At 42.3% G+C, this 72,089-nt stretch overlaps 2 protein-coding genes and 1 pseudogene across 3 annotated transcripts; all 3 read left to right on the forward strand.

Annotated features, from left to right (window-relative positions):
- Window positions 1-20,555: 20,555 nt before the first annotated feature.
- On the forward strand, window positions 20,556-38,623 carry LOC308088245 (uncharacterized protein; the record flags this gene model as incomplete). The annotated part of the gene is made up of 7 exons (XM_080432651.1): window positions 20,556-20,568; window positions 21,052-21,152; window positions 26,804-26,903; window positions 31,472-31,504; window positions 31,926-32,255; window positions 36,651-36,738; window positions 38,572-38,623. 7 exons carry the CDS (start codon window positions 20,556-20,558, stop codon window positions 38,621-38,623), a joined length of 717 nt encoding a protein of 238 aa, XP_080288777.1.
- On the forward strand, window positions 36,587-41,507 carry LOC308087948 (uncharacterized protein). Its single transcript, XM_080432203.1, has 3 exons — window positions 36,587-36,725; window positions 39,033-39,758; window positions 40,235-41,507. The coding sequence occupies exons 2-3, from the start codon at window positions 39,047-39,049 to the stop codon at window positions 41,233-41,235; spliced, it is 1,713 nt and encodes a 570-aa protein (XP_080288329.1). The 5' UTR covers window positions 36,587-36,725; window positions 39,033-39,046; the 3' UTR covers window positions 41,236-41,507.
- On the forward strand, window positions 41,278-48,951 carry LOC308088246 (UDP-glucuronosyltransferase 2A2-like; annotated as a pseudogene). Its single transcript has 3 exons — window positions 41,278-41,434; window positions 42,004-43,256; window positions 48,889-48,951. The product of its transcript is annotated as a UDP-glucuronosyltransferase 2A2-like (transcript).
- Window positions 48,952-72,089: the final 23,138 nt, after the last annotated feature.

Genomic DNA, 72,089 nt, shown 5'->3' on the forward strand with positions numbered 1-72,089 from the left:
GCCCTGGACTGTCTGGCTGTCCCCGGGTGTCCCCAGGACTATTACCAAACGCCTGGCTTCGATGGACATTTTAACGAAGTCGCTCCAAACACCGTCTTTCTCCCAGAGGACGATGACTTTCTATTTGGAGACGGAGCTCAGCCCACTGGGAGCCGCTGTGGTACGGCCGAGCATAATATTAACGCACACACACAGAGCAGCTTCGTCATGCCTGACATGAGCGACATGCTGCAGTATCAGTTTTTCCCCCGCAGAGGGCGACAACAGGCAGAGGTTTTTGACGACATCGACCTGGCTTTTCAAGACTTGGGCGACATCATCGACCTCTCCAACTTGGAAGTTTCTGCTGCAATGATTGATTATTTATTGGGATGAGTGATAAAATATGCCAGTTGTATGGAACTTTGATAATACCGAATGTAAATAATAGAGTAGACCTATTTATGGTGAGAAGTGAGACAAAAAGAATGCTAGATAATTTATATTGAACATTTAATCTTGTTTTGCTTAGATCTATACTGTATATTATTTATGACATATTTTGTGTAAAATTGCATAAAAGATGATAAAATAAAATAAAAATACTGAAAGTATTACGTGTGCTATGTACTATTCTTTTACTCATCACCTGGCGCCATGGTGTCTTAAATAGTATAAGACACCATTGAACATATGCAGGAATACACATCTATCGCCTATGAATGGATATAAATGTATGTCGGCTACAGCATTGGTTCTCAAAGTAGGGTCCTTGAGGGGGTTTCAGGGGGTCCCCAACAAAATTTATGAACATCATAAAAATCTATTTAACCACTTTAATCATAATAAGTTGGGTATTTGAAAATAGCCGATCTACAAGCTTAAAACATGACGCTATGCGTTGCGTTGTGAGCTTGTAGACCTGCTATTTTCAAAATTATCTTGAAAAAAGTTGAAACATTTGGAATAGCCTATGCTTGACACAAATCTTGTATAGGGGGGTCCCTGGCACAAAATATTTTTGGATGGGGGTCCACGGTGAAATGCATTCATTAATGTAGGGGATCCTTGACATGAAAAAGTTTGAGAACCACTGCATTACACAGAGTTTTTGAACTTGTTACTCAATAGAAGCCAAATGGATTTATCACAAAAAAGCCAGTGGCCTGTTTTCATTGTGCTCAAAACTGCTCCATAAACAAGGCCAGACAAGCAACAGTACAACAAACAATGATATACCTGTATATAAAAACTAAAATAAATTCAACTGCATATCTTGATTTGTTGTTCTTTATTGTTTGTTGTTAGTTAAAGCAGGAGGAAAACCGATTTGGAGCAGGCAGCATGGTAGGTCACTGTGTTAAGACTGTCTTGTGTGTGTGTGTGTATGTGTGTGTGTGTGTGTGTGTGTGTGTGTGTGTGTGTGTGTGTGTGTGTGTGTGTGTGTGTGTGTGTGTGTGTGTGTGTGTGTGTGTCGAGAGACTACTAGCTTTTGACGGGTCACACATCCTGGTCTCTATACGGCCTCTCCCTGGTCAGCCAGTGCACCTGATGGAGGGGAAAGGAACTGGTTGGAATAACGTGTTCATTCCACGCGCTACGTCCTACCGGGGAAACTCCCCCCTGTCAGGTGATAAGAAGCGGCCTGCTCACTTCTCATGCATTGAAGGAAGCATGAGCTCAGTTGGGCGGCTCTCCCCAGGCTGGCAGAGGGAGAGTAGCGCCCAGGATTACAGCTTAGCAACTGTCATAATTCTAAATCATACCCTAGAAAGCATTAGTCTATTTCAAACCCGGAGTGTTTATTTATTTATTTTTACAGAGGAGTGACATTATGACAGCAGCAACTGTCATAATTCCACTCCCCTTCTATCTAATTATTGGAAAATATTAAACAGTTGATATTCATTGTTTTCATCTTTAGGGCCCTAAATCATACCCTAGAAAGCATTAGTCTATTTCAAACCCAGAGTGTTTTTTACCTAGGAGAGACATTATGACAGCAGCAACTGTCATAATTCCACTCCCCCCGCCCCCCCCCCCCCCCCCCCCATCTAATTATTGGAAAGTATTAAACAGTTTATATTAATTGTGTTTTCATCATTAGGGGCCTAAATCATACCATAGAAAGCACTAGCAGCAACTGTCATAATTCCACAATACACAAATCTAAGTTTGTACTGTTGGGATCGTGACGGATTTGAAGATTGATGTGTCGATCGTGATCGACCGGTTGGTTACCACTGCTCTATAAGGATGGTCTGGTAACAAGGCCTGTGAAAAAAGTACTTCCATAGACATGATTCATAAATACTTTATAAACAAAATTAAAATATCATCATATATTCAACATATTTCACATTAGAATAGTGGTAAATCAATCCTCTTCATATTTCACACATTAAAAAAATGCACACGTCTAGTTTACTTTGATTTTATACAATAAATACATGCTCTGGTTGTACAGTAGGCTTTTTTCTTTTTTCTTTACAAATGTACAGAAGATAAAACAAGAGTGCAAGAGTTCACTTGTCAGTATGCAAAGAACCATATACACATGGAACATTGGCGTTCCTTGGCACATATAAACAATTCAGAGTGCATATCAGGTCTCTTCATATTGGTGTCATATGATGGGACAGCATGTCTCGAACATGATTTCAGCAAAGGGTAAACAAACAATAGGGAAGGGGAGACCTTTGTCATCAGTTGAGGCATCACCCAGTTGATGGCTGCTCAGATGGTTATGATGGGGGGGGGGGGGGGGTGTCGGGGGCTGTTAAAGGGCAAGTGTCGTGCTCTCGGACACTTCAACGGCCTCTGTACCCACTCACCTACGGCCACCCAAAATCAATGTCATAATCGATGTCACATCTGCTATAGACATCCCTAGTAAACACTGTAGGCCTATGAACTGAAAAATATAAACAAACTGCAATGTACATTTCTGGCTTCACAATAGTCACAGGATACCATATTCTCGCTTACATAATTCAATGCCAGTTACACCAAATTATTATTTTCATATATACTGAACGTGGACATTGCGCAGAACTTAATTTCCTGTCATACTTTGAAACAAATCAAAACTGTTTGTAGATGGGCTATTTTTGCTATTTGTCGTACAACGAACTGTATAGGGCTTGAGTGGTGACCTGAGACAGGTACAAAACACAAGGTTAAATTAGTTTCACCTATCTAGCTAAAGTTAGCAAATTAACCATTTGGAATCAAATGGGTTAAGATCTGAGCCAAGTCTCCTGAGGAGGCGGTCTGAAACCTGTCCTGGACAGGAGTCTCCGGACATAAAAACAGATGATGATGATTGTTTGACCGACTTTGACTGCCATTGTAGTAGTTTTGAAAGATATCCTTTTTGGCATCAATGTGTAACTGCACTTGCATAGCTGATGAGTGACGACTATTACACTGAAGGGTCAGGAATATTAATTTAACTGAGTCAAACAAAAAATGGACCGCCACTTTCAAGAGTTAAATCGACACTTGTTGATTTGACTGTGCACCGGATGCAGATTTTAGCAACCAATGTAAGGACCAATTGGGTGTTAAAGTTATGAATAACTTGGCCGATGCCTCGTGGTACATAAATGGCAAGACAGGTCGCATGGCATCAAATAGTTTTCAGGGAGTTCTAGAGCAGTGGTTCGGTTCTCAAAGTGGGGTCTGCATGGGGTCCGTGACGGGGTTCCAGTGGTTCCTCAGCTAAACTATTTATAGAAAGAATAGTAACTGACCCCTTACAGGTCTGTTAAGGGGTCCGTGGCCTAGTAATGCATAACAAACTGGGGGGGTCCTTGAAATTAAAACGTTTGAGAAACTCTTTCGAAGGCTTTGTTCAGGTGCTATGAAATGGTACAGTGATGGTTCCTCATCAATATCTAAAAACTATGTTGTCCTTGATAACAGCCAGCTCATTCTAGGCTATTCTTCAGTGCACAACCGGTGTTCGCTCTTAACGTCACTTCGCAGGACGTGCTGTGATTGGCTACCGAGATGCATGATGAAATTAATAACTCATAAATAGCACCGCTCACTTCACACTGGGTGTGATTTTTGGGCGGTGTAGCCGCCCCTATAAGTGGGGTTGGGACTCCTCATTAGCTGTATTTGATTGGCTCATTAGTACACCCCTAGCTGTACTGTGATTGGCTGACTCTATTGGCTGACTCTATTCAGCACTGTGATTGGCTAGCGAGACACATGATGACATTAATAACCTATAAATACGATTATGCACTTTAAAAAGTGAGCTTCCATCACTATGATGACCACAACTTTACTGGAGTATTTCCAGTGTAAGTCAAAGGAGTGTTGTCATTTTGGCACATGACCTGTCACCTGCTGCCCGTGTTGGGATAAGCATTGGGTCGTTCTGGGCCTTAATGGGCCCCATCAGGGGTCGTCAGGGATCAAGGGGACACCTATTAGACCAGGGCGCACAGCACTTCAAAGGCACACGTTTGTAGAAGACATGTGATCATATCTGCTGAGGGGCAGGTAGGCCTGATGGCTGTCTGTGGGGGTAGTCTGGTGCTACTATAAAAAGGGTGACAGCACTATTTTTTGTCAGTACAGTCCCACCAGTCTCCAGGAGAAGCATCTCACTGGATCACTAAGCCTGTATTTCTTTGGTGTATACACATTTTCATTTATTATTATTCTGAGGCATGGAGGCGTTTGGATTGGATTACACCAATGTTTCAGAGATGAGTGCACTTTACCCAGGAGGACATCACTGGTCAACTGGATCATCATGTCTGGATGTGTACCACATCGATGACTTTTTACCAGAGCCCAAAGGTAAGAAGAACTCAATTTAAACAAAACTGTTGTTACTGTTATGTTTTATTCCTTGGAAGGTTGGGAGGAGGAACAACATGCACTCATTGTCTCCGCCGGAGGCGGAGAGTATGTTTTCGCTTCGTCCCGCTGTGTGTCCCCCCCCCCCCCCCCCAGCCAAGCTAACATTGGTCAAGCTCCACGTGACACGTGACAATATGTTGACACCAATGCTTTTGATTGGCTAGAGGGACGCATGACGAAATAAAATCCTATAAATAGGTGTGTCACTTCAAAAAGCCATTTATATTTTTTGAAGTGAGGTAAGACAGGATCAATCAGTCTTGATTGGAACAGTACCTTCCAGTACAAATCACCCGTCCGTGCGTGTGTGTGTCCCTCTGAGAACACCTAACATTGGTCAGTTTCACGTGACATCACAATATGTAATATAAATATATAAATAGCTTAGACAGGAACAGTACTTTCCAGTACAAACAGAGATCACAGCTGAGATCACACAATGCAACTAACTCCCATTACGCATTTGATTAAAATAGCACAGGTCTGCTGGCGGAGACTTGTGCTCCGAGGAGAACATTTTCTAGTTTCGCTCTGTTTCTGTCAGAAGGAAGAAATTGCATTTTTGTGTAATTTGCCCTGGAAAGAGTCGGTTGAATGTAGTGTAAAATGTATAGTAAATATATCCATTGTTTGATTGATTGATTGAATACTTTATTTACAGTTTGCAAAAAGCACAGAGAGTAGGCTACAGTTCTATACAAAAGGATGCTAAAAGGAATAAACCCAAGAAAGCACTATGGCTTGTTTCCATTGGGGTCCTGTGTATTCAATTCATCAATGTATCTAAAGTAGGTCAAACCTTAAATGATGGTATTTATATAATATTCTAATATTTTTTGTTGTTGTTCTTTCTGCAGTGGCCCTTAATGCTCAGTTGTACCACGGGGGGCGCACAGACATCCAGCGCCGGAAAAGGCGCACGACCTTCAGCAAAGTGCAGCTGAGCGAGCTGGAGAGGGCCTTCTCCCTCAACCATTACAATCTTGTCCCGGTAGCTGCTCACGGGAGGGGGAGGGGCCGCCTGGCGTGGGCTGTTGATATACTCTGTCGGTGAGCAGCGCCTTCTTGTATGCAAGCTTGGAGATCGTGATGAAACACTGTATCATGTATCAGTATCATGGTCAGTATCATGGTCATTATCATGGTCAGTATCATGTCAGTATCATGGTCAGTATCATGGCCAGTATCATGTTCAGTATCATGGTCAGTATCATGTCAGTATCATGGTCAGTATCATGGTCATTATCATGGTCAGTATCATGGTCAGTATCATGTCAGTATCATGGTCAGTATCATGTCATTATCATGGTCAGTATCATGGCCATATGAACTCCATGCACAGCCTCTTTGTCACACCCACTAGTACATAAGTATAAAAGTGTTGCCAGATTTTGCAAGAGACATAAGCAACCAGTATGAAAACAAGCCTAAAAGAAGCGACTATAGGCCACATGAGCACTTCAAACCTATATATAAATCTGCTATTTGAAAATAGCCGATCTACAAGCTCACAGCTTGTAGATTGGTTGTGAGCTTGTAGATTGGCTACGGTATTTTCAAAAAGATCTTGAGGAAAAAAACATTTTAACAACACAAATCTAGTAGCCTACTGTTCTCGCTCAAAGTATAATTTCAGGTGAGGGTCTGTGGACAAATACACATAAATGTGGGGCTCCTTGACATAAAAAATTGGAAACACGCCCAAATAAGCATCTAGTCTACCGGTACACTTTAGAAACAAGCCCCAAAGAAACCGCAACCCACTACTACCAATATTTACAAGCAACTTTACAGAAAAAACAAGCCCAAAGTCGCGTATAATAAGCAGACCTGGCAACACTGGTATAAAGAGGTGGGAACTGTGGGCTGTGGATTACTATTGGTGAGTGAGTTTGCATTTACATTGTTTGGGTCATTTACAGTACCTTATTGTTGCCAAACTATTTATGTTTGCTTTAGATTTTTCTGATTAATTTCACATTTCTATTGTATGTGTGTTGTTAAATGAGGTGAGATTAACTTTATAAATCCCATAGGGTTTTATAAATCACCTGCACAACCCACTATTATTCTGTTACAAATGTCTTGTTTTTAAATGTGAAACTAAAAGAAAATATATGTATTATTATTTATTTACCTAGGGTAAACGTAGCTGAGCACACATGCTCGTTTTCAACAATGCACTACACGGTAGATACACGCACACGCACGCACACGCACACGCACACGCACACACACACACACACACACACACACACACAGACAGACAGACAGACAGACAGACAGACAGACACACAGACACACACATACCATATAGTCTTATACTGTTGTTGGCCACTGTGCAGCTCCCCTATAACAGCTTGGCTCCATAGCAATGATTTTCAACCTTTTAAATTTCAAGGACCCCCAGTTTGATATGCATCAGGCCACGGACCCCCATTTGATGGCATTTTATCTCCAGGCCCTTAATCTACACACCATAAAATCACCAGTGTTTACGGGTCCATTTGGTTCCATGTGTGTACACTCTCAGAGTTACAGACCTGTAAGGGTCCATTTGGTTCCATGTGTACACTCTCAGAGTTACAGACCTGTAAGGGTCCATTTGTTATGTCCCTGTTATATCCACATAATAAGGCACGCTACTAGAAGGGTGAGCTTTAGGTCCGTCTTTACTGGGTAACAAACATGTACGCTGGCAACGCACGTTACAAGCCTGAACAACAACAGAGCAGTAACACTTTACGGTACACTCATACACAACATTTTCCCCCCCATAGAAAACCTTGAAACACAACCCCACCCCCCCAATGTCTTATGCATTCAGAAATTGGTAACATAGTCCTTGAGGTAATCTGGTCGAGCCCGGTCTCGAACTGGCCGTGCCACGGGCACCACCGGGTGGTCATTAGGTGCCGGAGGGCACACCACCACCGGGTGGTCATCAGGTGCCACAGGGCGCACCGGGGGCAAGTCCATATCACCTGCTGTAAACTCAAAGTCAGTGTTAGCCCACATACCTGCGGCAGCAGGCGGTGTAACAGGCATGGCAGCCTCCCACCCCACGACAGCAGGTGGTGGCACTCGCCGAATGCGGCTGGCATGCCAGCGTGACCCATCGGACAGGCGGAAAGTGGCAGGCCCCAGCTGGTCGGTTATCTGCATAGGCGTGGACCAGAAAGACTGCAGCTTGTGGCCCCTGTGAGGGCGGCGGACGCGGACCCAGTCCAGGGCCGCGAATGAGGGAGTCTTCACCCTCCGTGTCCTGTCGAAACGCTGCTTCATCTGACGCTGCCGGTGGCGGACTCTGTTGCGCCCTCGAGCTGAAGGTGGCACCATCACGGAAGCCCTCAGTCGATCCAAAGGCAGCTGCAGCTCCCGTCCCAACATGAGGAATGCTGGGGAGCAACCGGTAGTGGAATGCTGTGAGGCTCTGTAGTGCAGAAGCGTGCGGCGAAGAGCTGTAGAGAAGGAGAAGCCATCTGCCAGGTGAGCTCTGACGCCATTCTTCAGTGTCTGGTTAAATCTTTCCACCCCCCCGTTGGCCTCAGGGTGGTAGAATGATGTACGGACGTGCTTTATGCCCTTGTCCTCCAGGAAGGCAGCAAACTCCGCAGAGATAAACTGGGGGCCATTATCTGTCATGATGGCCATAGGGTGCCCCCAGCGGGAGAAGAGCGAGTCCAGGAACTCAGTCACCACGCGGGTGGTAACAGTCCCCGTGGAGAGCACCTCAGGCCACTTGGAATGAAGGTCGTACACCACCACCATGAAACGCTGGTGGTGTGGGACTGCATGAAGCTCCCCGCAGATGTCGAGCTGGAGGTGCTCCCAGGGCTTGGCAGGCCAATGCAGCGGTTGCAGCGGCGGCGGGGCGGGTGGGCCGGTTTTGCCACTGAGAAGGCAAGCTGTACAGTCCCTCACTAAGGCCTCGATGTCTCTGTCAATGCCAGGCCACCACACCAGGTCACGACAGCGCTGCTTCACCCTCACGATGCCCAGATGACCCTCGTGGGCCATGGTCAAGATACATGGTCGCAGGCAGTCAGGCACCACGGTGCAGAGGCCGCGGGCTATGCAGACGTCATTCCAGCAGGACAGCTCGTCCTTGACCCGGTGAAAGGGAACCAGCTGGTCTGGGACCTTAGCGGGCCACCCCGAGCGGATAAAAGTGCGGAGCTGGGAGAGCACCGGGTCCTGTTCCGAGGCTGTCTGGAGCTCTTGTTGTGAGACTGTAGGCTGGAGTGGAGAGTGGAGCATCTGGATGAGGCCCTGCTCAGCGGAGTCAGGACCAGGATCTGGAGAAGGGCCGGGGGTTGCCCGTGACAGTAGGTCTGCTACTACGTTGTCACGACCTGGAGTGAATTGCAGGCTGAAGTTATACTGCTGGAGCCGCTCCGACCAGCGATGGATCCTGAGTGGCCTATGCCCTGTGCCAGACGTTGCGAGCAGAGCCGTGAGGGCCTGGTGATCCGTCCGCAGTGTGAAGGAACGGCCATACAAGTACATATGCCAACGCTCGCTCGCCCAGATGCAAGCCAAGGCCTCCCGTTCCCCCACTGAGTACTTTTGTTCTGCTGAGTTTAGAGCCCGAGAGGCAAAAGCGATGGGCCGCTCAACGCCAGCGTGGATCTGGGACAGCACAGCCCCCAGCGCTGTGCTGGAGGCGTCACAGTTGAGGAGCGTGGGGCTTGCGAGGTCGAAGTGTGCAAGCACGGGTGGCGAGGTGAGCTGGACTTTGAGCTGCTGGACGGCGTCTGAAAAGGCGGGGGTCCAAACCCATGGTGCGTCCTTCTTCAACAGATCGCGCAGCGGGGCTGTGGTGGCCGAATACTGAGGGAGAAAACGTAAGTAGTAGGCTGTCATTCCGAGGAACGAGGCCACTTGGGCTGGACAGGCAGGCTCAGGGAGGCGTAGCACAGCCTCCACAATAGACTGGAGTAGACGGAGGCCCTTGGCATTCAGGCGGAACCCCACAAACTCTATCTCAGGCACGGCGAAGACACATTTGTCCCCGTTCAGAGTGAGGTGCTGGCTGGCAAGGACATGGAGGACTCTGCGAAGGCGCTCGTTGTGGGCAGCAGGCGTTGAGCCATGAACCACAATGTCATCCAAGTAGATCGCTACCCCAGGGATGCCTGCTAGTATGGTGGCCATGATTTTCTGGAAACAGCTGGGGGCCGAGCTGAGTCCGAAAGGCATCCTCGTGTATCGAAACACCCCCATGTGTGTGACAAAGACGGTGAGACTCCGGCTGTCAGGGTGTAGAGGAACCTGCAGATAGCCCTGCCGAAGATCCAGCTTTGTGAATATGGTAGAACCATGGAACTGTGTGGTCAGTTCCTCCGCTGTAGGCAACGGGTACTTGTCGGGGATGACTGCCTTGTTAACTGCCTTGAGATCAATGCACAGGCGCAGCTTCCCCGTCTTCTTCCGCACAGCCACCAGATTCGAGATCCATGGTGCCGCGTTGACTGGCTCAATTATGCGTGCCTCCAAGAGGATGTTGAGCTCTCCAGCCACCTTGTCGCGCAGGGCAAGAGGAACGCGTCGCAGGGGCTGGATGACAGGGTGTACATCAGGGTTGAGGAGGGGCTGGTGGTTAAAGGCAGCCCAGCGAACAGTCCAGGCCATTGTTGGGGCCACAGCGAATCAACATGGTGGATAGTGAGCCCACTGTAATCCATGAGCACAAAACCTAGGTCAGTGAACAAGTCCAGGCCCATGAGGTTAGCACCGTGGCTTGCCACTTGGAATGTGAAAGAGGAAACAGTCTTAGTGCCATAGCGCACCGCGGAGCTGAAGGTGCCCACAATGTTAATCTTAGAATTACCATAACCCTTGAGGGGCACTTTGGACGGCGCAGCAAGCGTGTGGTGTGGGAAAAATTGTGTGACTGTAGCCGCATTCAAGAGGGACGCGTTAGCCCCAGTGTCGAGCAGTAACGGCAGGCACACGCCATCAAGCTCCACAGTACACACCTTGAACGGCCGGCGAGCAGCACTCACAGAGTGTATAGTAGTCGTGGGTGCAGGGTCAGTAGCTGAGAAAGGCTGCCGTGGGGTGGTGGCCGGGGCAGAACGGCAAACCTTGGAAAAATGGTTTTGTTTACCACAACGTTGGCAACGCTGGCCCCTGGCGGGACAGTTTTGGGCTCTGGAAGCATGTGATGATGAGCCGCAGTAAGGAATGTAAGCATGAAGAGAGAAGTCAGACATAAAGGAAAGTATTCCAGTGTGGCTGGCAGGTGGTGTTCAGACCTTGTTCAGTAGGGCATAACAGTGGCGGCCATTTTGTGTTGACACAGATAGAAAAACCATTCATTTTTCCCATCGAGCCACTCTGATTACATTATAACTCTATGAGAAAATGGCCATCGATCGGATTAAAATATTTTTTCTTGAACAATACGGAACATACGGGTACTTCTGAGGGCCCAGACATAATTGTAACATCCTTGCCGATGGGGTAAACACTGTATATTTGAAATCTGAACGTTCATGTAGACACCAAAAATGGAGAAAGTGCAAACACTATGTTGACGTTACGTCATGACAGTCATGTTTCAAACTACTTTTAAACCTACCTTATAAACCTATAGTCCTGTCTTCTGTTCAAGAGGTGGAACAAGTGACCTCTAACTGTTAGAAGACAGTTTTATGTAAACATGTCAAACTATTTTAAGCCAATAGGACCACAATGGAAACAAGTCCCCAGGACTTTTTGTGTTATTCTTTTAGCCTTAATGTATGACTGTACCTCGTGCTGTTATTACTGACTAATAAAGTATTAAATCAATCAATCAAAAAAGAAGTGGATGAAATATATTCTTTTGTGTGCGAGTGAGAAGGTAGGAGGATAGAGACAGAGGAAGAGCAAGGAGAAGGTAGGAGGATAGAGACAGAGGAAGAGCAAGGAGAAGGTAGGAGGATAGAGACAGAGGAAGAGCAAGGAGAAGGTAGGAGGATAGAGACAGAGGAAGAGCAAGGAGAAGGTAGGAGGATAGAGATAGAGGAAGAGCAAGGAGAAGGTAGGAGGATAGAGACAGAGGAAGAGAAAGGAGAAGGTAGGAGGATAGAGATAGAGGAAGAGCAAGGAGAAGGTAGGAGGATAGAGATAGAGGAAGAGCAAGGAGAAGGTAGGAGGATAAAGTAATCAAAAATATATATTCATAGATACAAAATTGTATTTAAGTAGTAACATAGCAGGGATGCAGGAATGTAAGCATGAAGAGAGAAGTCAGACATAAAGGAAAGTATTCCAGTGTGGCTGGCAGGTGGTGTTCAGACCTTGTTCAGTAGGGCATAACAGTGGCGGCCATTTTGTGTTGACACAGATAGAAAAACCATTAATTTTTCCCATCGAGATTTCCAAAAGCCTGGAACCCCAAACCATCCAGGCTCCTGGTGAATCATGACCAGAACACATTTCATTCTGTGTAAAAAAAAAGAAAGAAAAAAAAAACATTATGTACTTAATAAATATTTATTTCATGATTCACCATTAGCCTGGATGTTTTTTTGTAAATATGTTTCCTATATGGCATAGTGCATGTTATTACATCCTGGGCAATAAGCCAACCCTCAGTGTCTGAGGTTCTGACATGAATACTTTCACTTCCCCTTTGTCTGTCGTCTAGAGGAGTCACTAACGCACACTAAGGTCTGTGTCTGTCGTCTAGAGGAGTCACTAACGCACGCTAAGGTCTGTGTCTGTCGTCTAGAGGAGTCACTAACGCAAGCTAAGGTCTGTGTCTGTCGTCTAGAGGAGTGACTAGCGCACACTAAGGTCTGTGTCTGTCGTCTAGAGGAGTCACTAACGCACACTAAGGTCTGTGTCTGTCGTCTAGAGGAGTCACTAACGCACACTAAGGTCTGTGTCTGTCGTCTAGAGGAGTCACTAACGCACGCTAAGGTCTGTGTCTGTCGTCTAGAGGAGTCACTAACGCAAGCTAAGGTCTGTGTCTGTCGTCTAGAGGAGTGACTAGCGCACACTAAGGTCTGTGTCTGTCGTCTAGAGGAGTCACTAACGCACACTAAGGTCTGTGTCTGTCGTCTAGAGGAGTCACTAACGCACGCTAAGGTCTGTGTCTGTCGTCTAGAGGAGTCACTAACGCAAGCTAAGGTCTGTGTCTGTCGTCTAGAGGAGTCACTAACGCACACTAAGGTCTGTTTGGATTTGAAGTAACTTTAGCTTCTGAATTGAAAGACTACAAATAATGATTTTATTTTATTTATAGCTAAAATAATGTTCTGAAATATTTGTCTTTATATAGGGACAGACATGGCAGAGTCCGGACTTCAAGGTAAGTCACAAAATCATGAGTCACAACACTGTTTCTTACTTCCTGATAGATGAACCGTGTTATGGAGTGGAGGGTATTATAATAATACATAACACATGATTTAGCCTAATTATAATTCACACAGATAAGACAGACTTTGTTGAAATGTAAAGAAAAAAACAAGCCTGAACGGTTTAAGATGTGTTTGAATAACATTCCATTTCTGCCTGATGTGATGATGTCATCTGATGTGATGATGTCATCTGATGTGATGATGTCATCAGCTTTGAATCTGACAAAATACTTGAAAGATTAAACAAAATGGTGCACAATGGGAAGGTTAGGTAGAGTGAATGTGACTGCCTACACTGTTAGAGACAGTTTGTATGGAGATTATTTCATGCTCCGTCTGTGTGCAGCAGAAGAGCCTACATTAGGGAAGGGCGAATCATTTCTGAATATATTGACACATGCTATACTGTCATTTCCTTTTGAGAAACTATGGTACTTCTGCTTTCTCCCCCCATTCTTAACACACACATAGTGTGTGTGTGTGTGTGTGTGTGTGTGTGTGTGTGTGTGTGTGTGTGGACATCCTTGGCCAATAGGAAAACGTTCTGTGTTGAAACACAAGCCAACATTAATGTGCTATTGTAGCTCAGAGCCATGCACGTGTCGTGCACACATAGACATCAAAGGGGGCTTGAGCCCCTGCCCTTTTATGTCTGTCGGTAAAAAGTGCCCTCGCCAAACCATGGATGCAGCATTTATAACGGTGAAAAAAACAACAAATGCCCTTTCTCCATGCTGTACTCAAAGGCACTGAGGCAGCATTCAAGAGAATTGCCCCTGTCTTACTCTCCTGAACTGCAGCCTTTAATGTTGTAAGAATGCCCCCTAGTCTCCTCTGTCTGTAAACTGTAGAAATACCTGCGCATCCGTTGGCCCGCACCTGCAGACAGTAAAGTTTACTTAATTGAGCCCCATGCCGTGCAGTGCGTGAACAGAATTATAGCCGATTTACAAACTCACAACGCGTCGCAACGCGAGGCGTTGTGAGCTTGTAGATCGGCTATTTTTGGTGCGCGATACCGCCCGCCAAACTAAGTATATACACAATCGAAACCTTGCTGAGCGCACGGCACAACAACGCACATCTTCAATGAACACGGACCAATTTGAGACAGATTATTGCTTGTCAAGCAGGAGCCTGCTGCCAAGTCTCACCCTTTGAGAGTGAGAGTCACGCAATTTAACCTCTTCACACGCCTCACGGCACACTTGCCATTTCACACGCTTTTTTCCCCTCTCACAGCGAAAAAAACAAAAACGGAACGCTCGTCCTAAAACACACTGCCCCATTTTTTTAGACCTGGGGCGAGCGTGTTTTAGGACGACCATTCCATTCCATTTGGAGAGGTCATTAGGACGTTCCATTTGGAGAGGTGCGCTGCGCGATGTGATGGACTGGAGAGAAGAAGGACCCGCCGATTTTTCCTTTTTGCTTGATATTGTTTGATGGCAAAACAATCATGACTGATACACATGAAAGAAGACCCTTCAGCCTTCACAGCTAATAGAGAATTTTAAATTTTAAGAATCTGTTCAGAAAAAAATAGTATGGCTACAGTTAAATGTGAACTCTTTCTGCTATAAATATGCATCCATGCGGCTGCTACGTTTTCCTTTTGCCACACATCTACACTTCATGGAGTACATTTTTTGTACCAAATTAACCGAATTAAAGCAATAAAAAACAGAAATAAAAAGGGGTAAAACCGCGAAAAACTGAAGAAAAAAAATCCCTTTGGGAAATTAAAGCCCCTGCCCCTATAATTCCTTCTGCACGTCCCTGCTCAAAGGCCTTGGCATGTGGGGTGGAAGGACTGGATGATTTTGTCAGTGGGACATCCAGGTTTGTCCCCCTTGAATCTCCTGTTAAGCTCCTCAGTCATACTATCCAGAAAGGTGTAGAACACAGTTGGGCTGCGTTGCAAACACATTGGCACTTTCCGTTTCCTCTCCTGACCAGACACTACAGTAGGAACTGCAATGTTGAGGCTCTCTGCCTTCTCTGATGCACATTTAAATATTTCCACCAAACCTCTCTTCATAGTTTGCAATGTGCGAAGCACACCATCAATCACCTTGTAGGCAGTGGAGTGGTCCAAGCCTTCTTCCTGCAGAGAATCTGATGCCACAGCAGTGGCTTTGAACACTGGTGTGGTGATTTCCAGGCAGAGCATGAATATGAAGTTGATCGCATTTCATCTGAGCATCACCTCAGGCCAGGTTAGGTGGATCGCTAATAATAATAATAATAATAGCTTGAATTTATATAGCGCCTTTCATAAACCCAAGGACGCTTTACATAAGAACAATGAACAAATCCAGACAACTGACAACTGAACAAACAAACAAAAAACAACTATATGCCATAAGCCTGAGAGAATAGGTGTCTTTTCAAGGCAGCTTTAAAAGAGTCCAGTGTTGGAGCATGGCGAATCCCTATTGGGATGGAGTTCCACAGGGTGGGGGCTGCCACACTGAAGGCTCTGTCCCCGAAAGTTCGCATGTTTGCGTTGGGGACAGCAAGGAGGTCCAAGTCTGTGGACCGCAGGGTCCGTGACCGGCTTGGTTTATGGAGTAGGCTTGAGAGGTACTGTGGAGCAAGGGCATTTTGACATTTGTAGGTGAGAAGGAGGAGTTTGTAGTGGATGCGGAATTGAACAGGAAGCCAGTGCAGTTGTTTACGTGTAGGGGTGATGTGCTGCCAAGGCTTGGTGCGGGTGAGAACTCTGGCAGCTGAATTTTGGACATACTGGAGCCTATCCAGGTATTTGTTTGGGAGCCCAAACAGGACTCCATTGCAGTAGTCCAGACGGGAGGTTACAAATGAATGAATGAGGGTCTCAGCCACAGAATCAGAGAGTGAGGGACGGAGTCTAGAGATGTTCTTGAGGTGGAAGAAGGCCGATTTGGTTATGGATTTGATGTGTGACTGGTAGGAGAGGGTTGAGTCCAGAATAATGCCAAGGTTGCGGACTTCCAGAGATGGAGATAAGGAGCTGCCATCGACATGGAGTAGAACATCTCCAATTTTCTTAAGCAGTGCCTTGGGAGCCACAACCATGAGCTCTGTTTTTGAACTGTTTAGTTTGAGAAGGTTAGTGGTCATCCAGGTTTTTATTTCAGTGATGCAGTTGACTAGGGACTGGGGGGGAAGCTGACTGGAAGGTGTGGTGCTCAGATACAGTTGAGTATCGTCGGCATAGCAGTGGAAGCTTAGTCCATGGTGGCGAATAATCTGACCCAGGGGGAGCATGTATATGGTGAACAGTAGTGGACCAAGTACGGAACCTTGCGGCACGCCGTGTTTGACTGGGGCTGGGTGTGATCTGGAAGAGTTGACAGTGACAAACTGTTGTCTATTGGAGATGTATGACTGGAACCATGCGAGGGCTGTGTCTGTGAGGCCAAGATAGGTGGAGAGGCGGTCCAGGAGGATGGTGTGGGAGACTGTGTCGAAAGCTGCGGAGAGGTCCAGAAGAACAACAATGCTGATGTGGCCTACATCAGCAGCCATAAGAAGGTCATTGGTGATCTTTAGTAGGGCGGTCTCCGTGCTGTGGTGTGTTCTGTAGGCAGATTGGAGTGGCTCATAAAGCTCATAGTTGGACATGTGTTGTTGAATTTGGGCGGCAACTACTCTTTCCAAGATTTTGCTGAGGAAAGGAAGGTTGGAGATAGGCCGGTAGTTGCTCAGCTCCTCAGGGTCCAAACTAGGCTTCTTGAGAATCGGAGTTATTGAGGCAATTTTGAGGCTGCAGGGTACTGTGCCAGCTTGCAGTGAGGAGTTGATGATGTCGATGATGAAAGGGCAGAGGGTGGGTAGGCACGTCTTCACTAGTGCTGTGGGCATGGGGTCCAGAGAACAGGTGGATGAGTTAGCCTTGATGACCAACTCAGTGACCATCAGAGCATCCACAGCAGTGAAGGAGGAAAGACGGCACGCTGGGAGGCAGGCAGCAACGGGAGCAGTGTCCTGAGGCCGAGGAGTGTGTGGAGTGGGGGAGACAGGTGCCAGGAGCTGTTGGTGGATGGAGTCCACTTTAGCTTGGAAAAAGTCCAAGAACCTGATGCAAAGGTCAGGGGCACCTGAGGAGTTAGGGACACTGAGGGGGCGTAGTAGTCGATTAATGGTGGAGAACAACAGCCTGGGGTTGTTCTGCTGAGAGCCAATAAGAGTGGAATAATATTGGGTTTTGGTCCGGGAGAGAGCATCCTTGTAGGCATCTACATGGTCTTTGTAGATCAGACAATGTGTCTGATCTACTGCTGTCAATGATGTCATCAAGGAGCGTCAAAACAGCATTCAGATGACTCTGAAGGGCCTTCAGTGCTGCCTCCCTGCATGCCCATCGGGTATCGACAGCTGCTGGAGCTCCAGAACACGCTGTCCAGGATACAGAGACTGCTGCCATTTCACCAAGGCAGCATGGCGCTTTGAGGAGCCAGTGCAAAAAGCATATAATTTCTCCGCAATGTGACAAAATGCTTGTTGGACTTTGAAGCTTCCACCAGGACCAGATTTAGGCAGTGTGCTTTGCAGTGCACACAGAGGGCTTTCTGGTTGTGTGTGCGTATTCTGGCTTGAAGACCTTTATACATGCCACTCATGTTGGCTGCTCCATCGTAGCCTTGGCCACACAGATTCTTCAGCTCAAGGCCATTCTTCTGCAGAAGCGAGAGCACAGTATTCTCCAGCTCCTGACCTGTAGTTGTATCAACATTCAACAATGCACACCTCAACAAATCACTCCTTTATTTGCATATCATGAAAATATTGCACTTCAAATGACACTTTCGTTCTTTATGCGAAACATTTCATCAAGTAGGATAGAGTAGATTTCAGCCTCTTTCATTTCAACTCGTATCTCCCTCCTGATGTAAGTAGCCAGTGCTGCAATTATGTCATTTTGGCTTCTATTACAAAGCACTTACACCTGGGGCCTTGTCTTGGTGGCTTTCACTTTGGCAACTTTCTCCATATGCATATTCAGCACACTGTCATATCGGGAAAATAAATCCACTAATTCAAGGAAGGTTATCACGGTTGTTACTGGATTTGATCTCATCACTACCTCGGAATGCTTGTCCCTGTCGTGCAAGATATACTGTGAGATCAATCAACCTGGTTAAAGGATAATTCCTTTAACAGGTCCGTTCATGAAAGTCCTTGCGGTCTTGTTTCCAATGAGGTTCTGTGAGCAATTAGGGGTTAAGAGTCTTGCTCAGGGTGAGTCTTGCTCAGGGTGAGGATTTCTCTATTTTCCCAACCAATAAATCTCGTCATTGGCAGTGCGTGTTAAGACTCACCAGACTGTAATTGACTTCCACGGCCAAAATTCGACACCCTACCACTATTTTTTTCGGCAAGTATTTGGCAAGTAGCTTCATGTCTGATTTAGTGTCACCAAAGCACTTAGTGTGGTTAAAATAAAGTGTGGGCCTCTCCATACAATTATATTATTATTAATATTATTATTACTATAATTATCTAACAGTTCAAACCTGAGCATGAAGCATGCTCTCTAGACAAACAGTTTGTCCCTTAACATGACTCTGGTGTTGACTCTGACTTTTCTTCTTCATCTTCATCATTGATGATGGGTTCATCAGGCACATCTGCCTCCTCATCTTCCTTGCTGGTAGGCTCAGGCTGCTTTACCCAGGAGAGCAGAGAGCTGCTTCCCCGGCCTGCCTGCTCTAACTCTCTTTCTTTTCTTGGCATTATTCTGCAAGTGGTAAATTAGCTAAATGTGCTCTGCTGTGCATGATAATTAAGGGTTAATATTAAACAGCATTAATGCAAACCTAGAGGGTTACTACTACAAAATATTCAGCAAAACTTAAAGGATCTACACCATGAATTTAAAAAATATATTTGATATTTAATATCATATGGTGTATGTCCCTCAAACCTTTTTCAAAAGGTTTGAGCCTAAATCATCACTCAGATATACTCATCCCAAGTCAATTGTCTCTGGCTTATACAGCACTTTCAGCTGCAATACCAAAACGTCCTTTTGGGCAGGGGGGGGCTACTGAGCAATTCTGTCTGGCCATCATCAATGCAATGGCAAGGCAAGTGAGCCATTCTGAAATGGCCTGTTCAGACACGCCCATTCTGAAAATCTCTGAAATGAGAATGAATGACTGAATGTTAAAAAAAAACATTTTTTGGGGTACAAGAGACACTGGGGAGCCCAAAAAATACCCCCCCCCCCCCAAAAAAAAATGAAATTCATGGTGTGGCCCCTTTAAGTATACTGATAGCTTCACATGTTCGACTACCAACAACAAATTATACTGACACTGCATTGATCGTGTAGTGGTTTTCAATCCATTGATTGATTTACTAGGTTGTTAAGCAGGCAGTCGGGAAATCGCCAGTGGTGGAAAGTACATGTACTCAAGTGCTGTACTTAGGTACAATTTTTACTTTATCAGTATTTCCAATTTGCAATACTTTTACTTCTACTCCACTACATCTCAGATGCAAATATTCTATTTTACTGCACTGCAAATATTTGAAAACTTTAGTTACTAGTTACTTTGTAGATTTAGAATTTTATTACAAAACATACATTAACCTCTTCAGCCCTATAACCATTTCGGGCATTTGAAAATAGCCAAAATGATCTTTCAAAATATTTTTATACATTTGAAAACTTGTGAATTGGGATATTCTGCATATTTACTTTGGTACTTTAAGTACATTTTGATACCAATACTTTTGTAGTTTTACTCAATAAAGTTTTTATTTTGGACTTTTACTTGTAAGGGCACGGTCACACCAAAATATGTCTGCCGGCTGATAAACCCTTTTGCAGCCATGCAGCGCATTCTAAAAACAGAGTAGCTTGCAGTGCATTCTGTCACAATAACCAGTGACCCACCTGTCACTCACTTTCAAGACCCGCCCGTAGCCCGCAGTTGCTCAATTGCGAGCTACGTCGCTACGAGCCACGAGCCGAGTCTTAGGATGGTCTGCCTTCGACTCACCCGATTGGACAGAGGGGGAAAAGCAGCATCTGTCTCGCGCATTTATCTGCTTCAAATAGACAAGGCGTATAGAGCACATAAACACAAGGTGTGCGCGACACGCGGAAAGATGCGCAAGACCATAAAACCACGCCATTCCCATTGAAAAGCATTGGCAGATTCCGCCTCATAGGTAGAACAAAAGTGCGGTGTAGCCGTGCCAACAGAGTATTTCTACATTGCATTATTGATACTTTTACTTAAGTAAGAAATGTGAGTACTTTTTCCACCACTGGAAATCGCTAATTAAGGCTCAGCTGCGCTGGATGAGACTTTCTTAAATTCTTCACAACGAGACGAAATGGATGCAAGAAGTGAAGTTATAGTTTGGCATCTGACTTATGGGATTAAACAATACACTTGTTTTATTTGTTACCTGGTGGTTGGTCACGAGTAATGAATCGCGTTTTAGAGGGCCTAAATTTACACGAAAGGTTGTGCAACTTTGCACACACATCACAAGTGTCGAACAAAACAAAATCTTCAGGGAAATGTCAAGTGTTGCCGCAAGTCGTGGGTTGCAGCTGTCATGACCGGGGAATCCTTGGGGGAAAGTGGTGTTTCTATGTGACGCAAAAGCACACGCTCGCACACACACACACAGACACAGACACAGACACAGACACACACACACACACACACACACACACACACACACACACACACACACACACACACACACACACACACACACACACACAGACACAGACACACACACAGGTGATGTCTATATCTTCTTGCCGTTGAGCAGGCTAGTGGTCTAACTGGTGTATTCTGTCCTGTGTTTGTCATTGCAGAGCAGAAGAAGAGGCAGTGTGAGGTATTGTGGGACTACCAGGCACAGCAGGAGAATCAACTGGAGCTCAAAGTGGGAGACATCATTGACTTCATTAAAGAGGTACATTTATTACCCTCTTCCCCGCCTACTCACTACTCACCCCGCCAGGGGTGAGTAGTGAGTCTCACACCTGGCTGGCTAACACGCTAAGTAACAGGATGACAGCTACTGTATTCCCTAACTCCAAGCTAGCAAACTTACTAACTATTGTTATTACATCTCAGCCATTCCCCTGCATATTGTTGCACACCCTGTTTGTATAATGTGGAGTTAGGAGAGCTCGTCATTGAAGTCATGGTGTATATGTTACAGGGAAATTGGCATTCCAGGGAAATTGAAAAAGGAGCGCTTGTTTTTACCACCCACCCAGGCAATTCTGTATAACCAACACTAGAGGGCAATGAATGCAAGCCAATGCATGCACATGCGTGTGTGCGTGTGCATGTGTGCGCATGCACACATGCACACGCATGTGTGCGCACGCGTGTGCGTGTGCATGCGCACACATGCACACGCACACACTTACACATGTGTGTCGTCGTGGACACTGGATAGTAACCATAGACTGTAACCCATGAAAAGATCTATTCCCCCCCTATCGGTTCACAACTCGGACGGCGCTGAGTCGACTAGCAGACCTTCGGCACGCCTCCTCGGCCTCAAGCTCTGCTGAGTCGGCGCGCCTCCGTCATGGACAATAACTATTATCACGTGTGCGTGTGAACCATAGTGAATGCGTGTTCAGCGTTCCCCTAGCGTAGCTTCCTGGTTGCTATGTGGGGGGGAACAACAAAAGCCAGGTCCGCCTCACATCAAAGCCTGCCTCGCGCCTCCTCCTCCTCGCGCCGCCTCGTATCAAAGCCCCGCTTTGTAAGCTAGACAGACTGGCTGGAAGATCTGCTACTCAGATGTATGACACAGGGAGGGGGCGGGGCTAGGTGAGCAGTAGTGTAGTGGTCCAAGTACGATGGTGCACCGTGTTCTCACAGTGTTTATGCAGTTGCTGCCACGGTCCGCTCCTCGGGCCGTGGACTTTGACTTTATTATTTAGAGCTTGAATGCCCTTATTTGGTCGTGGACACTTTAGGCCGGTTAGGCCGACTTTATTATTTAGACCTTGAATGCCCTTTTATGGTCGTGGACACTTTAGGCAGGTTAGGCCTAAAGTGCATACTGTATGTTTCTGCATACTTCACGTTCTATTTGTATTGGTTGTTACTCTGTTGCCCTGATGTTGTGTACCTTATTTTGTAGTATTGTTTCCTGTCTGCCCTGTTTGCTGTTTGCTGTCTTGCTTCACCTACCTGTGATCTAGTTAAGTTCTCCACCTGTGTCCTGTTGTGCCCCAGCCAATCCCTGTACTGATTTGTCTTGTGTTCACTTGTGTCCAGTTAACCCTGTGTCTATATATATTCCCCTGTTTGTTCAGTTCCTTGTCAGGTCGTCATTTAATGTTAGCGTGTTATGTACTGTGCTTTGGCTACAAGCCATTCGGTATTTTGAGTACTTGTATTGCCTTCCCCATGTTATGGGTTGCCTCTGTTTGGTTAATAAACCTCGAAACCTTTGAACCTTTATCTTTGCGGTCTCACACGTCATCCCTAACCTCACATCACCAGGCTTTCACACACCATACCATACAGCTCAATGTACCATTAGTTGTAGTGTTGTAGTTTGATTGATTGATTGATTGAATATTTTATTAGGCAAAAAATGTAAAACAGCACAGTTACATTTAAAATACTTTGTCTAACAGGTCCTATCATAAAAGTCCTTGCGGACTTGTTTCCAATGAGGGCCTTGGTATTCAATTCATAGGCATATATAGTGGCACCACAGTTCAAATATCATTACAAAATAAACAGCAAAACAAATAACACTATGTACAACAAAACAAATAAAAAAGAGGGGGAAAAAAATATGTACAAGAACAGGGGGGGGAGGGTCTGCTGTCTAACGGGAAAATGGTACTACCTCCTCCTTTGGCCTCCTGAAAGGTGATTTTTTTAAGGCTCTTTTAAATGAGCCCAGCGAACTGCATTTGTTGAGGGATGGAGTTAGACTATTCCAATCCTGGGTGGCAGTGCTGTAGAAGGAGAATTTGCCCATGTTTGTTTTATGGGTGGGTGGTACCAAATTGTTGTTAACGCTCCCTCTGGTATTGTGACTGTGGGTGTCGCTAACCTTTTGGAGGTATTTACTCAGATTTGCGGGAATAGGGGGCATATCGGGCAAATTTGCATTTACAATTTTGAAGGCCAGTCCCATTTTTAGTTGTTTAACCCTGTCTTCCACCCTGAGCCAGCCTAGGCTGGCAAAATGGGTGGGAGAAAGGTGGGTCATGGGCCCCAATCCGAGGAGTAGCCGAATCAGTTTGTTTTGGGAGGTTTGAAGCTTAGTCTTCAGTGACACTGAGGTGTTGGAGTACCAGGAGGTGCAAGCATAGTCAAAAAGTGGTTGAATCAGTGCCCCAGAGAGGGTCCTGAGGGCCTGAGGGTTGACAAAAGAGGAAAGGGGCGGCCATAGCTGAGTGGTTAGTGAGCCCGCCTAGGGAGCCAGAGGCCCTGGTTGCCCCAGGTACGATTCCAGGTCACGCCAGCATATGTGTCGATGAAATGACATTTGTCCCTGAGCAAGACTCTTAACCCCTAATTGCTCACAGGCCCTCATTGGAAACAAGCCCGCAAGGACTTTCATGAACGTCCTGTTAAAAGGAATTATCCTTAAACTCTGCCCATAAATTTGGTTCTCTGGTTTACTCTTTTGACCACCTTTGTAGCCATGCTTTCACCTCAGGTATTTGTCAAGAACACAACCCAAATAATCTGGTGTCAATGTGTTACTTAGAACAATAGGCAGCACCCACCTGCTTTACATAATGTTGATGTTCATCTATGTTTCAGAGCAGTTTAGCTACTGATGCAGTGCTTCTAATGACATTAATGATGAGAGATTTGTCCAAAGAAACATGTCAGAAATATTATATTCAACTACAACAAAATCACTCAAATGTACAAATGACTTTACAAAAATCCATCTCAGTTGAATATAACAACATGTGTGTCGTTTCTGATACTTAAGCACAAACCTGTTCAAAATGAATGAGACAGGTGACAATGTCTTTTTCTAGTCAGCCTCATAGTTATATAAGAACTAGAGAACGGACCCCACCTATTTATTTACATTAAGTTGCTCAACCAGCGCATGAAGCAACGGAAGTACCCTCTACTTCCTGGAAGTACATTCTACTTCCTGGAAGTACCCTCTACTTCCTGGAAGTACCCTCTACTTCCTGGAAGTACACTCTACTTCCTGGAAGTACCCTCTACCTCCTGGAAGTACCCTCTACCTCCCTATTTGTGGAGCCCTATTTGGTGCCCAAATGCAGCCAATTGGCGCACTAGGGTTTCAGGCGATGGAAGCATGCACAGAAACGTCCTAAATGCGGAAGTCTTGCAATTCCAGATTTAGCAGAATCAAGGAACTTAGATAAGAAGGAAAGGACACAGGGCATGCGCCATGAGGCTCATGGGTGGAAAACTCTCACCGGAAATAAGATAAAATACATTGCAGTGAATGAGAGCCGGCTGGACCAGCTTATGAACAAATACTATTTCACTAGTGGGAAAGTCCCACTGTGTGTTACTGAGAAACCTGGAGTTCAACCCAGAGAATATTTGTCCATTCTGGTTCAAATAAAAACATTTCACTCATCAAAATAACATCCTCGGTGCTCAGGTGGTGCAGTGGTAAAGTCCCTGTGAATCCATCGTGGTGCTCAGGTGGTGCAGTGGTAAAGTCTCTGTGAATCCATCGTGGTGCTCAGGTGGTGCAGTGGTAAAGTCTCTGTGAATCCACCGTGGTGCTCAGGTGGTGCAGTGGTAAAGTCTCTGTGAATCCACCGTGGTGCTCAGGTGGTGCAGTGGTAAAGTCTCTGTGAATCCACCGTGGTGCTCAGGTGGTGCAGTGGTAAAGTCCCTGTGAATCCACCGTGGTGCTCAGGTGGTGCAGTGGTAAAGTCTCTGTGAATCCACCGTGGTGCTCAGGTGGTGCAGTGGTAAAGTCTCTGTGAATCCATCGTGGTGCTCAGGCGGTGCAGTGGTAAAGTCTCTGTGAATCCACCGTGGTGCTCAGGTGGTGCAGTGGTAAAGTCCCTGTGAATCCACCGTGGTGCTCAGGTGGTGCAGTGGTAAAGTCTCTGTGAATCCACCGTGGTGCTCAGGTGGTGCAGTGGTAAAGTCTCTGTGAATCCACCGTGGTGCTCAGGTGGTGCAGTGGTAAAGTCTCTGTGAATCCACTGTGGTGCTCAGGTGGTGCAGTGGTAAAGTCCCTGTGAATCCACCGTGGTGCTCAGGTGGTGCAGTGGTAAAGTCTCTGTGAATCCACCGTGGTGCTCAGGTGGTGCAGTGGTAAAGTCCCTGTGAATCCACCGTGGTGCTCAGGTGGTGCAGTGGTAAAGTCTCTGTGAATCCACCGTGGTGCTCAGGTGGTGCAGTGGTAAAGTCTCTGTGAATCCACCGTGGTGTTCAGGTGGTGCAGTGGTAAAGTCTCTGTGAATCCACCGTGGTGCTCAGGTGGTGCAGTGGTAAAGTCTCTGTGAATCCACCGTGGTGTTCAGGTGGTGCAGTGGTAAAGTCTCTGTGAATCCACCGTGGTGCTCAGGTGGTGCAGTGGTAAAGTCTCTGTGAATCCACCGTGGTGCTCAGGTGGTGCAGTGGTAAAGTCCCTGTGAATCCACTGTGGTGCTCAGGTGGTGCAGTGGTAAAGTCCCTGTGAATCCATCGTGGTGCTCAGGCGGTGCAGTGGTAAAGTCTCTGTGAATCCACCGTGGTGCTCAGGTGGTGCAGTGGTAAAGTCTCTGTGAATCCACCGTGGTGCTCAGGTGGTGCAGTGGTAAAGTCTCTGTGAATCCACCGTGGTGCTCAGGTGGTGCAGTGGTAAAGTCTCTGTGAATCCACCGTGGTGCTCAGGTGGTGCAGTGATAAAGTCTCTGTGAATCCACCGTGGTGCTCAGGTGGTGCAGTGGTAAAGTCTCTGTGAATCCACCGTGGTGCTCAGGTGGTGCAGTGGTAAAGTCTCTGTGAATCCACCGTGGTGCTCAGGTGGTGCAGTGGTAAAGTCTCTGTGAATCCACCGTGGTGCTCAGGTGGTGCAGTGGTAAAGTCTCTGTGAATCCACCGTGGTGCTCAGGTGGTGCAGTGGTAAAGTCTCTGTGAATCCACTGTGGTGCTCAGGTGGTGCAGTGGTAAAGTGGTGCATCCGGCTTTGTCGGGCGTCTATATGTGATATAGTGTTCAGGGGAGGGAAGCTGGGAGGGGAGGGTATAAGGTATGAGGAGGTATAAGGTATAAGGTATGAGGAGGTATAAGAGGTATAAGGTATAAGGTATGAGGAGGTATAAGAGGTATAAGGTATAAGGTATGAGGAGGTATAAGAGGTATAAGGTATAAGGTATGAGGAGAGAAATAAACATAAATACACAAACAACATAAATGTGATACATGTGTCTGTGCGTCACATTCATTTATATATATATTTTTTGACTATTATGTTTCATGTTTGGAATTGTCTTCATATATTCTGGTTGCAGATGTTACTCTCCAAATGTTCTTTCAGAGCATGTTGTCCAACTGTTCAACTTTTAATAATACATCAAAATACATAGTGGAAGTTCAGGTGGATAAACAACACCTTATGTCTTGTACCTTCAGGGTGGTCATGCTGGATGGTGGTTCGGTAGCTTGAATGGCAAGTCTGGGTATTTCCCCTCCAACTATGTCAAAGAAGTAGAGGCACCGGGAGCTGAGACAGGTAAGACTCACAAGCTGTCTGGGCTTCATTTAACATAAATAATATTTGTTTTCATATTTATTTGTGTTTTTTTGGGCTCCCCTGCGTCCATTCTACCCCAATAAATAATTAAATAAATAAATACATAAACAAACTAGAAGAAGTGCTCCTTGGAGCACAGGTCTCCGCCAGGTCAGGTAGGTTAGTGTGGGCCAGCAATGTTGGGAATTGGCCAATCAGGCTGGAATGGGAAAAATCGGACGGATCGGAGGATCCGTCTTGATCACTTGACTTAAGAGATAATATGTACCGATTTGCGTGATGTTTGGACTACATTTGTAGGAGTAATATGAAAAAAATTAAAAATGCAAAAATCGGCCTCCTGGTGGTGCTATAATAGGGCAATGTAGAAAGGGTGGCATTTGTTCCTCAACGTAGTGCAAATATGCGTGCAAAGTTTCACCGCAATCGGATGCTGTTCCAAACGGGCCACTCCTGCAAACTTAAGATGTCAATGTTAGCCAATCAGGATGGAATGTGAAAAGTCAAACAGATCCGTCTTGATCACATGACTATAGAGATCATGTATAGTGTGTACCGATTTGGGTGAAATTTGGATCAAATCTGAAGGAGTAATATCCAAAAATATGTTATAAGTTTGGTGGTGCTATGAAAGGCAGATGTGAAAAATGCAGCAAAAAGGTTTTCCTGGTCCTCTAGGGAGTGCACATACAAAGTTTTACACAGATCGGTGCAGTTATAGGTAAAAGCACAAATTGGCCTGTTATAGCGCCACCATGAGGCTGATTTGATATTTTTCAAGTGGCATTTCTTTCTCGGCTTAGTGAGAATGTGTGAGCACATTTTCACGGAAACTGCATGCTGTGTTCATGATTTCAGGCATTTTGTGCAAAATGGAGCACTCGTACAAACTTTGGAAGCCATTCATAGCCAATAAGCCAATGGAATATGAAAAATCTGAAAGAACCGTTTTGTTTAATAACTAGAGATACTGTGTACCGATTTGAGTGACGTTTGGATAAAATCTGTAGGAGTACAAAAAGCGTCCTCCCCGTGGCGCTATAACAGGCCCATGTGAAAAATTTGGGCCAGAATTTCTGAATTGGCATCCAGGGAGTGTGTGTGCACAGTTTCGCTGTGATCAAGCCAACGGTGCTGGAGATTAGCTGATCACAGACGCACGGACACACACACGGACACACGGACAGACGGACAGGGTGCAAAACATACTCTCTCGCCATGCCTTTCGGCCTGGCGAGCAAACAAGCAAACAACACAGAACACTCTGGCTTTCACTTTTCTGAGAATGTGTCTCTGAAGAGGGAATTTAATTTGCTACTGGCCAATCACAGCGGGCCTTGGCTTTCGGATTTGGCGTGGCCTAATGGCTCAATACTGCCACCTACAAAATTTCAACGTTGAAGCCCCACAATATGGTTTTGCCTACATGTATGAAAATTGCTACCCACCTGTACCAAAATGGCTGACAGTAAGTCAGCCATTTTGAATTTATAGTGGCGTTTTAGTCCTTTTTTTGCCATTTTCACGGGTCGTACTTTAACAAACTCTTCCTAGGAGGATGGTCAGAATCACCTCAAACTCGCTCTGAAATAGAGAGAGAGAGAAAACAACACAAGTGTATGCAGTAATGCATACACATTTTAACATACTGCCCCCCCCTCCCCCCATAACAATGTAACCAATAAACTATAGTGCAAATAAACCATTAAATGTAAATGCAACGCAAACCATGAGCAGGGCACCACAGGGAATTGAACCCCGTCCGCAAATGGCACGAAAATCGACAAAAGCATGAATCACAGATCAGTAAAGACAGCGTACAACAAACAAAATGGTTCCTACCTTCCAGCCATCTTCACTGCACACACTGCAACAACAGCATAGAGTTCCTACCTTCCAGCCATCTTCACTGCACACGCTGCAGCAACAGCATAGAGTTCCTACCTTCCAGCCATCTTCACTGCACACACTGCAACAACAGCATAGAGTTCCTACCTTCCAGCCATCTTCACTGCACACACTGCAACAACAGCATAGAGTTCCTACCTTCCAGCCATCTTCACTGCACACACTGCAGCAACAGCATAGAGTTCCTACCTTCCAGCCATCTTCACTGCACACACCGTCACAGCAGATCATCTGCTTCGGTTCTTTGCGTCTTCCTCACTCACTCCAGCCACCAGAATGTCTTCTTCTGGTCAACTTCAGATTCTGGAAAGAAAAAGACAAAAGGGTTGAGTTGTGTAGGCCTACAGGGTCACATTGTGGAAGCCTTCACTACCGTGCTTAGTCTTTCATAGAGTTTCAGAAATACACAACTAAGACAGCTAGCGGACCCCCAAATTAATTTATATTTGGCCACAGACCCCCATCTGAAAACATGTGCCAGGTACTATAGAAGTACTATAGTACTTCTCCTTCTGCTTTCTCCCCCCATTCTTAATACACACACACTTAATACACACACACTTAATACACACACACACGCGCGCGCGTGCGTGCGTGCGTGTGTGTAAAGCTAAACGTAATTTAGCTCAAACTAAACGTATCTTTGACTATACCCCCCCCCCTTCCAGAGTAAAATACATGTTCTTACAGTATGAACCAATCCCTCTGCTCCCCCCCCCCCCACATCCCTCTGCCACGCGCGCACACACACACACACACACACACACACACACACACACACACACACACACACACACACACACACACACACACACACGTCATCATTCCTCCTCTCCATAAACTACAACTCTTCTTTTTCTAAAGACAAGCACAGTGTCATCTTGTAGGGGCGTGTCATCTTGTAGGGGCGTGGCATGAACAACATTAAATAGATTAAAGAACAACGTTGTGATATATTTCCACTCCAACAGAGCAGATGTGTTTAAAGGATGGTCTGTTTGAAGCTGCTGCTAATTCCCCTAGAGGAGCTGTATCTGTGGTATTCATATGTGTTGGACAGTGGTGGAAAGTAACTCAGTACATTTACTTAAGTACTGTACAATCTTTAGTTATGTGTACTTGAGTATTTCCAATACTTTTACTTCTACTCAGTGGTGGAAAAAGTACTCAAATGTTTTACTTAAGTAAAAGTATCAATAATGTGATGTAGAAGTACTCTGTTGTTCAAAATGTGCTTGAGTAAAAGTACAAAAGTATTGTATTCAAAATGTACTTAAAGTACCAAAAGTAAAAGTACTAAAATGTTTGAAAATAGCCTAAGTATAAAATAGGGCTAAAGTGTTTAATGTATGTTTTATAATGTAATGATTTATATCTGCAAAGTAACTAGTAACTAAAGTTTTCAAATAATTGTAGTGGAGTAAAAGTACAATATTTGCCTATGAAATGTAGTGGAGTAGAAGTAAAAGTATAGACAATTGGAAAGACTACAGTACAGTAAAAGTACCTAAAAATTTACATAAGTACAGTACTTGAGTAAATGTACTTAAGTTACTTTCCACCAGCATTTTGGCCATTTGAAAATAGCAGATCTACAAGCTCACAATGCGTCGCAACGCTTTGTGAGCTTGTAGATCTGCTATTTTGAAAACATTTATACATTTGAAAAGTAGTGAAATGGGACCTATGAGTACTTTCTACTTTTGGTACTTTGAGTACATTTTGATACCAATACGTTTGTACTTTTACTCAAGTACATTTTGAATGAGTATGAGTGTTTCTACATAGCAATTCATACTTTTACTTAAGTGAAAAATGTGAGTACTTTTTTCACCACTGCTAAGTACATTTACTTAAGTACTGTAATGAAGTACAAGTTTGAGTTATTTGTACTTGAGTAATTCCAACTTTCCAATACTTTTACTTTTACTCCATACATCTGGGATCCAAATATGGTACTTTTACTCCACTACATTTATTTGAAAACTTTACTTACTAGTTACTTTGCAGATTTTGATTATTATTACAAAACATACATTAACAAGCTCACAATGCGTCACAATTGTGAGCTTGTAGATCGGCTATTTTCAAAAGATTTGTATACATTTGAAAACTTGAAATGGGACATTCTGCATAATGAGTACTTTTACTTTTGGTACTTTTGAAGCCAATATTGTTGTACTTTTACTCAAGTACATTTCAAATTCCGGAATATAGAGTATTTCTATATTGCAGTATTGAAACTTGAAAGTAAAAATGTTAGTACTTTTTCCACCACTGTTGGATCATTTTATATTATATTTTATATATTATATTTTATATTTTATATTTTATATTTTATATTTTATATTTTAATAATTATTGTATGGGTTGGGTATTTCTATCTGCTTTAAACTTTGTTTAATGTATAATTGTTTTGTTTATGACTCTGTGGTTTTATTATGTCTTTGTTGGTTTTTGTTAAGTGAGTTCACTCTAATCTCTAATAAAGTCTAATCTTATTCATGTTGAAATGGTAATTAATCATTGAAACATGAAGCAGTCTCCACACACACAAAGATGATGCACAAAATGCACACATTATGTAGATTAATGTCATGAATGTTATGTTTATTAATGTGTTTTTGTTTTTTATACAGGAGACATGGCAGAGGGCAGAGGTCAACCTATAGGTGACAACACTGTTTCTTATTTATTGATAGATGATCATTAACTGTTATTGTGTCACATCTAGGCCTGTCACAATTATTACATCATCGTCTGATCACAATATTTTTTGCATAATCGTCATAATCGTTTCCATGTTGTAAAATGTTCACACATTTTCAAATATAAAAAAAAGCAGAAATAGCAGATCTACAAGCTTACAAATGTATACAATTATTAAATATGTCAATAATGTCTTTGTATATTTAAGTTATTTGTCATATCTGGCCTGAGCAAATTTAGATGACGAAGTCTAAAAGGCAAACAGACATTTATTTTGTATTTGTTCCAGTTCATATGTTCCATATATTCATCATCAATCGTACATTTGTTTAAATGAACACTAATAGTTTCATATGTCACTCATTATTTTATTTACTCCAACAGGTGACTTTAAACTGACCACTGAAGGCTATGCTGGGGGTGAGAAAGGTGATACTGTCATCCTCCCCTGTCACCTCCCTCCTGGGACCAACGCGGTTTCCATGACAATCAGGTGGTTTAAGTTTAAAAAGTGCATTTACGTGTATAAGAAAGGTCAGGGGATAGAGGGGAGGGGCTATGAGGGCAGACTGTCCCTGGACGTCCAGGAGCTGAAGAAAGGCAACGTGTCTCTGAGACTGAAAGACTACAATAGAGGGACAGATGATAGAGCTTACATCTGTCAGGTCCAACATGGAGAACAGGAGGTGGAGGCTGCTGTGTCATTAGGCTCTGGTAAGTGTTGTACTGTCACAGTGCATTATTATTAACCTTTACATGTACAATGATGTGATCATGTTTATCTCTTCATGTATTAATAACATTGTGCTTTCATATAATGTCTAGAATTGTTTACAGCAGTGGTTCTCAACCAGTGGTCCGGGACCACCAGTGGTCCTTGGGGGGGTACCACTTAGCTTTGGCTATTCAAAAATAGCAGATCTACAAGCTCATAGCGCGGCACCGAGTGCCGCGCTATGAGCTTGTAGATCTGCTATTTTTGAAAAATCATGAAAATGTGTGCAAATCAAAAAGAAATATTCAAATATTTGTTTCTGGGGGTCCTTGCACAAAACACTTTCAGATGGGGGTCCGCGGCCAAATGTATCAATTTAGGGGTCCTTGGCATGAAAAGGGTTGAAAACCACTGGTTTACAGTAATCTGAGTCTTCATTATGTTTCATAACGTGGCTGTTGAGCAGAAACCTTGTATCTCCATATTTAATCTTTATATGTTTTGTCATAAATCAATGTCCTACTTTATACTTTGTGGTATGACAGTGTAACACAAAGGTACGTAAATAGTTCATCTACAAAGAGACATTTACTCTCTCTGTGACTCAAACTAGTGAAAATAGCCGATCTACAAGCTCACAATGCATCACGATGGTGTGCGTTGTGAGCTTGTAGATCAGCTATTTTCAAACGTGTTCTTTTTTACTCTAGAAAGTATTTGATTACTTTTTATGACATTATTTAGATTTTTTTTTAAATGTCTTTAATTTCTTAATTATTTTATTTTTTAAATAATAAGGTAAAGAATGATAGAAAAGAGAGGTTTACTCATGACCCATAAGCATTGGTCTGTGACCCAGAGATGGGTCCAGGCCCACTGTTTGGGAAACACTGGTCTAGATCAGTGGTTCTAAAAACTGGGGTTCGGGGACCCCGAGGGGTCCTTGGGGGTTCCAGGGGGTCCCCAGTAAAATGTGTTTAAAACAGCATCACCATCATTTTAACCACTTTATCCATTTATACGTATTGAAAAAATAGCAGATCTAAACAAGCTCACCGTTGGAAGCTTGTACATCTGCTATTTTGGAACATTTCTTAAAATGTTTGGAAGATTTAGATCATTTTTTAAAATGTTTTAAACACATTTTGTCTTCTGGGGGTCCCTGGCGCAAAACATTTTCAGATGGGGGTCCGCGGCTAAATACATCAATTTGGGGGTCCTTGACATGACAAAGTTTGAGAACCACTGGTCTAGATGACAACAAATACATTCATCACAGAATGGCCCACAACAGTGGTTCTCAAAGTGGGTCCCAGGGACCCCCAGGGGTCCTTGAGGGGGTTCCAGGGGGTCCCCAGCTAAATGATTGATAGTTAGGAACCAAATGGATCCTTACTGGACTGTAACTCAGTGTACAAATGGAACCAAATGGACCCTTATGGGTCCATTTGGTTCCATTTGTACAAAATATCAGAAGGAAAGAAGCTCACAGCAAGTCATTTACATGGCAACATCGCTGTTTTTGATTGGCAGTGGTGGAAAAAGTACTCTGATTTTGTACTTAAGTAAAAGTATCAATACCAGTATCAATACCACAATGTAGAAATACTCTGTTACAAGTAAAAGTCTGTAATTATGAAAATGTACTTAAGTACCAAAAGTAGAAAGTACTCCTTATGCAGAGTGTCTCATTTCACAAGTTTTCAAATGTATAAAATATACATAAATCTTTTGAAAATAGCAGATCTACAAGCTCACAATGAGTCGCATCGCGATGCATTGTGAGCTTGTAGATCTGAAGTGTGTTTTGTGATAATAAAATCAAAATCTACAAAGTCACTAGTAAGTTGTATTCAAATAATTGTAGTGGAGAAGGAGAGGACTAATTTCCACTGGTGGAAAGTAACTAAGTTCATGTACTGAAGTACTATACTTAAGTACAATTTTGAGGTATTTCTACTTTAGTTGAGTATTTCCAATACTACTACTTCTACTCCACTACATCTCAGGGGCAAATATTGTCCTTCTACTCCACTACAATTATCTTAAAACTTTAATTATCATACTAGTTACTTTATAGATTTAGATCATTATTACAAAACATACATTAACCACTTCAGCCCTATATACATTTCAGCCATTTGAAAATAGCCGATCTACAAGCTCACAATGTGTCGCGATGCGACGCATTGTGAGCTTGTAGATCTGCTATTTTCAAAAGATTTTTATACATTTGAAAATTTGAAATGGGACATTCTGCACAAAGAGTACTTTTACTTTTAGTACTTTAAGTACATGTTGATGCCAATCCTTTTATACTTTTACTCAAGTACATTTTGAATTCCGGACTTTTACTTGTAACAGAGTATTTCTATATTGCAGTATTGATACTTTTACTTAAGATAAGATAGTGTCCACAATATATAAATGATATGGACTGAATAGAAGCAGTAGATAATCTATCAATGAGCTCAATTGAGTCAGCAGATTCATTTAAATGATGTGTTTTTATGTCACTTTTAACAATGTGTTAATGATGAGTCATATTTCTGTATGTGAAGTATCAGTTTTCTAATCATGAATGTGTTTTGTCTTTTCATGAATTATGAACATGAATAGGATCAGGACAGTATGGTGAGTATCACATCTATTCTACTTCATGTCCTCTCATGTGTTTTCTGATTTACATCAAGTTCTCACAATAACAGAACAAATGAATGGATGTAATATCTTCACAGTGAATAGAAACTTATTTGGCTCAGCCCCGCCCCCCCCCCCCCCCCTGCAATTAACTGTTTCATCCACTACACCAGAATGACATTGTTACCTTATATTCATATTATGGTACATAAATATGTATTGTTCCCCCTAAGATACAATATGTCACGACTCAAGAGGAACACTTTCCATTACAGAACAGATTGAAAATAACTTTATACTTGACGTTTAACCACTTGAACCCCGGCTATTCTGGGGAGAATATTCGCCCAAAAATAGCAGATCTACAAGGTTGTGAGCTTGTAGATCTGCTATTTTTGGCAAAGACATTTGGTATAGATTGAAAAAGAACACACCAAGTACAGTGCAACTGTACTTGGTGATCTACAAGTTCATAGCGCGGCACCGAGTGCCACGCTATGAACTTGTAGATCTGCAAAATCTTTGAATATATATATTTTAAAGCAAACATTTTTAACTCAAATCTTTGCTTCTGGGGGGATTCTACAAATGTCTTCTAAATCCTAACAGTTTTTATATCAGTGGTTCTCAAAACCCCCAAAAATTATATGTATTTGGCCGCCGACCCCCATCTCAAAATATTGAGTTCCAGGGACCCCCAGATTCCCAGAAGCAAAGATTTGAGTTACAAATGTACGCTTTATTTATTTATATATATATATATATATATATATATATATATATATATATATATATATATATATATATATATATATATATATATATATATATATATAAACCAGAGTCCCTCAGGGCTCAATACTATAGTGTCTTTTCTGTTTTATATTATTATTGTGAGGAAAGCTTTCGCTGAAAATAGACGATCGACAAGCTCACAACGTGACGCAACGTGTTGCATTGTGAGCTTGTCGATCTGCTACTTTTTAAAAATAATAAAAAAAATCTACATTTTTAATAAATTGAAAAAGAATTCTGATATTTTCAATAAAATAAAAAATAAACAAAACAAAAGAAATCCATAAAAAAAACTTTTAAGTATTGAAAATAGCAGATCTACAATATCACGCTTCACATCCTGGAACGTTGTGAGCTTGTAGATCAGCTATTTTCACTAGTTTGGGTCCCGGGGAGACAGTGTGTCAGGACCCATTTTTGAGCCGCGAGTAAATATACCTTTTTGTTTTTAGTTTTCTACATTTAGTTCTTAATTATTTTATAGGATTTTCAAAAACGCTAACCAAAAATAAATAGTCAAATATCTTTCAAAAATGTTTCATTCATACAAATATAAGCTTTTAAGAAGTAGTGAAAATAGCAGATCTACAAGCTCACAACGTGCACTGTTATGCGTTGTGAGCTTGTAGATCTGCTAATCTCACTATTTTCTCTACACAATTTCTCATTTGGGTCTCAAGCCAAACATTTTGGGAACCATCGGTCTAATACATACTAGACTGGGGGTCCTCAAGTAAAATTAAACACATACACATGCATTAAACAACATTAATGTCTCCATATCCTGATGATATCTTCTTCATTCATATTCTTTTAAAGCTGCCTGTTCTTCATCATGTACATGTATCCAAGAGTTGAATGTGATTTAATATCAAATGTATTGTCCAGTCAGTATGACATGTTAATCTGATGAAGAGTTGTTATTAAAACACATCTTAACTGTCTTTATGTGGTTAAAGTTGCTGCTGAACTGTACCTCAGAGCTGCTACAGCAGAGCAGAAGAATAAAAGAAAGGAATCAGCTCATCCTCTTGGTAAGTATGAGAGGTGATAACAAATAGAAACTAACTGTATGTTAACTTTAACCTTTATTATACTGTGCATTCATCAATGATCAGTCAGTCACAGTTATGAATATTGATAGGCTGTGTGTGTGTGTGTGTGTGTGTGTGTGTGTGTGTGTGTGTGTGTGTGTGTGTGTGTGTGCTGCACAGGCTCTGTACAGGGCAGACAGTGCAGCAGATAATAGAAGATAAACTCTTCTCCTCCTTTGCTCTATAATGTAGTCTAAATTAAACTGCTCTGTCAAAATTCAAGACATTTTCATAATGACATTAATGTTTATCCTACTTGATGAGAGTCCATTAAACTCCAGCTCCTCAGACAAAGGTAGTAGTAAGTAATCCATGGAAGCTGACAGGAACAACACTTCTAAGCAGAACATTTTAAATCCCTTTAGAGAGTAAAACCACATAAATATACTGGAGTTTAGCATTAGTAGTTCACTTAGCATTAGCAATGACATGAGGTCATTCTTTTTGCCTTGAAGTAGGTAATTGAAGGCAGAGAGTTGACAAAGGTTTTGTTTTTTTGCCTTGAAAATAATGAAAGGCAGACACAATTATGATGTCTGTTTTTTTTATAGCTCAACTCACTCAAGGACCCCTACATTAATATGTATTTGACTGCAGACCCCCATCTGAAAAATATGTAGTTCCAGCCAGGGACCCCCCATACAAGATTTGTGTTGTTATAAAGTTTTGAGGATTCCACATTTTTCAACTATTTTCAAGATGACTATTTTCAGATCTACACGCTCACAACACGTTGCATTAGTGACATGTTGTGAGCTTGTAGATCTGATATTTTCAAATAGCCAGTGTACTGCATGCATGGTTAGAGAGATTTTTATGATATTTATACATTTTGCTGGGGACCCCCTGGAAGCCCCCCAGGACCGCTGTGGGTCCTTATTGACCGACAGGTTTGTAGGACAATAAGAGAAAATACGGCAATTATTGAAAGCAGAGGTTTTGTTAAAATGGTATAAAGACATGATAAAATCCTGACACATTGGCATCTAAAAGCCCATAAAATACAATGAATAAAAACACAAGCTAAGCTAAATCTAAAATACAACAAACAATAAAAACAGCAAAATAGAGATGAGCAGACGGCAGTTAAAATAACTCCACACCCCAGTGGTGGAAAAAGTATACTCACATTTTGTACTTAAGTAAAAGTGTCAATACTGCAATGTAGAAGTACTCCGTTACAAGTGAAAGTCCGGAATTCAAAATTTACTTGAGTAAAAGTACAAAAGTATCGGCATCAAAATATACATAAAGTACCAAAAGTAGAAAGTACTCATTCTGCATTCTGTTTTCAAATGTATAAAATGTTTAACAATCTTTTGAAAATAGCCGATCTACAAGCTCACAATGCGTCGCGATGCGACACATTGTGAGCTTGTAGATCTGCTATTTTCAAATGGCCGAAATTATAGGGCTGAAGTGGTTGTATGTTTTGTAATAATAATCAAAATCTACAAAGTAACTAGTTACTTAAGTTTTCAAATAATTGTAGTGGAGTAAAAGTACAATATTTGCTCCTGAGATGTAGTGGAGTAGAAGTAAGAGTACTGACAATTGGAAATATTCCAGTTAAGTAAAATTACTTCAACATTGTACTTAAGTACAGTACTTGAGTAAAAGTACTTAGTTACTTTACACCACTGTCCACACCCCAGTGGAGAACAAAATAACTGGTCAGATCAGTCGTACTAATGACTATTTAATCAGCAGCAGTGTTCACGTTACTTAGACCAAGTGCTGCTATAAGTCAGAAACTTACCTCTGCCTGTGGTTAATGTTCACACAGTGCTGTGTTCTTGGAGGAGGAGGAGGAGGAGGAGGAGGAGGACAAAACATAGTCAGATCACCCGTACTCCTACTCACTGTTACTGCTATATGACTATATGTCACACTGGACTGAGTGCCGTTTCAAGTCAGGAGTCTATGACTCTGCTGCTGCTGTGTGTGTGTGTGTGTGTGTGTGTGTGTGTGTGTGTGTGTGTGTGTGTGTGTGTGTGTGTGTGTGTGTGTGTGTGTGTGTGTGTGTGTGTGTGTGTGTGTGTGTGCTTGCATTGTGTGCATATGTATTTGCAGTCCTAATATGCAAAGTGTCATGAGCCAGTGTTCGTGGTAAATTGACATGGTTTTAAAAATACAATATCATGCCGAATACAAGTGAAAGAGATACAGACACAATATGATTAACTGAGGATGTTGTCTATGAATTCTAAAGTTACACATCTATATTTGATATATGTTCTCTAATAGAAACAGCACTGGGTATGACCCAGGATCAGAGACAGCTGTTCCTGAAAATGACCCAGGATCACAGACAACTGTTCCTGGAAATGACCCAGGGTCACAGACAACTGTTCCTGGAAATGACCCAGGGTCAGAGACAACTGTTCCTGGAAATGACCCAGGGTCACAGACAGCAGTTCCTGGAAATTACCCAGGATCACAGACCGCTGTTCCTGGAAATGACCCAGGATCACAGAGAACTGTTCCTTGGTATGACCAAAAAAATTAGAGAGCAAGAGAAAGATCTGCAGAACACCACGAAAGAGATGGAGCTGAGCAACAAACAACAACATAAACTGAGCCAGAACCTGCAGGAACAGAGAACCAAAGTAGAGAAGCTCAGAGATCAACAGAACGAAAAACAGAGAGAACTGGAGAAGATCAAGATGGAGAGAGACAAGAAAATAGAAGAGAAAGACCAACAACTGGAACAGAAAGGTGAAGAGCTGAGGACGAGTAAGAAGGAATGGGGTAATGTCATGGAGCTGAGCAACAAAAAACAAGATAAACTGAACCAGGACCTGCAGGAACAGAGAACCCAAGTAGAGAAGCTCACTGTTCAACTGGAAGAAAGAGAGAATGAACTGGAGAAAATCAAGATAGAGAGAGAGAAGAAAATAGAGGAGAAAGACCAACTACTGAAGATGAGGAAGCAGGAATCGGATGGTGTCATCACAGAAAACACACAACTTGGTGAGAATTAGATCTTTACAAACATTGTTTCACTAGATGACTTTTCTCTTGATGATTGGCCAAAATGTAGTCGGCTAGTATGCCTTACAAATAATAATAATATTCAGATTCAAATCTGTCACAATAGATCACAATACACAATTACACTTGAAATGAATACACCACCGGCTAATTATAATGTTATGGACAAGTAAATAAAATAAACACAATAGACCAAAATCATGGGAGAAACAGAAACATACCTGCATGAAATAAAGACAGAATAATGCAGCAGCATTAATGGACAAAGTTGACTCATTTAAATTCCAATTTATTCTGGACTTTTTAATAAACATGCTAGTTACCTTTGACCTAGTGACCTTCATTACAGCTCTGATGATGTAACTATAGGCTGAAACCTTAATATATATATTATCAATGTTATTATTACACAATTATACCACAAATAATAAAACCAACCCCATCTTGTCTTCAAGGTTCTTCCACGACTCTGACAAAGATAAAGACCCAGGAAGCAGAGACATGTCTGACGACTGTGAGGTGTGAGTTCATTGACAGAGTCTCAGACTCCAACCTGAATTCTCTATTGGACAGACTTTTCACTAAGAAAGTAATCAATGAGGGAGAAATGGAGTCAGCCAGAGGGGAAAAACTCAGGTCAGAAAAAGCACGGGGAGTTATTGACATGGTGAGGAAAAAGGGAAACAATGCCAGTTCAGAAATGATTGACATGCTTCAACAGCTGGACCCTAAACTTAGTGAACACCTGTATGAGGCCAACGAGAAGATTCAGAGGGACAGTGAGGCTAGGAAACACATGAAGGAGCTGGAGATTAGGGACAGGTTTAAGAAGGAGCTTGACGAATCTCTGAGGGAGAAAGAGGAAACCATCCAAGAGCTTAGGGCAGAAATCAGTGAGATTGGGGATCAATTGAGTAAACTGAAGAAACAAATGAGGGAGGAGAGGGATGAAGAGAAGAAAAGAAAGCTGGAACAAGAGCTGAGGCAGGAGTCTGAGAGAAGAGAGGAGGTGGAGAGACAGCTGGAGATGTGTAAAAAGGAGAGATATAACAAGGAGAAAGAAATGGAGGAGAGAAAAAGACAGGAAATAGAGGAGATGAGAAAGATCTGTGAAGCCAAGGCGGAAGCCGAGAGACTGAACTATGAAGAGGAACTGAAGAAGCTAATCCTGCCTAAGACCTTCAGCAACATGATGACCTCAAAGACAAATATGCAGAGAGAGTTTGAGACCTCAAAGACAAAGATGCAGAGTGGGAGAACATGTGTGGAAGAAGAAAGTGGAGGAAACATGAATGCGTCAGGAATGAGTCAGAAAGACACTGCAAACAAATGCCCTGCTGAGTCTGATAGTGACCAAGACGTTACTGCTGCTACAAGATGCATGATGAAAAAAATGGACGCTGTCCTACAAACCATAAATGAAAGGTTCGACAAGTTTGAAGCTGGATTTAAATAAATAAAAAATGCATAAAACAAAGTGGCGGGCAGAGGGGATGAAATGGAAAGTGCGGTGAGTGAACAAGAATCCTGCATCACAGTAGTGGAGGACTTAATCACCAAACTGCAAGATGAAAACATTGTTCTCCGGGCCAAAGTGAACGACCCTCCAGGTCGCTCTCGCAGCAATAACATCAAGATTGTGGGCATACCTGAAGGCAAGGGAAATGGGAGATCATTTATCTCCGAGCTTATTCCAAAACTGTTGGGTGAAGGGAATTTATGTCTCAGTGCTTGTCGTCACCGACCAGACTAAACTATGAAGAGGAACTGTTTTTATTTTTTTTTGTATACTGATTTTTTGGGAGGGAGACAGTTGAGCACTCATCCTGGGCATAGAAGTGGAGCCGTGGAATAACGTCCTTAACAAATGATATCGTCTCTGTCGGGTGGAAACCTCATATGTCCAAAACTGTTACTTTTCAGGATTAAAAAATATATATATAACAACGGTAGCAGATCTACAAGCTCGAAACACTGCTACTTTTGATGCTTTTGTGGGACGCAGTGGTATGATCAAGTATAGGCTGTTAATATACGGGGAAAAAACTATTATTAAATGTTAAAATATGGAGATAAGAGGTTTCTGCTCAACAGTGGCGATATATTGGTTTTATCCCACTCATGCTGTTATCTAGTGTAAAGTGCAGTATTAGTTAATCAGTGATCCATTACAAAACGTTAACTTCTGTGCCTTCTCGCTCATCATTGTGATCTCTCTCCTCAGAGATGGGCCAGCTAACGCTCATAGCGTTTGCTACACTCCTGTGTTGTTCCACGCCGCTCGTGGATGGCAGGAAAGTCCTGGTGTACTCTGGCGAGGGAAGCCTTTGGATCAACATGAAAGTCATCGTTGAAGAGCTGCACTCCAGAGGCCACGGGGTCACGGTGATAAGGCCTTCAAACAGCTGGTACATCAAGCCGGACTCCCCTCACTACGACACCGTCACGGTCGACTTCCACGGCGCCGGCGACGAGGAGTTCTTCGGAACGATCGTGGCGAGGATGGTGAACCTGAGGCGGGACGGTTCCTCGGTTTGGGCTCGTATGGCAAGCGAATGGGAATTAGTGAACCACTTCTATGAGATGTTGAAAGCCTCAGTTCAGGCAATGGAGATTGTTTTTGAGGACAGTGAAATTATGAAGCGTCTCCAGGACGCTAAGTATGACATGGTTCTGACGGATCCGGTGGGGCCGGGGCCGATGTTGGCCCGTCGTCTCAGTCTTCCTCTGGTCCTCAGTGCCAGGTGGACCGTCCAAGGGGAGGCGCACGATCTCATCGCCCCCTGTCCCCTCTCCTATGCCCCAGTCCCCAATTCCATGCTGACGGACAAGATGATATTTCCCCAACGAATCAAAAACGCACTTTTCTACCTTTTTACGCACATTCAATATGCATATATGTCAGACAGCCTCTACACGGCATTCGTTCACCGTTACTTCGGCCCTGACGTAAATGATATTGAGCTCTTCCAGGCGGCGGATATCTGGCTGATGAGAAGCGACTTTACCTTTGAATACCCTCGCCCCACCATGCCTAACGTCGTCTACATGCAAGGTTGGCAGTGCAAGCCCTCCGAGCCTCTCCCTCCACATCTGGAGGACTTTGTCCAGAGTTCCGGAGAACACGGGGTCGTCGTGATGACTCTGGGCTCCTTCATCGGAAAGGTCCCCGAGGACGTTACGGAGGCCATCGCGGCGGCCTTCGCCCGATTGCCGCAGAAGGTGATCTGGAGGCACACCGGCGGGAGACCGTCAACCCTGGGGAACAACACCTTAGTCGTTGACTGGTTGCCCCAGAAGGACCTCTTGGGCCACCAACGGGATCCAGGAGGCCATTTACCATGGCGTTCCTTTGGTCGGTCTGCCTATCCTTGGCGACCAGGAAAACAACATGAACAGGATGGAAGCAAAGGACGTAGCCAAGGTAGTCGATATCGGCACAATAAACGAAGACAACTTCCTGGACGCGTTAGGGAGGTCCTTCAAACATATTTATATTCAAAGATTTGCACAAATCTTCCACGATTAAAAACAAAACAAAAAAGCAGATCTACAAGCTCATAGCGCGGCAGCTTGTAGATCTACTATTTTTGAACAGCCCAAGAAATCTTAAAATTACACAGATGCGTTCCCGGTCTTGATGGATTAAGATGCTCACGAGGTCAGTGTCCAGATGGACCCTCATGGGCCTGGAACTCTAGAGAGAGTAAAGGATTTGATTACTATCTGCTCTGTCTGGATTACACATGTCTCCTGAGAGCTGATGAGTGGAGGAGGCTGCCTGTTGCCAGGCTGTATATTCACTGATAAGTGGTGGAAAAAGTACTCACATTAATTACTTAAGTAAAAGTATCAATACTGCAATGTAGAAACACTCTGTTACAAGTAACAGTCTTGTAATCAAAATTGCTTTTATATACAAAAGTAAATGTACTCATTATGCAGAATGTCCCATTTCACAAGCTTTCAAATGTATATATTTTATACAAATCTTTTGAAAATAGCAGATCTACAAGCTCACAATGCGTCGCACCATGACACGTGAGCTTGTAGATCGGCTATTTTCAAATAGCCTACGTATATGGCTGAAGAGGTTAATGTATGTTTATGTTAATAATGATTTTTGTGGAGTAAAAGTACAAGTATTGAACCTCGAAAGGGTGCTTAAGTACAGTAATTGAGTACATGTAATTGTTTACTTTCCACCAATGTCACTGCAGCAGAGCAGAGCATGACTCTGATGCCCTCTGCTGGCAGTCCCAGGTAAGGTCAACATGGAGGCTCATAATCACACTAGACATATCAGTGACTTTTCTGTCAGACTAATAATGATTCCACAGACTCAGACCCATAAGCTATATCATTTCCCTCTCTGTTAAAAAAAAGTCCTGATCTTTATCTTTGTAATTAATGTGTTCCAAGCTGTGTCTTGGATTAAGTGGGGCTGTCCCAATCTTAATTAAATTATAACCCATGTCTAAAATAATTGTTAATTGGTTTCTTTCTGGTCTGTTTCTGGCCTTGTGAGGAACACACGCTTTGTCCTCGTCATCAGGTCACATTGATTTGATCCATTCAATTATTTATTAGTCAGAAATAGGGATGCACCGATATATCGGCCACATATCGGTATTGGACGATATTTGCCACTATTGGTCAACATCGGTATCGGCAAAAAATAAAAGTTAAAGTTGCAGGCGTTAGGAGGCAATTATGTTGTGTTTCTGCAGATTATTATTAACAGTTATTTCTAAATAATGAAGATTTACGGTATTTGTTTCCCTGGCACAAAAGGGGGAAATAATAACGGAGGATGCATTCATCTCCCCTTGTGGTCGCCTCCTCCTGATAGATGTTTTTTCAGGCCAGTTTTTGAAAGAAACCTGTGATTCACATCCTTAGTTGTCAGGTTATTCCACATTGTGGAGGCAGAGTAGTAGAATGAGAAATGTCCCATATTTGTTCTAAATGTGGGTACTTTACGTACATTTTGACTTTTGTACTTTTACTCAAGGTAGGTAGGACGTAGAGCCTCCGTCCTACTCCCGGAATTTCGTTTGTCATAATGGTTACAATAGTGTCTAATGAAGTAAGTTCAAATCTCCCCAGCCCCCCCCCATCTCTCTCTCTCTCTAAATGTCACTTTGAATAATAATAAGTGAATATTGTAAATGTTGGATGCAACACATATTGTCCGAGCTGTAACATAATCACAACGTGGTCCTTTGTCAAAGACAGGAAATGCTCTCATACTGTTGTGTGGAAATATTGGAATTATAGAGAGAGGTGCACTCAGTGGAACGCAAATATCTGCCTGTCTGACACTGACTAACTGCAACTCTCTGTCTGTCTGTCTGTCTGTAGGGGTCAAAGGTTAATGGAATGAATCGGCTGAATCGATAAAAAAGAAGGAGGAATAAAATCTATAATTTAATGAAACAATCACTTAATCATATGAGTATTGAGTAATATGAGTAATAATCAATCCATGAGTGAAAAGTCTCAAAAAAATATATATATTTTTAAATAGATAGATTTGACACCGTTGTGTCATACTGTAGCTGTTTTCAACTTGGTGCCCCTATTTATGGCATGTTACTATAGGCTAAAATGTCCCAAAAAAAAGTCCAAAAACGTTTCACAGATTATCGGAAAATAAATACTACTTCAAAATAAAAAAATGAATACCAAAAATAGCAGATATACAGTACATGCTCACAATAGTGTCACATGCTCACAATAGTGTCACATCGCAACAGCCAAACTGAGGGACTTTCTGTAAAAAAGCTAGCCATGGTTCACATGACGCTTGTCTGTCACGAGCGTCATGGCGGAATTTCTGGTTTTGGCACTTTCTCCATTTACAACCCGTACATGTATAGAGTGGTTGTGCAGTAACCGTGTTAAATAGCTCTATATTGTGTTGTAATCATTGTTATAGAGTATTTATTCAGTAACAGTGTAAAATAGCTCTGTGTTGTGATAGTAATCATTGTTATAGAGTGTTTGTTCAGTAACAGTGTTAAATAGCTCTATATTGTGATAGTAATCATTATTATAGTGTTTGTTCAGTAACAGTGTTAAATAGCTCTATATTGTGATAGTAATCACTGTTATAGAGTATTTATTCAGTAACAGTGTTAAATAGCTCTATATTGTGATAGTAATCATTACTATAGAGTGTTTGTTCAGTAACAGTATATAGCTCTGTATTGTGAATGGGCACTCTCTCTTGATTGGCTGAAATTGGCAACCCACCTGCAGTGAAATGTAAGAGAACATGAGGCACAATTATGTTTTCTCATTCCTTTATTGATATTGTGAAATTCCATTCAAACCAAGCAAATTAAAGCCAAAATCTAACATCTGAACTTCAAACCATTCATGATCAGGGGCCCAGATCCCAGGGGGGAAGGAACGGATAGAAACAACAGTGGAGCTGAAAAACGGAAAGATAAATAATCACCTCAGACCGTCCACCCTAGAGGGTTTAGGTCCACACATCACCTCAGACCACCCTAGAGGGTTTAGGTCCACACATCACCTCAGACCATCCTAGAGGGTTTAGGTCCACACATCACCTCAGACCACCCTAGAGGGTTTAGGTCCACACATCACCTCAGACCACCCTAGGGGATCAGGTCCACCCATCACAGGGAAATAGTGATGTCATGATGATCGTAACACATTAATTATCACACATTATAAATGATTACATAATAATAAATGACTTATGGTCAATTATAAAATAATAAAACCTTTTTCACAAACATGGTTGACTGACTTCCATTCAGATGGATATTAATATTATATATGTTATGAAGAACTCTTATGAAGAACTCTGATTGTGTGTGTGATCATTTATTTAATGTTTCAATATAGTGTAGAACTGAAATATTATGTTTGTGTTTTCTGACGACATAAACTATACAAAGTAATTTGATGAACCGCCCACACTAATTGGGACTCCCTCTTCCTTTGGTGTGTCGCCCAGGTGGCGCCTAAACCCTGACCTTTAACCTCACATAAACTATGTCTATAAACCTAACTTTAACCCTAACCTTAACCTCACCTCAAAACCACGTCGACCTGGGCGAAACACCGGGAAAAGACACTAATTATCTAATTATCGTTAGCCTTAGCTAACCAATTAGCATTTGTAATTGTTTAAAGGACACATTAGTGAAAAAGGTTGATGATGTCATCATTTTGCTGCTGTTATGAGTATTTAAAAGATGAATGGACACACATGTATTTCCTCCTCTCTCCACCAGGGGGCAGCGATGACTCTATGCCTCTCTGAAAACACACCCAGGTGTTCTGTGAAAAGACAATAAACCATTAAGAATCAGAATGTATTAACTGTGTGAACATGTTAACACTTTAGAATAACCTTCCCTTATAATAGTAAATCATTCCCAAATTATTAGTTAATGTGTTATTCATAACTTGTTAAATGTGTGTTAATGGTTAATGATTTAATGATTTAAAACGATGCTATAAATGGTTAATAGATCATGAACAATGTATTAGTACGGTTAGGGTGAAGGTTAGGTTCATAGACATAGTTCATGTGAGGTTAAAGGTCAGGGTTTAGGGTTAAGACTAGGTTTATAGACATACGGCGCTATTCAGCGCCAGCTCCTCCAGCCGAAATCCTACCCTAAACCTGTTAAATACGGATAATGGAGCTGCCCTGTCCCAAAATGTTATTCTAGCACCTGCTCTACCCGTCACCCATTATGCCGACATCGTTATTTGCACGTGGAGGCGTGCCCGTGGGCTATTATTGTCAACAAATCTCTGTGATTCTAATTTTACTATAATCAGCAGAAGGACGGGTGTCAATTCCTTGTGTCAATTGTATTTATATAAAATGATAGTCTATTTAAATAAGACAAGTTGTGCATCTGCAATGCAATACTCCACTTTACACGTCAGTTTTATTCATTGATAATGCAGGACATAATTAACTGACAAATTCTCTCTAATCAGTAATATGTAGGTGATATTTATGTCTATCAAATTTGCTTTTTACTGAAAGGCAAGCTTAGACTTAGAAACGAAACATCGGCCCCATGTTAAATCGACAGAGCGCATGTTGGACCATGAGCCGTGTTGCCAGCCTTGGCAAGAAATAAGCAACCACAGGTCTATGAAAACAAAAAGAAGCGAGGCCACATGAGCACTTCAAACTAGAGCTTTCATATCCCCTAAATATTTCAGCCTGGCTCGACTAATAATTGACAAATTAGGCCCAGCCCAGCCCGTCAGTCATTTTTCTAAAGAGGCCTTTTTTCTCATTAAATCTTGGTAATTAGTTAAGAACAGGAGTCATTCTACCCTATTCCAACAGTCTATATTTTATTTAAAAAACAGCTTGGAGCAAATAGGGCTATATAAATATATACACTGCCCCATAACCATTTTAAAAATGATATTTGGTTATTCTATGAAATATATTTTTAATAGAGATATTTTCGTTTTTTCCATATTGCTGTCATGTCTTAATAAAATCATGCTTTTAACAAGCAAAATAAGCAGTACAAAATAGTTTGGATTACTTTGTTTGATGGGAAAGAGTTGCGATGGAGAAATCTCCAAGCAAGTTACATGTCTAGTCTATGTTGTTGACCACGTAATGTAATGTTAGAGCTTATTTGGTTTTAGTGCTGTATAGGCTACTCCAGTCCTCACGCGCCGCTCGATCGCGCCTCATTGTTTATGCTGCCCAAAATAACAGATCTGTAAGCTGTCGACACGACATGACGCAGCGCGTTGATAGCTTACGTCTGTTATTTTGGGTAGGTAGGCGACGCACATTATGCGTCGCAGCAATGTATCTGGGTTTGAGAGGCTATGATTGATGTAAACTTAAAGTGTAGCTCTGTTCGGGATTATTGAACAAAGGTGGATGATGAAAGAGAACGGGGACAATATGGATGTAAGTTAACTGCGTCACTTCAGAGGAAACTATGGAGCTACTTCAGAGATGTTTACACACCCCTGGAATCCATTAGAATGGCGGAAATAGAACAATAACAGCCAACGTGAGTACATTATAGACCTTTCCTAAAACTGTCCAATTTATTATACCCATGTGCTACAGTATGTCTGTGTACCACCGCCCGGCCCTGTGGTCGACCAGCTGGAGGTCCATGGCTGCCTGTAGGAGCGTTGTCGCAACATGATGTAATTATTTAATATTTTAAATGGCTTTCACATACTATTCCGGATCTGACTAATATGACAAGTTGCTTATTGTGAACACAATAGGCTACAAATTAATATAAAAATGCATTTGGATAAAATAAAATAAAATAAGTTGTATTTTGTTGCCTAGCTTACTAGCCCAACCCAAAGCCAGACAAATACGTGACCAGTTGGACCCGGCAGGAAAACAAGCCCAATGTGGCTTATAATAATCAGACCAGGCAACAGTGCAGACAGGGAGATAGGAGAGCATTGGATCGGGGATGACGGCTAGCGCAGTCTTCTCTTAAAGGCAATGGCTTCTGGCACGGTGATTGGTTTTATCATTGTAACGCCCAGACCACACCTATGCATAATGTAAGGGGTAGCTCAGGTGTTTGGTGGGTAAGGGGGGTGCCACAGAATAGCAAAGTTTGCGGGGAAACGCCTCTTGCCTAGTCCTAAATCAGATATTAGTGTTAATAGCAATTTGGGCCGTGAATGGGGGCCATAGTTTCTGTGAGGTTAAAGGTCAGGGTTTAGGGTTAAGGTTAGGTTTATAGACATAGTGTTTGTGAGGTTAAAGGTCAGGGTTTAGGCGCCACCTGGGCGACACACCAAAGGAAGAGGGAGTCCCAATTAGTGTGGGCGGTTCATCTAACTGATGAAAACACACACAACCCATATGACCACATTGTCATCAGTGTTGTCTGATACAACAAATCATTTGATTATTAAATTTGATTATTAGATTCATTATTATATGAAATTAAGCAGAAGACACACGATAATGTGAATTCACGTGACCGGGATGGTTTACCAGGCTAGTTGTTTCACTTCTTACACAAGCATGTTGTTTTGTGTATGTTTTCTAGTTTTATACACTTTTATACATACAAAAAAGGAAAAAAGTTCAGTAAAAAGAAAGGGGAAGTGAACCTGGGTGTGTGGGAGGAGTCTAAAGATTCTCATTGGTTGTCGGCACCAGAATACGACCTGATAGAAGAAGAAGAGAGACAGTTAAAACAGACACACAAATAAATCATATGTACTGTATTGTGTGCATTTCTCCATAAAATGCATAAATGTACACACAATAACACAATAACATTCAGTCATCAGAACTAATGTGAACATTTGACTCTTATTTAGGACTAAATGTAACACTGATGTATTCAAGCTAAATGTGACAACACACTTTGACCTCTAACTAGGTCGTCTAAACTGGTCTAAAACGGTTAAGGTTCTAAACCAATATAAACCAGTTTAGGTTGTGGCTTTACATGTTTGTTTGTTTGTTTGTTTGTTTGTTTGTTTGCATTTCTGTGAGGGTTCCACATGTCATGTGATCCTCTGTTGATCTGACCTCATTTCTTCCACTGGTAGTTTAATAATTAATTAAACATGTTAATTAAACATGTTAATTAAACATGCTAATCACCTCGTTTCTTCCACTGGAAGTAGATGAATCCAGACAGGAACAAGACCAGACCCAGAACCAGACCTGATGTTCCCATGGCCACCTTGTTCTTCACTGACTCTGGCATGGAGTCATCTGACAATACAAATATCATATCATATCATATCATATCATATCATATCATATCATATCATATCATATCATATCATATCATATCATATCACATCATATCAGTAGATTAAAACACCTTGTTCTTCACTGACTATGACATGGAGTCATCTGACAATAAGCTACAAAAACCAAACACAATAAACAAATATAGCTGCAAGCAGCAATAATACGGGGCCAGTGAATGCAGAGAGAAAAAAGAAAGAAGCAATGATAAGTAATATGCACAATAAGCCATAGAAATATAGAAGACTGAACTTGAGAGAAAGAAAACCATGCAATTAACATGAGTATTTTAAACCCTCACTAACCCTAACCTCAGTAAAACTATGCCTACCCCTAACCTCAAGAAATACTATGCGTAAGCCTAAGAATGCCAAATCATGATCAACTCAATACATCGTCGGGGACAGGGATCCAACCAGTGACCTCCGGACTCATAGGCTGCCTTTCTTCTCATTGAGCTAGAGATATGATAGCCCTGGTAGTGTCTGTTAGATACATATAAGTATTTCCGTCCCTGATGGACCAAGCCTCTGTTTTGCTAACTACTCTAGATCACTGGTTCCTTAACCATCTACCGATAGAGAAATTGTACGTCTCCTCGGAACAGAAACTAGTGAAAGTAGCCGATCTACAAGCTCACAAAACGTTGCTCTCTGAAAAGTTGTGAGATTGTAGATCGTCTATTTTCACAATGAAGTATGAAAAAACATATACTCTCAAATAAGCATTTCATGTCATCTTTAACAATTGCACGTGTATTCATTGATACAGTCATGTTGTTTGCAATGCACTTTCAAAGAAGTCTGCATGAAGTGAGCCTTGAACCGGCGGCCTTGTAGTTGTTAGGCATATGCTGTAGAGAGAAGCCATTGGACCAACAGACCTGACCTGGTGAAAAATGAGCTCAGACAGTTTCACGCGAATTGCTCAAAAATCCTGGGTTTAAGTGTTTTTCGAAACATTTTACACGTGAACTTTGGACCTCTGCCGACAAAACGTTAGTGGCGGATTTTCCATAAGTGAAAGAATGAAGCTTTTAAGAGCCAATGAATGTTTTTCATATAATTAAAAATGGTGGGAGATCTAAAAGTCAGAGGTCAAAAGTCAGACCACAAAAGTTGTCAGGCATGAAGAGACGCATGTGTGTATCCAAGTTTCATGGCTGTAGGTCAAACAGGGCATGAGTTGTACCTGTTCAAAGTTGGCATTTTCAATTGAGTGATATAGCGCCACCCTTTGACGAATGAGTATGAGAATTATTTCTTGATCGTTTTTCATGACCATCTACCATATGGCCGAGTTTCGTAAAAAGCGTATGCACGGTTAAGCCAGAACTGCCAAAAACGCCAGAAGAAGAAACAGAATATTGCCAATAACAAAACGGAGCCTTGCTCTGCAGAGCCTGGCCCCGTAATAAACAGACAACACAGTCATTGTGAGTCTGTTCAGTAATAATGAGTCCAACCCTATTGGTCCAGTCCTTGAGGAGTTTGTCACCTGATGTGACATTTGTCAAAATACTTCCAAAATGTTAAAGAAGTCCATGATCATAACACCAGAGGCAGCTCCACAAATCATGTTCAACCCAGATTTGGCTCAACAAAGGGAATGAACTCGTTCTCATGCTATTCTTCAAAAATGTGGAATGCCCTACCAAAAGGAGTAAAGGAGTGTAAAACCCTACTCTCTTTCAAAACTGCCCTAAAGATACACCTTCAGGAGGCTGCAATTCTAAAATGGCCCCTGTCCAAGTCTTAACCTACCCCAAGTCCTAAACCTACCCCCCTACCCCCCCCCCCCCCTTCTCTTTCTTCTCTTGTACATTTTTTGCACTCTTCATACCAGTAACCTGTAAACTGATTGTATGACATTCTGTATAGTTTTGTGTATATCTGTCTGTCTCTTATATGTCATCATGATTTGTGTACATGGGGATCTCATCTTAAACAAGCTCAGTGCTTAATGAGACTCCCAGTTTAGTAGACCTTGTATTGTGGATTTGTACTTCCATGTACTGCCATTCTCATGTCTTACTAAATAAAGTACATCAATCAATCACATGTCCTTCTTAGAGCTAAATACATCCAAAACAAAGGATATGATGATAGATTTTAGAAGACATGAATCAACCTTTTACTATGATGATTATAAACCAGGCTGTGGAATGTGCAGAAAGTATCTTGGGACAGAGTCATAGACTCAGAACTGTGAGGCAGTTTGTAAAAAAGAACATCAGCGCTTGTTCTTTTTTTTTTTTTTTTTTTTTATCCCGCGATTTTTGTGACCCCTTTTTTTTTCACCCGGTGCCAATTTCCTGGCCAAGTGATCCTGGGCGCTACACCAGCCCTACACCAGCGCTACACCAGTCCCCCACAGCCTAGGGAGGCCAGGGCCGAGCTCATGCTTCCTTCAATGCATGAGAGCCAACTGACCTTCTTGACACCTGACAGGGGGGAGTTTCCCTGGTAGGACGTTGCGCGTGGAAGGAACACGTTATTCCAACCAGTTCCCTTCCCCTCCATCAGGCGCCCCGGCTGTCATGGGGGAGGCGGTATAGCGACCAGGATTACTACATGTTTTTGTGAGGGTATTAACTACCCTAGGAGACACGGGGAGAACATGCAAACTCCACACAGAGTATGATCCAGATACAGGGGCGGCCATAGCTGAGTGGTTAGTGAGCCCGCCTAGGGAACCAGAGGCCCTGGTTGCCCCAGGTTCGATTCCAGGCTATCCCAGCATATGTGCCGATGATATGAAATTTGTCCCTGAGCAAGACTCTTAACCCCAATTGCTCACAGGTTCTCATTGGAAACAAGACCGCAAGGACTTTCATGAACGACCTGTTAAAAGGAATTATCCTTATCCTCATATAGATATATACATATACATATATAGTATGATACAGATCAGCGCTTGTTCTGTCTTAGAAAACTTGTCTTGTTTTCACATTGATAAAACCATGATGACTCTTTGATCTGCTATCAAATCTGCTATCACATCTTTGATCTGCTATCAAATCAATCTGGTCTTTAATCTGTTTTTATCAAATCAATCTGGTCTTTAATCTGTTTTTATCAAATCAATCTGGTCTTTTATCTGTTTTTATCAAATCAATCTGGTCTTTTATCTGTTTTTATCAAATCAATCTGGTCTTTTATCTGTTTTTATCAAATCAATCTGGTCTTTAATCGTTTTTTATCAAATCAATCTGGTCTTTTATCTGTTTTTATCAAATCAATCTGGTCTTTTATCAGCTTTTATTAAATCAATCTGGTCTTTTATCAGCTTTTATCAAATCAATCTGGTCTTTTATCAGCTTTAATAAAAACAAATCTGGTCTTTAATCTGCTTTTATCAAATCAATAAGCATAGCGCGACACCGAGTGCTGCGCTATGAGCTTGTAGATCTGCTATTTTTGAAAAATCTTGAACATTTGTGCAAATGTTTGAATATAATTTATTTATTTAATTTTAAACATAAACATTTTTAACTAAAACATTTTCTTCTGGAACAACATATTTTGATGGGGATCAGTGGCCAAAAACATATAAATTTGGGGGTCCTTGACAAAAAAAAGTTTGAGCGCCACTGATATATTTTTTCAGAAAAAATAAGACATATTGAGAGACATTTGACATTTACAAATGTTTGCTTTAAAATATATATATTCAAAGATTTGCACAAATGTTCATGATTAAATAAAAAAAAATAGCAGATCTACAAGCTCATAGTGCGGCACTCGGTGCTATGAGCCTTTATATCTGCTATTTTGACAGTACTGTAGATTACACTAGATTACAGTAACTGACCCCAGTCCATCTTGATAGGCGCGGTCAGGCTGGGATGTTCCACCATGCATGTGATCTTCTCTCCTGATCTGTAACAGACAGACATACACACACACGCACACGCACACACACACACACACACACACACACACACACACACACACACACACACACACACACACACACACACACTGGTAGTACCAGTAGAGGTGTCTATTAGTTGTGTTTTTCTATGTATAGGTGTCTGTTAGGTGTGTACCTGGGTGTGTACTCCAGGTAGGAGTGGTACTGGTAGTACCAGTCTCCATCAGACAGTTCATCAGTAGAGGAGAGACCAGAGGTCAAAGGTTCTTGACCTATCCACCAGGTCACCAGGATCACTTTAGGATAGAAGTCGTAGCTGCTGCACCTCAGCATGTGAGTGTGTTCACCACGACGGGGAGGAGTCTCTGACTTCAGTCTCACTTTGGGCTCCACTCCTAAAAAATAAATCAATATCATTTAATGAAAATAGTTGGAATGAACTAGAGTAGAAACAAACAAAACAATACACATAATCCTGTAAAACATTACTAAAGCGATTAAAAACATAAAAAACAAAATAGTAGACAATAATTAAAATATAAAATCAGGTGGTGAAATGAAGTGTATAGAGCACCGAAGTCTGACGTCACTGCCACTAGAGGGCGCTTTTTCACGGGTTGGTGGCTTTATTTTTTGTGTTGAAATCCCCATTTGGGAATCTTAGATCACGTCATATAAGAACTGTGTTCCAAACATAAGCACACCACCCTGGCGTTTTTGTCAGGGGGGTGGCTCTGCATCGTTTATGATATTCATTCATATTTGTTTCTGGCAAAAATGGAATTAATTCTGCCTTAAAAGTTAAGAACTACTACTTCCGGGTCTGAAATCACTGTCCCTACAGCATTTCATGGGAAATGTAGTCTTTGGGTTGTTTGACTCGTTTCTAGTGTTTATATTGTGTTACTCTTTGGGTAAATGTGTACATTTACACCTTCAGTCGATGCTTCATATCCATATGATTAAGAACGCCAGGGTGATGTGTTTATTTTTGGAACACAGTTCTTATATGAAGCCATCTAAGATTCCCCAATGAGGATATCAATACAAAAAGTAAAGCCACAAACCTGCGAGAAGCGCCCTCTACTGGCAGTGACGTCAGGACTTCGGTGCTCTATAGAGGTGTGTTTTTAAAGTGAATTTAAAAAAAACATTAATCCTGGTGTCTCTGTTTTAGGCAGGTCATTATATGAGGGTGAAAACACTCAGAAATAGATCTGTTTCATTTATACTCAGTGTACGATGGTGACACCACATGTTGTGAGCTTGTAGATCTGCTATTTCCACTGTGTGACAGCAGGATACAGTATAAATCAGGCTTAAGTGTTTTAAGAGGATCTGAAATGTTTGTCAGCAGATTAAGTAATGTTTTATAATCATTATCAGATCAATATTAACACCATTAATCATCTCTGAATAGAATCATGTGATTTCATGTTATAGTTTATGAGGTGATGAGTGCTGAGTGCTGCTCTGAGATCAGCTCACCTCTCTTGTTCAGAACATTGGAGTAGTAGATCTCAATGTTGTGTTTGCAGAATGCCTCTCGTCGTGCTCTCCTATAAGCCAGTTCTGTAGGATCTTTATTGCCGCGCTCTGCGTTCTTCACACCAAACTCAGTGTATCCAACATACTGATCTACTCTACTGTCCCACCTGAGGAACTCATCACCATCGAAATTCAATGACTGTATGTACTGTATGTCCTTCAGCTCACTGGAGTTAAACACACAGCGGGCAGACTGATAGAACACATATCCATCTGGAAATAGACAATAAAAATGTCATTATGTTCAGTTTTATTATCATCTGTATAACATCAACACTAGGCTAACTGCTCCCCATCGGCCAAATATGTCACTAAAGAAATCTGGCATTAAAATGTTTTGAATGTATATTGAATATCTTAAATTCAATGAGATTGAGCTAGCAGTTAATTTTTGTTTCTCTATGTGTCCAGTTTCTAGCGTGGCTGAGAAAACAAGGACTCTGTCTGTCTGTCTGTCTGTCTGTCTGTCTGTCTGTCTGTCTGTCTGTCTGTCAGTCAGACCCCATCATGTATTTCCAGGATAACCCCTTTCTTTTATAGGCTATTTGAAAATAGCAGATCTACAAGCTCGTAGCGCGGCACCGAGTGTCACGCTACGAGCTTGTAGATCTGCTATTTTCAAGCATTTTGGTACTTTTACTTTTGGTACTTTAAGTACATTTTGATGCCAATACTTTTGTACTTTTATTCAAGTACATTTTGAATTCCGGACTTTTACTTAACAGAGTACTTATATATTGCAGCATTGATACTTTTACTTAAGTAAAACATTTGAGTACTTTTCCCACCACTGACAGTCAGCAAACAAGATAAATAGTCACATAAGTAGAGAGTAGAGAGAACAATGTAGAGCCTCAAAGAAACTATAGGATACCAGGTCAATCATTATAACAATCAGCTGAGTTATATTAAATAAAGGTCATTATTTATACTGTAATTAAAGCCTGCATTGCAAACCTAAATGAAAACACTAAACTGTTGCTTTTGAAATTAAATTGCAATATTTTATATAACCCCCAAATGTATCAAATAAACCATCGTTGATGGAGGTCCCCAGTTCAAATAGGATTATTTTGGGGGGTCTCATCCAGTTGAAATGGAATTATCACCCCCCCCAGGTGATAGGCCACACCCACAGCTTCAAACCAACCCCCCAAGGTGCCGCGCTATGCAGAAATACTGCAGAAATACTCTGTTACAATTAAAAGTCCGGAATTCAAAATGTACCTGAGTAAAAGTACAAAAGTATTTGCATCAAAATGTACTTAAAGTACCAAAAGTAAAAGTACTCATTATACAAAATGTCCCATTTCAAGTTTTGAAATGTATACAAATCTTTTGAAAATAGCAGATCTACAAACTCACAATGCATCAAATCGTGATTAGTGATTCATTGTGAGCTTGTAGATCGGCAATTTTCAAATGGCCTATAGGGCTGAAGTGGTTACTGTATGTTTTGTAATAATAATCAAAATCTACAAAGTAACTAGTAACTAAAGTTTTCAAATAATTGTAGTGGAGTAAAAGTACAATATTTGCCTCTGAGATGTAGTGGAGCAGAAGTAAAAGTATTGGAAATTGGATATACTCGAGTAAATTACAAATGCCTCAAAATTGTACTTAAGTACAGTATTTGAGTACATGTACTTAGTTACTCACCTCTGTAATTTAATTCATGAATCACAGGAACATTTTGATGGTAACTGTTGTATAATCGTATTATCTTGGATTTTGACATGATTCATTATGTCTTTTAATTGAAAATCCAAATAAATAAATTAAAGTGTATCAGATACTCTCAGTGGTCATTGGTCATGGGCCGCGGTAACACGCCGTCCCACCAGTCTTTTGAGCAGGAGCACGCACACGCACATGCATCGATTAAAACAACCCTTAAGTTCACACCTCAACAAAGGCTGCCGACTGCCGGGTGTCACACCAGGTGAATTAACATAGGAATGAGCCTAGATGCATATCAATTGTCCATTGTGTGACCTGTAGTGTAGGTGTTAAGCCACGTGCGCGTGACGTCTTTAAAATAGTGTCCCACCAGAGATAGATTCACCAAATCAACACTGGATACGCTTCCTCAGAAGGTTTTTGGAAGGTATACGCTTTTAAAAAAAGAAAATCTGCACAGTAGGCCTATACTACGTATATAGCGTAACACGGTAGAACACACCACTGCATCTACAGTTGTACCATCTACACCTCACCTACAGCTCAGGCTGTACAGAGCAGATACTAATGCATAGATTTGTAAAAAAATATATAGAACTAGAAAAAGTGCTCCTCGGAGCACAGGTCTCCGCCAGGTCAGGTACGTTATTGTGGCCTCCTGGTGGCGCTATAACAGGCCATTGTGAAAAGGGTGGCATTTTTCCCTTGGCCTACAGGGAATGTGCGTGTGAAATTTCACGGAAATCGCACGCTGCGTTCATGATTTGAGGCATTTTGTTCAAAACGGACCAATCCTGCAAACTTTGGAAGCCAACCTTAGCCAATAAGGATGTGTTGATCACATGACTATAGAGATACTGTGTATCGATTTGCATGACTTTTGGATAAAATCTGTAGGAGTAATATAATCTTTTTTTTGCACAAATCGGCCTCCTGGTGGCGCTATAACAGGCCCATGTGAAAGATTTGGGGCAGAGGTTCTGAATTGGCATCCAGGGAGTGTGTGTGCACAGTTTCGCAGCGTCCGGGCCAACAGTGCCGGAGATTAGCTGTTCACAGACAGATGGACACACGGACACACACACGGACGGACGGACAGGGGGTAAAACATACTCTCTCGCTATGCCTTTCGGCCTGGCGGAGACAATAAAGCACCTTGAGCACAGTCATGTTTACTAGAAATACATGTTATTTCGAAAATATTTCACCATAAATGTTTGATATACATGTTTAAACATTTTCTTTAATGTTAAATATATTCAACCGTTTTAGTTAATAACTATTGTGTTCATAGTATTCATGTACCTTTCACTGGTGGTTTCTTCAAGGCAGTGCGAATGGTGTCCAAGTTGGCTTTGCAGTAGTGCTGCTGACCCAAAGCAAAATCATAACCTCCTGCAGGGAAGGTGATATGATCTACAAACGGAGGCTGAGGCTCCACCACCTTCCCTTTGTTGAAGTCTGCGTACACAATCACTTCACCATCCAGTGCATACATGAACTCTTTATATGGGTCTTTAACTGTGTCTGAACAGCCAACGACTTTAATGTTCTCATGGAACACTGGAAATAAAACAAAGATGACATTAAATTCTAACTAAATTCAAAAACAAACTTCTTCACAGTGACAATAACACATAATCATCATGTTAAACAATCGTGTTTGCAGTGGTGGAAAAAGTACTCAAATATATTACTTAAGTAAAAGTATCAATACTGCAATTTAGAAGTAGCCTACTATGTTACAAGTAAAAGTCCGGAATTCAAAATTTACTTGAGTAAAAGTACAAAAGTATTGCTATAAAAAATAATTTTAAGTACCAAAAGTCAAAGTGCTCAAATGTTTGAAAATCGCAGATCTACAAGCTCACAACGCGTCGCGATGCGATGCGTTGTGAGCTTGTAGATCGGCTATTTTCAAATAGCCTATGTATAAAATAGGGCTAAAGTGGTTAATGTATTTTTTATAATGTTAAAATCTATATCTGCAAAGTAACTAGTAACTAAAGTTTTCAAATAATTTTTGTGGAGTAAAAGTAGAAGTAGAAGTAATAGTAATGGACATTGGAAATACTCCAGTAACTATAAGTACCTCAAAATTGTACTTGAGTAAAGTACTTGAGTAAATGTAATTAGTTACTTTACACCACTGCATGTTTGGTTCTTACATGAAGTGAAAGGTTGGATATTAAAAGTAACTTCCTGTCAAACGCTTTATTCACACTGAAACAGATTCAAATGTTTTTGTTGTTTTTTTGTATTTTATTATGAAAGTAATTCATACAGAATGATTTATTTCATGATGTCACAACAGTTCCTCTGTTTTAATGTTTATGTATTTGGACCAACATTCAAGATCCAATACTGTATATACAGGTAGTAAAAGGTGTGTGTGTGTGTGTGTGTGTGTGTGTGTGTGTGTGTGTGTGTGTGTGTGTGTGTGTGTGTGTGTGTGTGTGTGTGTGTGTGCGTGCGTGCGTGCGTGCGTGCGTGCGTGCGTGCGTGCGTGCGTGCGTGCGTGCATGTGTGTGTTCAGCGTCGTTCCTTTTTAAATGTATTCACTTTAACTGTCCTTCTTACTTGAAACAGTCTCTGGAACCATATACATCACCATACCCGCTTAGACATTCACAACATCCCTATTTTACTGTTCCCAATAGAATATTTTCTGTAACTGGACGCAGGTCATTCCATTACAAAGCCCCATCTGACTGGAACAACCTTCCTCTTTCTCTCAGATCAGTTACCTCTCTTGGCCGCTTCAGGACTTCCTTGTATTCACATCTCCAAACTACCTGTTCTTGCTTTTAACACTGCTTGTACATACGTTTATTTCTGACTTTGATGTAGGTCATAGTACTGTATTCTCGACTTCTTTGTTTAAAGTGAGTTGGTGAATGGGTTGCGTGGGTGGTAGAGGGTGAGCAAGCTAACTGTATCTGTACATGTGTGTATTGTGTATTGTGTATTGTGTATTGTGTACTTGTACTGTATGTAATGTTGTACGTATGTGAATAGGACCCCCTCTAAAATGAGATGCTGCATCTCAAGGGGCTATCCTCTCAATAAATTCTGACCTTTGTGTGTGTGTGTGTGTGTGTCATTTGTTTGTATTGTGCATTGTTCATATTTGGTTTTATATAATAACAGTAGATATAAATGTATATATTATATAATAACATTAGATATAAATGTATATATTATATAATAACATAAATATAATGTACTTACTTCCTGGGATCGCTTTGACATGAAGTACAGAGCAGAGGATGAGGATGGTGGCTGTAATCTTCATCATCACTGATCAAAACTGAACTGAATTTAATAGATCAGAATAAACAGATCAGAATAAACAGATCAGAATAAACAGATGTTTACTGAAAGAGAAGTTCTGGAGTCTGAAAGAGAATGAAGGAGGACTCGTTCATTAGTTTTGAAAAATCAGCCAATCAGATTAAAGATATAATGTTACATCATTTGTTTCCGGCAAGACGATGGTGGGGAATTTTGAAGTAAAACAGTTAGAATGAAAGACAGAAAGACAGAAAGACATTTGTTTATTGAAATAAAATGTTCTAAATAATTAAAAGCTTTCAGATGATACATAATGGGAGGTTAAAGGTTAAAGTTCATCACTTCATATTGAAGTGATTCCATATTTTAAATATTAATAAAATAAATAATGTAATCAGTTGGAGTATGTGTCTGTGTACATTTACACATGATGTGACATGTGTCCTCATTTAACTCTGTGTACATTTACACATGATGTGACATGTGTCCTCATTTAACTCTATGTACATTTACACATGATGTGAAATGTGTCCTCATTAACTCTGTGTACATTTACACATGATGTGACATGTGTCCTCATTTAACTCTGTGTACATTTACACATGATGTGACATGTGTCCTCATTTAACTCTATGTACATTTACACATGATGTGAAATGTGTCCTCATTTAACTCTATGTACATTTACACATGATGTGAAATGTGTCCTCATTTAACTCTGTGTACATTTACACATGATGTGAAATGTGTCCTCATTTAACTCTGTGTACATTTACACATGATGTGAAATGTGTCCTCATTTAACTCTGTGTACATTTACACATGATGTGACATGTGTCCTCATTTAACTCTGTGTACATTTACATATGATGTGAAATGTGTCCTCATTTAACTCTATGTACATTTACACATGTGAAATGTGTCCTCATTTAACTCTGTGTACATTTACACATGATGTGACATGTGTCCTCATTTAACTCTGTGTACATTTACACATGATGTGACATGTGTCCTCATTTAACTCTGTGTACACTTACACATGATGTGAAATGTGTCCTCATTTAACTCTGTGTACATTTACACATGATGTGACATGTGTCCTCATTTAACTCTGTGTACATTTACACATGATGTGAAATGTGTCCTCATTTAACTCTGTGTACATTTACACATGATGTGAAATGTGTCCTCATTTAACTCTGTGTACATTTACACATGATGTGAAATGTGTCCTCATTTAACTCTGTGTACATTTACACATGATGTGAAATGTGTCCTCATTTAACTCTGTGTACATTTACACATGATGTGACATGTGTCCTCATTTAACTCTGTGTACATTTACACATGATGTGAAATGTGTCCTCATTTAACTCTGTGTACATTTACACATGATGTGAAATGTGTCCTCATTTAACTCTGTGTACATTTACACATGATGTGAAATGTGTCCTCATTTAACTCTGTGTACATTTACACATGATGTGAAATGTGTCCTCATTTAACTCTGTGTACATTTACACATGATGTGAAATGTGTCCTCATTTAACTCTGTGTACATTTACACATGATGTGAAATGTGTCCTCATTTAACTCTGTGTACATTTACACGTGATGTGAAATGTGTCCTCATTTAACTCTGTGTACATTTACACGTGATGTGAAATGTGTCCTCATTTAACTCTGTGTACATTTACACATGATGTGAACGTAATGTCTCACTGTAGGTCTGGTCAGTGGTTCTCAACCTGTGTGTCGGGACCCCCAGGGGGGTCCCCACATGATTTTGGGGGGGGTCCCCAGATGACAGTGAAGTGACAATTTAAGTAACCTTTTTAATACCTAAAAAAAAGTTTAAATAAAATAAAGCAAAGAAAAAGACTATTACTGCATCAAAAGTAATCAACAAACTAGCTATACAAAAAAATTGTCAAACGTTGGCCAAATTGTCAAATAATATAAGAGAGAGGCAAAAAATAGCCCATCGAGATGTTGTGAGCTTGTAGATCGTCTATTTTCACAATATTGATCTGTGGAACGGAGTCAAACTAAATGCCTCAACTCCGACATTCCAAGTGCATATCAGGGTTGGGGGTCCCCAGTTCATATATGATTATTTTGGGGGAGCGCTCCCTGAAAAGGTTGAGAACCACTGCTGTAGGTAACGGAAGTTACGAATGTAACTATGGTTCTGTGAATTCCTGGATGACTGCCAGTAGGCAGTTAACAGTAGTGAATAATGCCTCTCACGCTCCGCGCAGGTCGAGTATTTATACAAACAAAGTCATGTGACGTGTAGGCTACCTGTGCGTCCGCCGTCCCGGCTACATAAGCACATGATAGCCTACTCGCGGCCTCTAAGAATCTTCTCGCCCTGAAAGATTCCGAGTGACCAGGAATTACTGGCAGTCATCCAGGAATTCACAGAACCATAGTTACATTCGTAACTTCCGTTCGAGAATGTGCAAGGCGCTGTCCAAGATGCCGCCGCACAGACGTCCGTCAGTGACACCCCCCTCATCGCCGCCCAGGACGTGGCTACACCCCTGGTAGAATGGCAGATGACATCTGAGGGGGAAGGTTTACCGGCTACTTCATAAGCCTTTTTAATTGTGTCAACCACCCAGTGGGATAGCCGCTGTTTAGACAGTGCACATCCCCTATTCTTTCCGCCGTAGGTGCCTCATCTGGAGGGTGAACCAGCGCTGCAATGCACTGGTCCACAGGAGGTATGTGAACCAGTCCATCTTTTTCTGCGTCACTCATGGAGGCCAGGGCCCTTGCATCCTTGCCTCGGTGGACAGGTGCACCTGGATCCGTCCAACACTGCTTCAGCTGACTAAAGTAGTGAGGCGAGGGTGGGACAGCAAAGGGTGGAGCAGCAGCAACCCGTCGGAAGAACGGGTTACTCACAACCTGAGCGGCCGGTGGCTCATCCAAACCGACCTTAGCCAGGGCAGCACGCAGCGTTGCACGCAATGTGCAGGGCCCGTCCCCTAGCTCAGTGCTTCCCGAGCTCCTGCGGGAAGTCTCTGAGCCATCCTCAGCCTGCACACTCCCAGGCTGGGGAGTACCATACCAAACAAATGAGTCTATACCTGTAACAATGCTCTATACACCAGGGAACCAGATTACTCATATGCAGTGTTGCCTTTGCCAGGATTCGATCCCATGACCTTGCGGTTCAGAGTCAAGAGCTCTTCCAACTGAGCTACCCAGACACAAGACACAATATACATTGACATTTGATGAACGTGCAACTTTTACACTACAGATTCTTTTTACATCACTCTCCGATTTAATCAAAAATCTAAGCTGTGTGATACATACATTTTGAGTTAATACCATTAATATCAACCCATTTCCCTCTGCACTCTAGCAATTAGTGCACCTGGTGATACCTAGCCTGTCAGTCATTGGCTCCTCAATGGTGCTGAAAAGTGTACATGTACATTTACTCAAGTACCAATACAAGTGCTTACAAAGCTCAGTACAATTTTGAGGTACTTTTACTTTACTTTCCATTTGTGTTACTTCTACTCTACTACAATTACAGCATATGACAGCTTTAGTTACTTGTTACTTTGCAGATGTAATTATTAATACAACACCTACAGTAACCACATACAGCCGATCTACAATGTGACGCGTTATGAGCATGTATGTATATAATAAGCAACCCATGCTGTATGATAAATTACCACACATGAAATCCAATGCTGTCTATCCAATGGCTCAGTCAGTACACTGTCTACCCGCAAGTCTGTAGGTCCCTGGTTCAAACCCCAATTTAACCAGTCCAAATATATATATATATATATAATTTACTGAACAAAAATCATGACTTTGTTAATTAATGCATGTTCACTTCTTCTCTCTCTCTCTCTCTCTCGCTCGCTCGCTCGCTCGCTCGCTCTCTCTCGCTCTCTCTTGCTGCTTGCAGCTATATTTATTATTATTATTATTATGTAGCCTATACTTTACATTGCTGTAAAACTACGTTCTACAGTTAGAATATAACCTGACTGTAATATTTACATTATGTTACTGTGGAAAAATGCAGCAAGTTTCTGTAATGATTTTTTTCCCATGATGCATTGCAAAATACAGTAAAATGGCAGAACAATAAGTTACTGTGCATTTTTACTGTAGAAATTACAGAAATTCGTTACAGTGTTCCTGCCGGACAGCAACGATTTTACGCAGGTATAGGCCTACACAGCTATCAAATCACCTATGAATGGATATAAATGTGTGTTGGCAGCAGCATTGGTTCTCAAAGTGGGTTTCTAGGGGGTCCCCAACAGAATTAATGAATATCATAAAAATCTATTTAACCACTTTAAAGCCTGTATGCTTCACTGGCAAGAGTCCCCCAGGGGTCTATAATGGGCCCCCTCCTTTTTTCCAGATACACAAAAACTCTTTCCCTGAAAATATCTACAAGCTCACAAAGCGACACGCTGTGATCTTGTAGATCGGCTATTTTCACCGAATGTTTGCCCCGGAATAAGGACACTAGGCTTCATAGGTCATAAGACAACTATTCTGTCTGTTTTCTATGACAAATAAAGTAATAGACATGATACAAAATCTTCTGTTGCTGTGTGCTATTTTCACAGATTATTTGCCCAGAATAGCGGCATGTTCAGTTGAAAACAGTATTGTTATTTATTCAGGCTGTAGTTTAATGGTCTGTTTTCTATCCTTCTTTCTATTTTTCTCCTCCTTCTCTCTCTCACCAAACCCCCCCTCTCTCTATTTTGACCCTTCGTTGCACTGCAGGGCGAGAGACATACTCCACTACATCTGGGTTGTACTCCACTACATCTTTTACAGGCAACAGGCAAAAAGTACAACCTATATACTATGTTTGCGAGTGTCATCATTATTGTTCTTTGATATTACTCGCTCACACTTAGGGGAGAGCGCCCCCCGGCGTGATCACAGAAGCATTATTATACACTCCAGGCAATATTATTGGCTGGAACAAGGTTGCGTGCTGGCGTCATCAGCAGGGATGACGCCAGCCAGCCACGATATTCAAACGTCCCTTCTCTTAACACATTAGGTGCCATAAACATAGATCTACGTATTTTCCAAAAATGTTTTTGTTGAATTCCACAAGAGGGCGCTCTAACACAACTTAGGAATGATCCCAAAACACCCGTAATTATTTTGAGTGAACAAATAAAAGCTGAGTTAATTACACACATTTCCATGTTTGAACCGCAAAAGCCAAACCGAAATAAAGACACCACGTTTGAGCCTCAGAAGCAGACCGTGTCACGATGTCTAGCCCACCTTCCTCCCAGAACGCAGCGTCTATGAGCGTCTCCCCTGCCACCAGCAGGTGGAAGAAGCCCAGCCAAAAGCTGTGCCCCTGTGGGAACAAAATGTCGGGCTGCGAGCATTGCGCACAGATAGAAATGAAATTCCTGGTGCGTAGGCTAAGCAAGCTAGCAAAGCGCGCCGACGACCCGGTGCTCGTGGACACAGAGGGGAACGGTACCGACTGGGAAGAAAACGACGAACTCCTACCTCTCTCTCAGGATGAACCTGAGCCGATGATGGAGGCGGCGGCCCATATGGAACCGGACCCTCAGCTGCTCATCCGACTCAGTCCTCTACTCCGAGGACAGCGATGATGAAGACTATGATGACTTTGTACCATCCTCCTCACAGTACTTCCCCCTGTCAATGGTACTTACTAGAGATGCCAGGCCTAGACGATGCAGGGCGCCGGGGAGCAGTGACCTGCACCAACGAGATTGATGTGTTCAACCTGCTCAAATATGTGGCAGTGGACCTAAACGTCCCTTGGCCCACGGAGAAACTCCTAGCACGGCCCGTCTCTCTGTATGACGAGGTCCCCGGACCATCCCGCACAGTGAAAAGGTTGCTGCCTGTATTCCCCACCTGCCCAGAAGAGGTGACGCGGGCCACCTATCCCTGGACTGTGTGGGGATGAAGGAGAGAGAAATACATCACCTCCCCCCGATAGAGAGAGTGATGGCCGCTCACCTCACTGGCTCGGGCGGTTCATCCGAACTCCCTACAAGGAGCGGACGACAACAGACCACCCTGGCCAAGAAGGCCTACAGCTCGGTTGCCTTGTCCGTTAGGGCACTTAACGCCTCCTCTTTCCCTCTCCACTACACCGGAAAGCTCTACGCAACAGCAGGAAGCACACCCACCCAGGAGACCATGACCCGGATTCGCAGAATCACCGCGGAAAGCCTGAACTTTACTAAGACGGCGGTCCAGTGCGCGGGACGCGCGTTTGCTGCCATCGTGGCACAAGAACGGGTCAGATGGCTGGAACTCGCGCAACTGACGGAGGCACAGAGAAAGGAAATTCTCGACTAGAAAATCTCCCCCACCGGTCTCTTTGGCAACGCAGTCGCCAAAATGCGGCGCAGATGCGAGGAAAATAAGGAGGGAGAGGCCCTCCATGTGCGTCTCCCCAGAAAGGCTCCCCCACTACTGCCCCGCAGCACTTACGCACAAGCGGCCCAGGGGGGTTTAGGGTTCCTCAGAAACCGTCTCCTTACCCTGCCACCGCTGGGCTGGGCCATCTGGTACCAGACCTCCACAGGCTCTCGGAGCCAGAAGGAAGGTTCCTCAGACCGCCCCTCCAGCTAAAATCGCCCCACAGCGCCCAGCCGACAACAAAGGCGTTAAGAAGAAACGGAAGCGGGCCTAGCTACTGCAGCCCACGGAGGAGAGTGGAGAGGTTACTACCCCCCCCCACCCCCCACTCTTCATGTTCCCTTGGTTTTTCTTATCCTGAGCTCGTTTCCGCTGCTCCAGCCTTGGATCAAGACTATCATAGGTGTATTTTATCGAGTCTGACTTTTACTTTCGTATCTATGATAGTCTTGGGCGGACAGCCCGTACTCCGTACATGTACAAAAAAAAACATGTAAAGTGCTGACCCTGTAGCCACGGATGTTAACTCAACATTAGGAACCAGTGTTCACTGTATTGGCCCGTTATTTTCGGGCTGTGTCAGATTCTGTCGGAAGTTCCCTGTATTCCTCAATGGGCGGTAGTGACGGGGTGCATCCGGTGAAAGCGGGTATTACACTCAATGTAAACAGGAAGTAAACGAGGGGGGAAAAATTGGCGTTCGGACACAGACGGGATTAAAAGACATATCTATTGAAAAATATGGACTAATACAGTGCACAACGATTCTGAATGCCAAGTGAACATCCGGGGCTACCGGGAAAGCACCTTATATTTTGCATTTGAACTTGTTCGGAGAAATGTTCAGTGACAACTGAGGGGTAAAGCCCAAGACATGCAAATATCAAAATCGATCGAATACATTTATGATAGTCTTGATCCAGGGCTAACTCAGTCCTGTAGAATGCTATTTCTAACTGAAGTTGACCACATGATGAAAACAGTCGAGTTGTTCCTCAACAGCATTCTGTTTTATGTCTGGCAACAGCGGCATTAATGCCTTCCGTACAATTTGTAAATTAAAACCATCAGATATCACCTCAATAGGGTTTAACACAAAGCTACCGTTTTTAGATGTCGTGGAAAAATAAACGACTGATTCAGCGACTCAGCGTAATGAACCAACTGGAATAGGCACCGCTGAGATTCAAACTCAGGATCTCCTGTTTACTAGACAGGCACTTTAACCAACTAAGCCACGGCGCCAGGTGAGGAGGAAAAAATAGTATAACACTTGTAATACGTTGATCATCTTCTGTGCAATTTTTTACTAAATACATGTCATAAATGATATACAGTATAGAGCTCAGCAAAATAATAAGCGTTCAATATAAATTATCTAGCATTCTTTTTGTCTCACTTCTCGCCATAAATAGGTCTAAATATTATTTACATTTGTATTATTAAAGTTCCCTACAACTGGCATATTTTAATCACTCATCCCAATAAATAATCAATCATTGCAGCAGAAACTTCCAAGTCGGAGAGGTCGATGATGTCGCCCAAGTCTTGAAAAGCCAAGTTGATGTCGTCAAAAACTTCCGTCTGTTGTCGCCCTCTGCGGGGGAAAAACTGATACTGCAGCATGTCGCTCATGTCAGGCATGACGAAGCTGCTCTGTGTGTGTGCGTTAATATTATGCTCGGCCGTACCACAGCGGCTCCCAGTGGGCTGAGCTCCGTCTCCAAATAGAAAGTCATCGCCCTCTGGGAGAAAGACGGTGTTTGGAGCGACTTCGTTAAAATGTCCATTGAAGCCAGGCGTTTGGTAATAGTCCTGGGGACACCCGGGGACAGCCAGACAGTCCAGGGCGGTAGCCTGGTCTCCGGCGACTGGCGAAGTAGGACCGTTGGGTCTTGCCCGTCCCTGGCGGTTCCCTGGCATTGTAGGACTAAGCGTGGACTGAGGACTCCATGGCTGGGAGGCACTGCCACTCCATGCCTGGGGGAGACTTGGAGATGGGTAGCTCGGTGCAGAGGGGGAAGGGGTTGACATGGAGGAGGATGATGATGGTGAGCTAGTAGGTGACATGATGTGACAGAACTGCGGTGACGGGGGACTGCTTGGTGGCTGTGATGATGCGTCCCTGTTTTGTTTCTTGCTCTTGAAAAAGCGTGCACGACGATTCTGGAACCACACCTGTAATACAAAAAGAAGAGGATGGTTAAGGCCACAATAAAGAAAGAGACACAATTACGCAATTTGACCTAACAATCCTCCGAGTTAAATGAACACAGAGGAATGGATTTTTTTCACTGTACCTGGATCTTATAATCCGGGAGCCCAGTGAGAGAGGTGAGGGCCTCCTTGGTCTTGAAATCGGGGTAATGGTTGAGGGAGAAGGCCCTCTCCAGCTCGCTCAGCTGCGCTTTGCTGAAGGTCGTGCGCTTTCTCCGGTGCTGGATGTCTGAGCGCCCCCCAACTGAGCATTAAGGGCCACTGTAGAAAGAACAAAAAAATATATATATTATATAAATACCATCATTTAAGATTTGAACTAAGGGACTTTAGGGTAAATGATGAATTGAATACACAGGACCCCAATGGAAACAAGCCATAGTTCTTTCTTGGTTTTAATCCTTTTAGCATCCTTTTGTATAGAACTGTAGCCTACTTTCTGTGCTTTTTGCAAACTGTTAATAAAGTATTCAATCAATCAATGGATATATTTACTCTACATTTTCCATTACATTACCGACACTCCAGGGCACATTAAAAAATAATAATGACCTTTTACTTCAGAATATGAAGGAACGACACTTATAGGCTATGCAAGTTCTTCCTCCTGACAGAAACGGAGCGAAATGAGTGCATGTTGTTCCTCCTCCTCCTCCCAACCTTCCAAGGAATAAAACATAACAGTAACAACAGTTTTGTTTAAATTGAATTCTTCTTACCTTTGGGCTCTGGTAAAAAGTCATCGATGTGGTACACATCCAGACATGATGATCCAGTTGACCAGTGATGTCCTCCTGGGTAAAGTGCACTCATCTCTGAAACATTAGTGTAATCCAATCCAAACGCCTCCATGCCTCAAAATAATAATAATCCAAATGTGTATACACCAAAGAAATACAGGCTTAGTGATCCAGTGAGATGCTTCTCCTGGAGACTGGTGGGACTGTACTGACAAAAATAGTGCTGTCACCCTTTACATAGTAGCACCAGACTGCCCCCACAGACAGCCATCAGGCCTACCTGCCCTCAGCAGATATGATCACATGTCTTCTACAAACGTGTGCCTTTGAAGTGCTGTGGCCCTTGGTCTAATAGGTGTCCCTGTGATCCCGACGACCCCTAATGGGGCCCATTAAGGCCCAGAACGACCCAACGCTTATGATCCCAAAACGGGCAGCAGGTGACAGGTCATGTGACAAAATGACAATCACTCCTTTGACGTACACTGGAAATACTCCAGTAAAGTAAAGATACCTCAAAATGTGACTTAAGTACTGTACTTGAGTAAATGTAATTAAAGTTACTTTGTTTATACCACTCTCTAATATGACGCAAGGTAAAAACAATTATAATCATCAATGACTGTTAATATATTATCTACTGTAACCCTGGCTGTAACCCAAATGGACACTTACGGGTCCATTTGGTTACATGTGTAGGCTACACTCTCGTGCATGGTCAGTGGTGTAAAGTAATTACATTTACTCAAGTACTGTATGCTACTAACACAATTTTGAGGTATGGTTTACCTTTAAGTATTTCCAATTTTCAGTACTTTTACTGCTACATCGCAGATGCAAATATTGTACTTTTACTCCACAACAATTATTTGAAAACTTTAGTTACTATAGTTACTTTAGACTATTATTACAAACCATACAGTAACCACTTCAGCCCTATTTGGCCATTTGAAAATAGCCGATCTCCATGCTCACAATGCATCGCGATGCGACGCATTGTGGAGATAGTAAAGGCGTGAAAGTGTATTGGAGGAGGGGGCTTTGTACGTGTACTGTGTAGGCCTAATGTAGGTGTAGGTGACAAATCGGACTACTAGGCCTACTTGGTTCTTCTTCTTCCTGACCGGTAGTGTGTCGTTTCCTAGCCAAGACTTCAAAATGCTGGATGAAGGCCACGTCCAAAGTCACAGTGCCAGACAGAGACAGAGTAGAAAGAATCAATAAACACCGAATGATTCATGCTTTTATTTATTTATGCATTTATGGCATGATCGAAGGCCACTTAATGCCACCATCTGTATGTAGGCTATAAGCTATATAGATAGACAGATAGATTTATTCGATATTTACTACATTTAGCTATTTATTATATAGGCTACTATATGGCTGCATCATCTTTCATTTCATTCATTCAGTGATTCAGTGCAGATTCTGGGGAGAGGAGCCGGGCCAATTAGATTTTTTATTTTATTGTTATTATTTATATAGCCTATTTGGTTGACTATTTACCTGCTGCCTATTTCATTCTCATTATGTATTATCAAGCGACCCAACAGCAAAAGTCGTTCAAATTGCCATCCTTTACCAGGAGCAACATGAATACAATAGGCCAATCCAATAAAATAGATGCTCATTTACACCTAATGCTGCAGACAAAAGGTCGTTATGGCCTATTGTGATCATCATAATCCATGTTGGCCGCATGACATGCATTAAGACAACAATGCATTGATACCA

The sequence above is a fragment of the Gymnoscopelus braueri genome, assembly GCF_963280865.1.
Source record: "Gymnoscopelus braueri genome assembly, chromosome: 7".
NCBI classification, from domain to species: Eukaryota; Metazoa; Chordata; class Actinopteri; order Myctophiformes; family Myctophidae; genus Gymnoscopelus; species Gymnoscopelus braueri.

Coding starts and splice junctions, on each gene's coding strand:
- LOC308087948 (XM_080432203.1), top strand. CDS start 39,047: ATGACCCAGGATCAGAGACAGCTGTTCCTGAAAATGACCCAGGATCAC. Junction 39,759..40,234: donor CACAGAAAACACACAACTTG/GTGAGAATTAGA, acceptor CTTGTCTTCAAG/GTTCTTCCACGACTCTGACA.